Source organism: Zingiber officinale, chromosome 8A (genome assembly GCF_018446385.1).
Source record: "Zingiber officinale cultivar Zhangliang chromosome 8A, Zo_v1.1, whole genome shotgun sequence".
Classification (NCBI taxonomy): Eukaryota; Viridiplantae; Streptophyta; class Magnoliopsida; order Zingiberales; family Zingiberaceae; genus Zingiber; species Zingiber officinale.
In genome coordinates this window covers 117,903,236-117,975,324 of record NC_056000.1, presented here as the reverse complement: position 1 = coordinate 117,975,324, position 72,089 = coordinate 117,903,236, and positions in this window count along the sequence as shown.

Below are 72,089 nucleotides of genomic sequence, written 5' to 3'. Positions count from 1 at the left end.
ACATCGTAAAGCAAGGAGAAGTTGTTGTTGCCAAGATTGCATTAGAAGATAACCTGGCAGATCCTTTCACTAAGACGCTTCCAGTGAGAGCTTTTGATGGGCATGTTGAGGGGATGGGAATCAGATGTATGGCAGCATAGTCTTTTAGTATAAGTGGGAGATTGTTAGGATGTATACTAAAAGCCTGGCTTTTTGTATGAACATTTATTTTGAAATGAGAATCACATTGGTTAAATGTCTGTATTTAGTAAAATACAATTGTCTATTTAATTTATATTGTAGATAACATGGTGTGTGGTGTCACACAAAAGATCATGTTATCAGTTCCTTTTAAAATATAAATAGTGTTAGAGTGTATACTAAAATCCTAGCTTTTATAAACATTTGTTTTGAAATAAAGAATCACATTGGTCAAAATGTCTACTTTTATATGCTAAATGTAGTTGTTCAATTAATTTATATTGTAGATAACATAATGTGTGGTGTCACACACAGAAGATTATGTTATCGGTTCTTTATAAATTATAAACAGTAACTCATGACTAAGATGGAAAGGAACAAACCATTGGAATAGTCGTAGTGTAATTAGGTATTGGTTTATCTTGACTAATAAATTACACTAGTACACTCTAAGTGTATTGAGCAGGACCATTTAAGGTAAGTTCTTTTTATACTGACTTAATAAAAGAACAAGACCTTAGTTATTATGGAAGTGTGTGCTCTTAATCCTAATATAATAACAAGCACATATATTTAGTATTTATTTCTTTAATTTATCAAAGGGTGAGATTTAGCTCGATAAATCAAAAGGTCCGATAAGTTGGGAAATGATATTACTTATAGTGTGTGTTGTTGATTATAGAAGAAAACTATGTCCTAGTAATCTAGGTTGATAATGTCCCCAAGAGGAGCTCATAAGGATTGTCATGTTAAATCCTGCAGGTGGACTTAGTCCGACATGACGATAAGGTTGAGTGGTACTACTCTTGGACTAAGATATTAATTAAAGTGAGTTGTCAGTAACACAATTAATTAGTGGACATTTGACATCTTAAACACAGGGAGACTAACACACTCATAATAAGAAGAAGCCCAAAATGTAATTTGGGATTGGTGCGGTAGTTCAATAATAATTCATTAGTGGTATGAATTATTATTGATGAAATTAAGTTGGGTGTTCGGGGCGAACATGGGAAGCTTAATTTCAATGGGAGACCAAAATCAATTCCTCCTCTCGGTCCCTATCATAGCATCTTATTTATAAAGTATTATACCCACCTTTATACCTATCCTAAGGTGGTCAACCAAGCAAGCTTGGAACCCAAGCTTGGGCCAGCCAAGCAAATAGGATAAGCTAAGTTGTGTGGCCAACCCTTGCTTGAACCCAAGCTTGGTGTGGTCGGCCACATCAAATTAAAAGGATTTTAATTTTTTAAAATTTTTCTTATGTGAATTCCATGGTTTTAAAAGAGAGTTTCAAATTATAAATCTTTCCTTTTATAGTTTCCTACAAAAAGATTAAGAAAAGATTTGATATCTTTCCTTATTTGTATCTTGAAAGGAAGATTTTAATTTTGAGAAAACTTTTCTTTTTTGTAACCATGTTCATGATTTAAAAGAGAGTTTTAAAATTATAAATTCTTCCTTTTATAAGTTTCTACAAAAGATTAAGAAAAGATTTGATATCTTTCCTTATTTGTAGATTGAGAGGAAGATTTTAATTTTAAAAGATAACTTTCCTTTTTGGAAATCATCCACATGTTTTAGTAGAGAGATTTTAATTTATAAAATTCCTTTTATAACCAACCATGAAGGGAAAAATTATTAGAGAAATTTTTATTTTAAAATTTCCGGAAACAAATTAGGAAGTTTTAATTTTGTGTTAAAACTTTCCTTTCTTGGAGCAATGAGGTGGCCGGTCATGATATTTAAGAAAAGGAAATTGGTTTAAATCAATTAAATTTTCCTTTTCATGGAAAAGAAAATAAGGAAGATTTTATTTAATTTTTCCTTATTTGCCAAGACCAAGGATTATAAAAGAGGGGGTAGGGGTGCCTTCATGGATAATAATTCTATTCTATTTTCCTCCCTCTCTTCCTTGGTGGTGGCCGACCCTAGTCCTTGTTCTTCCCCTCTTCTCTTCTTCTTTGGTGGCCGGCAGCATCATCCCTTGGAGCTTTGTGGTGGTTGGATCTTGCTTGGAGGAGAAGGAGAGAAAGGAGGCTTTGTTTTTAGCATCCCTTGGAGCTTGGTGGTGGTGGTGGCCGAAATTCTTCATCTCAAGGAGAGGAGCTTAGCCGAAACTTGCAAGGAGGAAGAAGAAGGGTTTGGGTGGTTCTCATCTCGGTAGATTGTTGCCCACACAATGTCCAAGATAAGAAGAGGAATACGGTAGAAGATCAAGAGGTCATTGCATACAAAGAAAGGTATAACTAGTAATTGTTTTCCGCATCATACTAGTTTTTCTTTGTATGAATTCCAAACACAGGAGACATATAATTCTAGGTTTCGAATTTGTGATTCGAGTTTGTGTTTTTTTTTTTGTTTTTCAAATTTGTGATTCGATTGTTCCTTTTGGCTAAACCTAGAGTTATATAAGGAAATTAAATATTAGATTTCTTTAAAAGGCTTTGTTTAGGCGGTGGTGGATGATCCCATACCGAAGAAGGACTAGTGCCTCGCCATGCAGTCCTGGAAGCCAATTTTAGAAATTAATATTTAATTGAATTTATAGCATAGGTGGATTTGGATCAATAATGTTAAGCATCGTTTGCGATCCAAGTCCAAACTATTAAGAACAGATAAGTAAAATTTGGAATCAATAATGTTAAGTTCCGTTTGCAATTCTGAATTTAATTTCTAAAGAACACAATAGGTTGTTAGGAAAGGTTCAGGACTTGTACAAATTTTTATACAGTGGAACCAGTACGATCTTCCTAGGACCAACCAACAAATAGTAGCTCACAACCAAGATGGATTGGGACAAACCATTAGAATGGTTGTAGTGTAATTTGGTATTAGTTTATCTTGACTGTAAAATTACACTAGTACACTATGTGTGTATTGAGCAAGACCATTTGAGGTTGCTTCTTTTTATACTGACTGCATAAAAGAACATAACCTCTGTTATTATGGATGTGCGTACTCTTAATCCTGATATAATAACAAGCACATGTACTTAGTATTTATTTCTTTAATTTATCAAAGGGTGAGATTTATTTCATTAAATCAATAGGCCCGATAAGTTTGAAAATAATATTATTTATACGGTGTGTTGTTGATTATAAAAGGAAACTGTGTCCTAGTTATCTAGGTTGATGATGTCCCCTTGAGAAGCTCATAAGGATTGTCCAACATGACAATGAAGTTAAGTGGTACTACTCTTGGAGCTAGATATTAATTAAATGAGTTATCAGTGACTCATTTAATTAATGGACATTCGATATCTTAAACACAGGGAGATTAACGCACTCAAGATAAGGAGCTCATAATGTAATATGGGATTGGTGCGGTAGTTCAATAATAACTCTTTAGCGGTATGAGTTATTATTGATGAACTTGAGTTGGGTGTTCGGGGCGAACACAGGAATCTCAAGCTCATCGGGAGGTTAAAACCAATTTTTCCTCTCGGTCCCTATTGTAGCCTCTTATTAAAAGCCTTTTTATCCACCCAAAGCTCAGCTTCTTACCCAAGCTAGGGGCCAACCACATCCTTGCTTGGTGCCCAAGCAAGGGGTCGGCCAAGCCCATCTTGGTGTCCAAGATGTGGTCGGACAAGCCTTGCTTGGTGACCAAGCAAGGGGCCGGCCACTAAAGAAATAAAAGGGAGATTTTAATTTTTGTTAAAATATTTTCTTTTATAACAATCTACAAAGGATTAAAAGAAAGATTTTAATTTTAAAATATTTCCTTTTTTGAAGTCATCCACATGATTTTAAAAGAGTCTTAAATTTTAAAATCTTTACTTTTTTATTGAGAGAGATTTTAATTTTGGTAAACTTTCCTTTTTTATAACCATGATTTAAAAGAGAAGTTTAATTTTAAACTTTCCTTTTGTAGCCATCATAATAGGAAATTTAAAAGAGAGATATTTTAATTGTTATTAAAATTTCCTTTTTTGCCAAGATTGGAATTAAAAGGAAGTTTTAATTATGTTTAAAACTTTCATTTTTAGTATTCACCAAGGATTATAAAAGAGAGGTAGATGGTGTCTTATGGCATAACACAACCTTAAGTTTCCTCTTCTCTTTTCCTTGGTGGTCGGCCCTTTTCTTTTCCCTTCTCCCTTTGTTTTCTTCACTTAAGGCCGGCGGCACATCAAGCTTCATCTTCTTGTGGCCGGTTTGCTTGGAAGGAAAGAAGAAGAGAAGGAAGTTTCCTATTTTGGCATTCTTTGGGTGGCCGAAACTTGTACACAAAGAAGAAGGTTCGGATGGATTTCATCTTGGTAGATCGACACCCACACGACGTCCAAGAGGAGGAGAGGAATACAATAGAAGATCAAGAGGACTTTAAAATACAAAGAAAGGTATAAGTAATTATCTGTTTCCTCTGCATAATTAGTTTGTGTTCTTTGTATGGATCCTGAAATACCAACACAAGAGACTAGCAATTTTTATGTTTTGATTTTGTGCTTCGATTTAATGTTTCCAATCTTGTGCTTCGATTGATGTCTCTTTAGTTAAAACTAGGTTTTACTGTGAGGAGTTTAAATATTCAATTTCTTTGAAAGGCTTTGTCTAGGAAGTGGTGGATGATCCCATAGCCAAGAAGGTCAAGTGCCTTGCCAACAACCTGGAAGTCAATCCTTGAAATAGATATTTAATCAACTTCTGTAATATGGTTTAACTTCTGAAGAACACTTGAGTTGAACTTGGATTAATAATGTTAAGTTTCATTTGCAATCCAAGTTTAACTTCTGAAGATCACATGGGTCGAACTTGGATTAATAATGTTAAGTTTCATTTGCAATCCAAGTTTAACTTATGAAAAGCACATGGGTTGCTAGGAAAAGTTTTTTGCTTGTACAAATTTTTGTACAGGGGAAATAGAACGGAATTTCGAGTAGCATCCAACAATCGTTATGTCATGTGTGTAATGTCATGTAGATAGAATAGTTGCATGTGTAGATGAGACCAAATCTCTTACACAATATTAAAACCTACACCTTCCATTAATATGGTAAGAACTAGAGTTTAAGTTCTTATTTGAGTTGTTGGCCAAAGTCAAGCTCAAACATGAAATTAAATATGTTCAAACCATAGGGATGCAATTTCATGATTAACAGGTCAGTTTTAAACTTGAAGCGTTGATTTGTTGTGTCAGAGCCATGATCAATGTGGATAGAGGTGAAGTTGGATGATATGCATTTGATGTATACTTGTTAATGTGTTAACAATCCGATGTTTATGAGAAAATCAATCAGTTGCTAGCATAATGTGATAGTTGCATATAAGTGATATGCAATCGGTAAACTTGTTACCTACCGCTATAGCGAAGAATGACTTATTGGCCAAAGTCAAGGTTATTCTTATCTGTAGTGGATATCAACCCACTTGGAGAAAACCTACCATCTCCCGAATTCAAAAATAAGGGTATTTGAATTTGATAAATAAGTAGGCTTTTATGTAAATTGTTTACATAAATAATATCATGTCTCTCATATATTCTCATTTTTGTATTTCTAGATTAATCATTTTATTATAACTTCTGTTAATCTGCGTTCGATTTTATACTCGAATAAACTAACTAGGTCGAACTTCTTGGACTGGTTTCAAAATTTGAGAATTGTTCTAAAAGTTGAGAAAATAGCTTATGTCCTTCATCAGCCTCTTCTCACAAGTCTAGATGATGATGTAACTATGGACCAATTGTTGGCCCTTCAAAAATATAAGGATGATTCTGTACTTGCAAGTTTTATCATGCTAGCTTCTATGACTCCTAAACTACAGAAACAATATGAGCATTTGGATGCTTATGATATTGTCTATCATCTTTGTGAGCTATTTGATGAGCAAGCTAGATCCGAAAGGTTCGAGGTCTCTAAGCTTCTCTTTTGCTCAAAGATGCAGGAGGGTTCATCCGCAGTATAATATGTACTAAAGATGAATGGCTACTTAGAGTGTTTAGCATCACTCAGCTTTACAATGGATCATGAGTTAAATATTGACTTAATTCTACATAGTTTACCAAAAAGTCATTCACAATTTGTGATAAACTATTGGATGAACAATTTGGAATTGACCATTCCCGAGATGATTAATATGCTTAAGAATGTAGAGCCTTCTGTTAAAGGTGAACAAAAAACTGTGATGTTAGTAGACTCTTTCAAGAAATGTTCTAATAGGAAACTAAAACATCAGGCTAAAGAAAAGAGCAAAAAGACCAAGATAGTATAACCGACACAAAAGGGTCCATGCCATCATTATGGCAAGATGGGACACTGGCGAAGAAACTGTAAGATATATCTTGAGTATGTGAAGAAGAAGAATAAAGCATCTGATGCTCCATCCTCTTCAGGTATTTTCGTTATTGACTGACATGTTATTTCCTCAGACACTTGGATATTGGATACCGGGTGTGGCTCACATATATGTAATGACATACAGGGGATAAGGAATAGCAAAAGACTCGTTAAGGAAGAAACATGTCTGTGAGTTGGGAATGGAGCAAAGGTTGTTGTAGTCGCCATTGGAACATACTTGTTACAGTTTCCTAGTGACTTATCTTAGAACTAGATAATTGTTATTTTGTTCCCGCATTAATAAAGAACATTATTTCTATTTCTTATTTAAATAAAAATGTTTTTATTTGACTTTTACTAACAATTTTTGTTATATAACATTGAATGATGTTCTTTATGACACTAGAACTTTATACAATGACAGCTATACGTTAGATACATCTAGTGACGTATTCAATATTGATACAAGCAATAAACGTGCCATAAGGCTACCCACAAGCTATAATCAACAGCCCACTCGATTGGAATAAAATGATCACAACCACCCAGTTGTATGATAAATATCCCACACGACTATACTAAAAACACAGTGAAAAACGAACAGGAAACCCATAAACCAAAATGACCCACTGCTAGCCGGCTATGATCTTAAGCAGATATATAGATAAAAGTTTCAGACGGACAAGGACGACTCCAAGTCCCAATTTGGATTTATATTTATATTAAATGGAGGCACAATAAATTGGAAAGGTTCCAAGCAAGAAACGATCTAGACATGTGCTTCGTTGCTATCATATGATCAAGAGATCATGAATAGGAATGAAATACAAATTTAGAGAAATTTTCACCTAAAGGAACCTAGTGAATCCTTTCATAAAACGTCTATCTCAAAATGAGTTTGAGAGTCATGTAGAGACCTACAGTGTTGGACACCATGGCGATTGGCATTAGGTCAAGTGGGAGTATTAGATTTTGAGGGGTGTCCTAAGGTAATCATCTTACGATTTTTACTAAATACAGATTCACTATTTGAGTTCATATTATATGTTTGATTATCTTAAACTCATTTACTGAATATCCAAAATATAATTCATAGCATGAGAGAAATTGTGATTGGATCACAACTAGTGATTATCTCTACATATGCAATTATGAATGTATTGGAATTTTCCTAGTCATTGAATTGATGCATTCGGACATCATCAATTCTGTAAGACTAGCATGAGTTATACTCCTTGGTTCACCAAGCAACTATTTTCTCACTAGCTAGAGATATTGGGAGGTCGATATTGGATCGAGTCACACGTGAGAGGGGGGAGATGAATCATGTGGTTTTGAAAATTCATTCTTTTCAGTTTTGAAGTCAAAGTGCGCGATGGAAAACTAAGTTAGAAAGCGAAGTAGAAAAATGAGCAAAAGAACAAGAACACGAGCGGTTTTACTTGGTTAGGAGCCTTCGATGACTCATATTCGAAGACCCAGGTCCCATGGACCAATCGATGGGTAATCCACTAAAATACCTCTTCCGAAACCGCCAAAAGAGAGGATCAAGTATAAAGAAAGTCAGAGAAGTGTCACACGCTACACTTCCCATTTGCATAAATTAAGTACAATAAAAGAACTTAAGTTACCAAATAATGATTGAAGTCGGTCGGCTTGAGCTCGGTGTTTGGTAGGCTTCTCAATGACGGACGAGTGTAGAAGAGTCGTAGCAGGGCAGCAGTAGGAGACTGGAGCAGTTGGAAAGTCGTTTGGATAAAGCTCGTATCAAATGTATCTCTAAAGCTTGCTCAACCCCTCCTTTTATAGCCCTTTAGAGGGGTCTCTAGAGCTTATCAAATCCCAAAAATTTAGGTCTGATATGGAGAATTTGGCCTTATCCTCTACTGTTTGAATTTGGTTAATCCCAGGTACCTCCATCAAGCTGGTTCAACACACTAATCTTCTGGAGGCCATATCTTTTGACTCCAAGCTCAAAATCAAGCTTTGTCAGTTGCCATGTGTGCAAACTTCAAAGACCTACATTTGTCTCTAAACATAGAGTTAGAATATATGTATGAATAGTGTTAGCTAGAGCCCTAGAGCTAATCATTTGATGATTGTATTTTGGACTTATTGTATCATATTCTATATATATAAATAAAGGAATTTGGTTTTAGTTATTATACTTACTTGTATTGGTGCCAAATAAAATAAGTATAATAACGTCCTTGAGTAGAAAGTTCTTACCTATATCAATCGATTGGTTGAATCGATAGTGAGATGATATAGGGAACACTACTCTTAATCATTCCTAGTCGAGTATTAACATTCAGGGACAATGTTAATGCAATAAGACTAGCATGTAGGTCAACTCGATGACTTGATCTCACAAGTCATGGATATAGAGATATCAAGTTGACACATGGGTATGCATTAGAGAATGTATACTGAATGACCCGCCATGAGAAAGTATCATGGATTGTTATATGAGTGTCATATACTTTCTCATGTGGCTATTAGTATGACTACTAGTCCTTAGACCTGAAGTCACCATGGTTCCCTACATAAGGAGTTATATACTTTGGTTTCGTCAAACGTCACCCGTAACTGGGTGGACTATAAAGGCGATTGCTGGGTATGTAACGAATTATGCAGAGGGATGTGAGTGATGTAGATGGGATCGATCCCTCCTATATGACGGGAGCGACATCGATATTCTTGATAGAGTGAGACCACGAAGTGCATGGCCATGCCCAAATGAGTCAATATAGGATATTGAGCTCATTTGATTGAGTGAGTCTACTTGGAGTTCAAGATTTGGATTGATTAGAGGATGACACGGTCTATGCCTCACATTGATCAATCTAGATGTCTAGGATAGAAGGACACTTGTCATATTTTTTGTGAGGAGTCACAATTAGTAGTCACAAAGGTGATGTTGGATCTCAACATTCTTGTAACATTGGGTAGTAATGATGTGTTGCTAGATACCGCTCATTACTTATGCTCCTAAATGGGTTTAGGGGCATTGCCAACGTTACAAGAACCTATAGGGTCATACACTAAGGACAATTAGATGGATATTAGGTTCATATTGTAACGCCCGAAAATTCTCAAGACTATTGTAGGAATATTCTATGATTTTTCTGGAATTATTATATATTTTTCCGGAATTTTCCGAGTAGCGGAAGTAGCAAAAATTATTAGAAAAGTAAAATGACTTAAGCGGGAATCGAACCCGGGACCTCTCGGGTCCGCTAAACCTTTAGTTAGCCTTAGTAACCGGTGAACCCAGCAGGGTCGTGCTGAAAGGAAAGGGAATCAATTATATTTATAATTGGTTTGGCCGAATTAATTACTTAGTATAAATAGGAAAGTTAAGTTGGGGTTTGGTTTATTTTTAGAACTTGGTTCGGCAACTCCTCTCCAAAACCCTCACGCCGACGCCAACCCTCTTCCCTCTCCTTCTCTCGGCGCCACAACAAGGGAGGAACTAGGGTTCCATCCCTAGGGTCCCAAGGTCACTTTCCGGCGACGATTTCAGCACAAGGACGTTCCCCTCCGCGAGTAGAGCACGTGGACGCGAGCGAATCGTCGAGAAGTGGTCTCCACCGGAATTTCTAGCGATTAGATTTGTAAGAAATCTAGCACACAAGGTAAGAAACCCCTCACCTGCAGTATAAGTAGCTCTCGCGTGTTTTCTTTTATGCACTAGATTAGTTTTATTGAATTTTGTCAGCATATAGTGTGTATTCTAACTCTTCTCACAGATTTAGGGATTAGTGAGCATCTCTAGATGGGCCGAGCACATGTATCCTCTGTAGATAGGGGTTTAGACGCTTCTGGGTGCCTAGAGGTGGTCTCCCTGATCGAGAGGAGAGTTAGAGAGTGCCAAATGCTCGACAAAATGCCTAGCACAACCTTATGATACAGTGGGTATTTAGTTAAATGCCATAGAACATGTTAATTAGCATGATCAGTTTTTATTTCAGCTTTTATGAGACTAGATGTCCAAATGGGTGGGCTCCCACAATCGCCTCTAGGTTCAGACAACCTAGTTCTAGGTTCAGATAACCTAGATTCAGCAAAATAGTATTAGCTATTTCAGTATTTTACTTTTCAGTGGCACTGTACTGGATTAGATATCCATTGGGTTGGGCTCCCATAGTCGTCCCTAGGTTTAGCTAACCTAGTAAACCCTACTAGATTCGGAACTTGCAATCCCGGGTCTAGTTAGGGATGCGCGCACAGCAAGTACAGTTGCCAGGGCCCATCAGCAGCATGTTTAGTATTTTTACTTACTATATGTATATGGTTTTCAACCTTTCACAAATTAGTTCGTGAATTCAGTACAGTCCTAGCAGTAGCTCAGTATTAGCTTAGCTCAGTTTTTAGTATCAGCTTAGTTCTTCATTGATACCATGTGATTGATATCATGTTCAACTTTAGATATGCCATGATTGTATGCTTATATGTCATGCCATGTTTAGTTTATTCAGTATACTTAGCATATCCTTTCAAACAGCATGATTTAAAATCATATTTGCATCGTATGCATGTTTTAGTGAGGTAGATGGTTTCTTACTAAGCTTTTTAGCTTACAGATACTATTTTCCTTATACTGTAGATATAGGTAAAAGGAAAATGGACTAGCAGTGGAGGCTGGAGGTCAATGCAGATCAAGATGTGTGTGGAAGGAACTGGAATAAAGATCCTAGGGATCTAGTTTTATTTTATTATGCATTAGAACGTGTTCAGTATGCATTAGTACTTATAGCAAGCGTTATCTTATGTTTCTGTTAGTTAGCAAGAGAACAGTTTAAAACCTTGTTAGTTTTGGGTTTCCATATGTTTACATGCCATGAATTAGTATTCTATGCCTTAATCATGTTTAGTATGTTAGCCATTACCTAGTAGAATGTTTCTCTTAGCTTTTATAGCGTTGTGTAATGACCTTGGCACGCATCAGTGCTGATATCAGTGATACGATGGTAATCTGATCGGTCGCCAGATCGATCAGATTCTCAATCGTCGGAGACCGATCGTGAATCCATGGATCGATCGGGGATCCTGGATCGATCGGCAGACCGATCAAGTAAGCTCACCGATCCGTCAGCAGACCGATCAGTAAGCCACTGATCGGTCTCATTGACCGATCAGGGACCAGCTGGATCGGTCGGCAGACCGATCCAGCAGCGTACAGGATTGCAGCGTAGTTTATGGATCGGTCGGTTGAACGATCCGGAGTTTCCTACCGTGCCAGTATCAATAGATCGGTCTGTGGATCGATCCGAAGTTTATTATCAGTTGTAAACACCTCCCCTAGCATGTGTACAACTCCTAGGTACACCTAGAATATTAAGATCAAATTTCAAAGATAATAGTTTAGCAAAATTTTAATAAATCCAGATTTTCCGCAATAGTAATTTAGCACAGCATTATGTAACGATCGGCCTCGCAGCCTAGTCAGTAAGAGGTGGGTCGTTACAGAGTGGTATCAGAGCAGTGTTCCATACTTCCTACACACACATCAGCATTGAACCTGCAGCTTCCAAGTAAGAATACCTCTGCTTTAATTATGTTTCTTGCTTTCTTGTTATAGCTCATGTTTATAGATATCTGATGCATGTTAGTATGTTATAGTATATAACATGATAGCAATAGTTATACAATTATAATTGTATTAGTTATGCATGTCCTGTCCTCCATGTCTTTAGAAATGGCACAAGGACACCCAGCTAGATGGGCACCAGCTACTGAGCCCCAGCATGAGGCAGGCAGTGCAGTGCCTCCCCCAGACCTTACAGCGTTAGTGACTCAGTTACAGCAGCAGCTAGCTGAACAGCAACAGGAGATAGCCACCCTCAGGGCTAATCAGCAGAATAGCCCCACAGTCACCCCGGAACCAAATCTGACGACTCCAGTGGTCTTGCAGGTTCCACCAGTCCAGCCTACGGCACCAGTAGCCCCAGCAGCAGTAGAGGCAAATAGAGAAGCCTATTTGATCCAGTGGCAGAGAGTCAAGCCCGAGAACTTCTCAGGCACCAGTGAACCATGGGATGCTCAGGCATGGTTCAAAACACTAGAGAGTACGATGAAGCTTCTGGACTGGCCAGAACATGAGAAGGTGAAGTGCGCCTCCTTCTGTCTGACAGGAGATGCACGTATGTGGTGGGAGAGAATCAGAGCGAAGCGCCCAGTAAATCAGATGACATGGGCAGACTTCGAGAAAGAATTCTTTGAGGAGTTCTTTCACATGCGGGTTACAAACCGCCACTACGACGAGTTCACTGAGTTTCGTCAGGGCAACCTTTCAGTTGAGGAAGCCGTGAAGAAATTCAACAGGTTGGCTCGTCTATGCCCAGAGCTAGTCAGCACAGAGAAGGAACGAATCCGGTTGATGCTCAAGATGCTGAGGCCAGAGATAGCAGTGAACGTGGCTGGTGGCATACATAGGCCACAAACCACAGAGGAGTTAGTGAGCAGTGCCCTGACCACAGAGCATTACCAGAACAGCATAAAGCAGCAGAAGCAAGTCTCCTCAGAGTCCAAAGGCCAAGGAAACCCTCACACTCAAAAACAGCAAGGTCACAGCTCTAACTGGAAAGGGAACTCCAACAGCAAGCGCAAATCAGGGAGTGACCCAAAAGGAGGACCATCTAGCAAGCGACCCAGTTATCCAAAGTGTGCTACTCGTGGGAAATTCCACCCAGGGGTTTGTCGCAAGGGCACACGAGGATGCTTTGAATGTGGACAACAAGGGCACATGGCCAAGCAGTGCCCGAACAAGACCGGTCTTCCTCAGCCATAGCAGATTCAGTATGCAGGCCAGCCAGCTCAGTTATATCAGATGCAGGCCGCTCTAGAAGGTCCACTTATCAGCCAGGGCAGATTAGAAGCCCCTCCAGCTATGGCGAATGCGAGGATCTACTCACTCACCAGAGAGGACGTAACTAATGTCTCGACAGTTGTTACAGGTCAGATTAGTATTTTTCAGCAAATAGCAACTGTCTTATTCGATACGGGGGCAACCCATTCTTATATAGCCAGGGCATTCGCAAACAAGTTAGCAATACCTCTAGAGGTACTCAGTAGTCAGTTTCTGACGACACTACCTTCGGGAGAAATCATGGCATCCACGCACTGGCTCAGAGCAGTGTCGGTCATTATAGCAGACAGAGAGCTCTTTTGTGATCTGATAGTGCTAGAGATGACCGACTATGACGTTATCTTTGGAATGGACTTCCTGATCAGATACGGCGCTTCTATAGAGTGTCGTAAACAGAAAGTCGTATTCCAACCTGAAGCAGAAGCATAGTTCGAGTTCGTCGGAGAACCGAAGAGAAAGGCCAAGAGGTTTCTCTCAGCTATGAAGGCACAGAGATTAATGGATTCAGGGTGTACGAGATTTTTAGCACACGTAGTCAGGATAAGGACCCACAGCTAGCAGAGGTCCGAGTCGTATGTGACTACCCAGTAGTCTTCCCTGGAGAGTTACCAGGACTAGCACCAGACAGGGAGATTGAATTTGAAATAGAGCTCATTCCCGGTACCAACCCTATTTCCAAGGCACCTTACCGCATGGCTCCAGCAGAACTGAAGGAACTTCATGAGCAACTACGGGAGCTGCTTGACAAAGGCTTCATACACCCTAGTCACTCACCATGGGGAGCGCCAGTATTGTTCGTGAAGAAGAAGGACGGGAGCATGCGCCTGTGTATAGATTACAGAGCGTTGAACCAAGTTACCATCAAGAACAGGTATCCTCTTCCCAGAATTGATGACCTGTTCGATCAGCTAAAGGGAGCAGCAGTGTTCTCTAAGATAGACCTCAGATCAGGTTATCATCAGGTGAAAGTTAAAGAAGGGGATATACCCAAGACAGCATTCAGGACTAGATACGAACATTATGAGTTCGTAGTCATGCCCTTTGGCGTGACAAATGCTCCAGCTGCTTTCATGGACCTCATGAATAGGGTATTCAGAGAATACTTAGATAAGTTTGTTATCGTGTTCATCGATAACATTCTTATCTATTCCAGAACTCAGGAAGAACACGCAGAGCACTTGAAAACAGTATTGCAGACCCTTCAGCAGAACCAGTTGTACGCCAAATTCACAAAATATGAATTTTGGTTAGATCAGGTGTCCTTCCTGGGTCACATCATCTCAGAGGATGGTATCATGGTAGACCCCAGTAAGATAGAAGCTGTGAGCAACTGGAAAAGACCCAAGAACGCCAGTGAGATCAGAAGCTTTCTAGGATTAGCAGGCTATTACAGAAAATTCGTAGAGGACTTCTCCAGGATAGCCTCCCCACTGACAGCTCTTACCAGAAAGAACAGAAAATTTCAGTGGACAGAGGACTGTGAGAACAGTTTCAGCGAGCTGAAAAGGAGATTGACCAGTGCACCTATTCTGACTCTACCAGAGAACGCAGATAGCTTTGACATATATAGTGATGCCTCGAAGTTGGGACTAGGAGCAGTGCTGATGCAAGATGGCAAGGTGATCGCCTATGCCTCCAAACAACTCAAGGACTATGAGAAGAATTACCCTACTCATGACCTTGAGCTTGCAGCAGTAGTGTTCGCTCTCAAGATTTGGAGACATTACTTGTATGGAGCTCAGTGCAGAGTGTATACAGATCATCAGAGTCTGAAGTACTTCTTCACTCAGAAGGATCTGAATATGCGACAGCGCAGATGGTTAGAGCTGGTCAAGGACTACGATATAGACATCCTCTACCACCCAGGGAAAGCAAATAGGGTAGCAGATGTACTTAGCAGAAAGTCCAGTGCTACCTTATTATCTCTTACAGCCATGTCACCGCCCCTACAGAAGGAGATCGTAGATTTCGGTCTTGAACTCATCGTTGGACAGCTCTCTACTATGACCTTAGAGTCTACCTTGCTTGGTGATGTTCAGTCAGCTCAGGAGCAAGACCCTGAAATTCAGAAAATCAAGCAAGGGCTAGCAGAATCAGAAAGTAGAGAATTCAGAGTGTCCGATAGCGGGGTGTTGTATTTTGGTGACAGACTCTGTGTTCCAGATCAGGAGGAACTACGGAGACAGATTTTAGATGAGGCACTCAAGACTCCCTATGCGATGCATCCAGGTTCCACCAAAATGTACCAAGACCTGAAGAACCATTTTTGGTGGCCCGGGATGAAGCGAGACATCGCCAGATATGTTAGCATCTGCCTCACCTGTCAGAGGGTCAAGGCAGAACATCAGCGACCAGGAGGAGTTCTGCAGCCTATACAGATTCCAGAATGGAAGTGGGAGGATATCTCTATGGATTTCATAGTGGGACTGCCCAGAACCACGAATGGTTTTGACGCCATCTAGGTAATAGTCGACAGGTTGACTAAATCAGCCCACTTCTTAGCTATCAAGATATCCTACTCCATGGAGAAGCTAGCTCAGTTGTATCTCCAGGAGATCGTTAGACTACATGGAGTCCCACGAACCATCATTTCAGACAGAGACAGCAGATTCACATCACACTTCTGGGAGTGTCAGCATTGGGTACTAAGTTAAAGTTCAAGACAGATTCCATCCTCGGACAAATGGTCGACGAGCGAGTAAATCGGTACTCAAAGATATGCTCCGTGTGCCCTAGACTTCAAGGAAAGTTGGTGCAAATATCCGAGCTTAGCAGAATTTGCATACAACAGCTATCGAGCCACTATCGGCATGGCACCTACGAGGCTCTCTATGGGCGGAGGTGTAGATCTCCAATCTGGTGGTATGAGTGGTGAGCAGAAAGAACTAGAACTTCGGATCTAGTAGTAGATACCACAAGCCTATACAGGTAGATCCACAGGAGGATAGAGACAGAGCCGCCTTGAAAAGCTATGCCGATACACGCGGACCCTTAGAGTTTTCGGGATACAGTGTTCCTCAGAGTAGCTCCCATGAAGGGAGTGATGCGTTTTGGGAAGAAGGGCAAGCTTAGTCCCAGATATGTGGGACCATACCTTATCAGCAGAAGAGTGGGCAAGGTAGCATATGAGCTAGAGCTACCCCAGGAAATGTCAGCTGTCCACAACGTATTTCATGTCTCTATGCTGAAGAAGCATACCCCAGATGCCACCCAGGTGATTGAGCCCCAGTCGGTACAGATCCACGAAGACCTCAGCTATGATAGTCGGCCTATTCAGATAATAGACCGAGCAGTTAAGAAATTACGGAACAAGGAACTACCATTAGTCAAAGTCATTTGGCACAGTCACATAGCAGAAGAGGCAACTTGGGAGACAAAAGCCAGCATGAGACAGAAGTACCCAGAATTATTCTAAGTTCGAGGACGAACTTTTTATAAGGTATGGGGGATTGTAATGCCCGAAAATTCTCAAGACTATTGTAGGAATATTCTATGATTTTTCTGGAATTATTAGATATTTTTCCGGAATTTTCCAAGTAGCGGAAGTAGCAAAAATTATTAGAAAAGTAAAATGGCTTAAGCGGGAATCGAACCCGGGACCTCTCGGGTCCGCTAAACCTTTAGTTAGCTTTAGTAACCGGTGAACCCAGCAGGGCCGTGCTGAAAGGAAAGGGAATCAATTATATTTATAATTGGTTTGGCCGAATTAATTACTTAGTATAAATAGGAAAGTTAAGTTGCGATTTGGTTTATTTTTAGAACTTGGTTCGGTAACTCCTCTCCAAAACCCTCACGCCGACGCCAACCCTCTTCCCTCTCCTTCTCTCGGCGCCACAACAAGGGAAGAACTAGGGTTCCATCCCTAGGGTCCCAAGGTCACTTTCCGGCGACGATTTCAGCACAAGGACGTTCCCCTCCGCGAGTAGAGCACGTGGACGCGAGCGAATCGTCGAGAAGTGGTCTCCACCAGAATTTCTAGCGATTAGATTTGTAAGAAATCTAGCACACAAGGTAAGAAACCCCTCACCTGCAGTATAAGTAGCTCTCGCGTGTTTTCTTTTATGCACTAGATTAGTTTTATTGAATTTTGTCAGCATATAGTGTGTATTTTAACTCTTCTCACAGATTTAGGGATTAGTGAGCATCTCTAGATGGGCCGAGCACGTGTATCCTCTGTAGATAAGGGTTTAGACGCTGCTGGGTGCCTAGAGGTGGTCTCCCTGATCGAGAGGAGAGTTAGAGAGCGCCAAATGCTCGACAAAATGCCTAGCACAGCCTTATGATACAGTGGGCATTTAGTTAAATGCCATAGAACATGTTAATTAGCATGATCAGTTTTTATTTCAGCTTTTATGAGACTAGATGTCCAAATGGGTGGGCTCCCACAGTCGCCACTAGGTTCAGACAACCTAGTTCTAGGTTCAGATAACTTAGATTCAGCAAAATAGTATTAGCTATTTCAGTATTTTACTTTTCAGTGGCACTGTACTGGATTAGATATCCATTGGGTTGGGCTCTCATAGTCGTCCCTAGGTTTAGCTAACCTAGTAAACCCTACTAGATTCGGAACTTGCAATCCCGGGTCTAGTTAGGGATGAGCGCACAGCAAGTACAGTTGCCAGGGCCCATCAGCAGCATGTTTAGTATTTTTACTTACTGTATGTAAATGGTTTTCAACCTTTCACAAATTAGTTCGTGAATTCAGTACAGTCCTAGCAGTAGCTCAGTATTAGCTTAGCTCAGTTTTTAGTATCAGCTTAGTTCTTCATTGATACCATGTGATTGATATCATGTTCAGCTTTAGATATGTCATGATTGTATGCTTATATGTCATGCCATGTTTAGTTTATTCAGTATACTTAGCATATCCTTTCAAACAGCATGATTTAAAATCATATTTGCATCGTATGCATGTTTTAGTGAGGTAGATGGTTTCTTACTAAGCTTTTTAGCTTACAGATACTATTTTCCTTATACTGCAGATACAGGTAAAAGGAAAATGGACTAGCAGTGGAGGTTGGAGGTCAATGCAGATCAAGATGTGTGTGGAAGGAACTGGAATAAAGATCCTAGGGATCTAGTTTTATTTTATTATGCATTAGAACGTGTTCAGTATGCATTAGTACTTATAGCAAGCGTTATCTTATGTTTCTGTTAGTTAGCAAGAGAATAGTTTAAAACCTTGTTAGTTTTGGGTTTCCATATGTTTACATGCCATGAATTAGTATTCTATGCCTTAATCATGTTTAGTATGTTAGCCATTACCTAGCAGAATGTTTCTCTTAGCTTTTATAGCGTTGTGTAATGACCTTGGCACGCATCAGTGCTGATATCAGGGGCTTGATATGAAATCAGAAACCCCTGATCGGTCAGCAAACCAATCAGGGAGTCTCTGATCGGTCGGTAGACCGATCAGGGACCTGGTTTCCGCGAACAGAAGCTTTCTGTTCGTTCCCTGATCGATCTGTGGATCGATCAGGAGCTGGGTCGCGAAAAAAAAAATGGCTCACTGATCGGTCAGTAGACCGATCAGTAAGCCACTGATCGGTCTCATTGACCGATCATGGACCAGCTGGATCGGTCGGCAGACCGATCCAGCGGCGTACAGGATTCAAGCGTAGTTTATGGATCGGTCGGTTGAACGATCCGGAGTTTCCTACCGTGCCAGTATCAGTAGATCGGTCTATGGATCGATCCGAAGTTTATTATCAGTTGTAAACACCTCCCCTAGCATGTGTACAACTCCTAGGTACACCTAGAATATTAAGATCAGATTTCAAAGATAATAGTTTAGCAAAATTTTAATAAATCCATATTTTCCGCAATAGTAATTTAGCACAGCATTATGTAACGATCGGCCTCACAGCCTAGTCAGTAGGAGGCAGGTCGTTACACATATGATGAACCAAGAGGATTAGATTCATTTGATGAATCAAATTGCATTAAGAGTAATCCTAATTGGGCTAATTGAGTTAGACTCAAGTTGATTCATGTGTTTAATGAGTCTAATTTGGATTATGACTCATTAAATCAATTTAATTAAATGAATTAGATTCATTATATTAAATTAGCTTGAATTAAATGGTTGGACTAGATCAACCATGAGAGAGATTAAGTCATGTTTGACTTGACTTGAGAGGAAGATGAAGAGTCAAGTTTGACTTGACTTTATGTCACCTCATTGGTGAGTTGGCATTAAGTGGGCCAATGATGATGCTCCACATCATCATGGTTGCTTAAGTGGGATGCCACCTCATGGGAGTTACCAAGAGTTGTGACTCTTGGCATTCCATGGGAGTTACTCACCCTCTTAATGTGGCCGGCCACATGAATGGGTGATAGGTTTTCATTTTGTGAATTAATCTCATTCATTCATTCATCTTCTTCCTTGCTCCAATTTTGCTCTCCCTCTCCTCTCTTGGCCGAACCATCCAAAGGTGCTAGCACACCTTGTTTTGGTCATCTCCACCTAGTGTGTTCGTGTGGATACGTATAGAGAAATATCTATCCTTGATACTTTCGAGATCCGACGAATATTGGACGAGCGGGATACGATAAAGGGCACGCATTGAAGGTATAGATCTCTTCCATGTAGATCTAGGAGTAGATCTAAGTTTTAGTAAACTCGTACTCGTATTTAAATTATTGAAATCTATCCTTCGCACGAGATCCAGTGGTTTATATATATTTATGAGTTAGATAATGTCTTACCAAGACAGGATCTAGTGAGGGTCTCAATTTAGATTTCCAAAATAGATCTAAATTGGATCGACACCTACTGTCTCTTAGAATAGGGGTGCATCCTCACTTAGTCATTCTCCTTCGAATGGAAATGATGGAATTTGACATTATCTTGGGCATGGACTGGTTTACCATAAACTATGCCACTGTTGACTGCAGAGCAAGAGTGGTCACCTTTCGACCACCGAGACAATCGTCGTGGGTATTCATTGGAACCAGAGAAGAGGGAATTTCCTTTATCTCGGCACTGCAAGCCTAGAAGTTACTGTCTCAAAGCTGTCAAGGGTATCTATTATCAGTGATTAAGGCTAATCAGGATGGTATACCTCAGATCTTGGATGTTCCCGTAGTTCGAGAATTCCCCGATGTATTCCCAGAAGAACTTCTTGGCTTACCTCCAAAAAGGCAAGTCGAGTTTATGATTGAGATGATCCCAGGGATAGCACCAGTATCAAAGACTCCATATCGTATAGCACCAAAGGAATTAGAGGAGCTAAAGGTTCCGTTACAAGAATTGTTGGATAGATGATTCATTCATCCCAATGTTTCTCCATGGGGAGCCCCGGTACTCTTTGTGAAGAAGAAAGATGGATCCCTGAGATTATGCATTGATTATCGGCAACTGAATGCAGTGACGGTTAAGAACAAATACCCACTACCACGTATGGAGGATTTATTCGATCAACTCAAGAATACCTGTGTATACTCTAAAATTGATCTACGCTCAGCCTATCACCAGCTCAGAGTTAGGAACACAGACATTCAGAAGATAGCGTTCCGCACTCGTTATGGATACTATGAGTTCTTAGTAATGTCATTTGGGCTTACCAATGCACCAGTTGTTTTCATGGACCTCATGAATAGAATATTCCTTGAGTACTTGGATCAATTTGTCATTGAAAATATTCTGATATATTCCCGGTCTGAGGAGGAACACAAGCAACATCTTCGCATAGTTCTGGAGATGCTACGGCGAGAACACCTCTATGCGAAGTTCAGTAAATGTGCATTCTGTCTACCGTCTGTGGGATTTCTAGGGCACATTGTTTCTAGCAAAGGTATATCAGTGCACCCACAGAAGATAGAGGTTGTCACCAGTTGGGAGCAACCAAAGTTAGTGCCAAAGGTTCGTAGTTTCTTGGGACTAGCTGGATATTACCGAAGATTTGTTGAGGGTTTCTCAAGCATAGCCATGCCGCTGACTGTTACGCTTCCGCAAGTGCATGGATACGTCGTTAGCAATAAAAGATTATCGATCCCACGAGGACTGGTTATAAGCACTAGCGATTGCTCACATAGAATTAGCTAATCTACCGATGGTTATAGGTGAACTATTTCTTAATAAGAAAAGAACTTGGGAAGTAGATGTGAGAACTAGTGAGAGAGAGAGAGAGAGAGAGTTTTACTTGGTTTGGGAAGAGCTCTAGGAGTTTGGTTTCATTGTGGTGGTAGTTGATGTATCATGTTCTATCCTTTCCTCATTGTTAATCAGCATGTACTCGTTGGAAGTTCAAGTTACTACCCTTAAGCACTAAACAGAGAAGATTCTAGTGAAATCCTGTTACGGTTAACCCCTGTCACTAGGGCACCTCGGTAGATCACATAAATGCAAATCTGATCGGTATCATTAAGGATAGAGATAGGGTCTGGTTTGATTTCCTACTTCCTTGTGAGGAATTGTCTCTCCTTTCAAGGGACTATCCTAGATGTCCGTGAATGGATTACCCTTGTCACTATGGCCCCTCGGGTATACGATCTAAGATCCTATCTTTATGAAATTAGCAATTCCTACATAATCAATTAATACGACATGGTAATCTGAAGCGAGTTTCATGCATATCAAATAGAAACAAGACAAGTGAAATCATTCAATGGGAAAAAGGCATAAACTTGAGTCTTACATCAATACCTATCTACAACTACTCCCTGATCCTAGAACAAAGAATCTACTCCATAGACGCAGGAGAAAAACTCGAAGACATAGTATAATTAGACATATAATTCCCAAACAAGAAGAGAGAGGGAAAAGAGATGCTTATTCAATGTCGTCCAGTGATTTTCGGATCCAATCCATTACTTTTGGAGTTGATGCGGTGATGGAGGTGATCTCGAATCATCGAACGGAGGTCCGGGATGGCGTGGAACGGCACCAAGGTATATCTCTCTCTGACGGCTTGCCTCCTCCTGGGAGAAGGGTTAAAGGCCCTTTTTATAGGCTAGGGCACGGGTGCCACACGGCCCATGCCACGGTCGTGCGAGATCTGCACGGCCAGCTCCTCCCCCTCTTCGGGTAAAGTGGCACGGTCGTGTGAGATTCGCACGTCCAACTTCCTCTTCCCTTCAAGTTGAGTGGCACGGCCGTGCGAGATCCGCACATCCATGTCTTCCTTCAGCTCGGGTCTGCACTGTACGGTCGTGTGAGGTTCACACGGCCGTGTGCTTCTTGGCTACTGGTTGTGAGGCACGATCGTGCGAGGTTACATGGTCGTGTGTTGCTCTCTCTTGGGAATGCCCACACGGCTGTGCAGGGTTGTACGGCCAGTGTCAAGTGGCTCCCTGCTTTGCTCCGATGCGTCGACAATCGCTGTTTTCGCTCCAAAAGTTATCTCTGTCAACACAAAACCAAACAAAGAGCAGATCTCCGACAAAAGAGTAATTAATGTAGAATAAACAATAGGAGAGATGATCGTGTATGAATATATGCAAATTAAGCAAGTGGATGTGCATTAAAACATGCATAAACGATCATAATATCTACGCACATCACACCCCCAGACTTGAACCTTTGCTTGTCCTCAAGCAAAAACACCGCAATCTATGTCCATGAGTTCCTATAGTGTATCATAATCTCTAGTGCATTCGTCTAACTCTATCAACTAGTTTCATTGATAAGCATGATTGTGGAGTAACCTAAGTATGGCCTAAGCATAAGTTCTTTGTGCTCGGTGCAATAAGTGACTCAAACTCTTCAAGTTTCAATTTTCTGTCCTAGTCAAGTCATCATACAATTGAGTTTCTAATATTCCCGGTGATAGGCACTTACCTGCCACACACTTGGTTCGTTTTCCTTAAATTACACAAGGTCTCAAAGGATACTACTCGGAATCAAAAGAAACATAACATTTATTTCCCCAGTAACCTAACTCGGTCTCAAAGGGGTAAATTGTTAGTTTCCACTCACGACAACTATTTTTTTATCCCTTATTCAACCCCTTTTTTTCTTTTTTTTTTAAGAGCCATAGAAGTGTAGCACTAATCACAAATGCACGATGCAAACGTTGGGATTTAGATTTTTTTCGAATGAGCTTCCATGATCCAAGGTCATCCAGTAACCAAAATGTAACTAAGGAATCCCCATGGGAACACGAGTACTAAACAAATTGGATGAATCATAACTATTTCAAAATATTTCCACTATTCAAGCTTAAATGAAGTGAAAGTAAGATTCTTAAGGTTAGGCCAAGACTTATACTAAACTCCATACAATACTTAGCTTATTTCATGCTACTAAAGATAGAGAAAGGAGATACACCAAACATACTAACACTATCTCTACAACACATGAACTAAGAAAATACACGTGCTAGTAATTTTGCTATCGAACAAGTCAGCAGAAGAAGTAGAAGGTTTGATGCTCTCAAATATGCCTCAAAACTATTTTTTCATTTTTTTTTTCAAAATAAACATGATAAAAAACTATAAGTAGGAAAAGAAAATGCAATATGAGACTGAAAGATAAAATAAAATGCAAGTAGATAAAGCAAACTAGATAAATATGCAGAAAGAAAAAGAAAAGGACTCAACTCAACTCAGTTTGTGCAAACACAATACCCCCCCCCCCTAGACTTAGACTTTTCATCGTCCCGATGAAAATCAAAATGATGGCGGGGGAGGGGAATAAGGGGGTCCCCGTCGTGTGTCGGAGGGAAATCTAGGCATACTAGGGAGGTGGCCAATGTGCTGATGATATTGGTAAAGAGCGTCTACTTGTTGTCTAGTAATATCCATATCATCCATGAAATTCCTCATTCTTTCCTAGTCAACCTCATAATCCTGAACAAATCCTGTCACCTGGCTATGAAAGTCCCTAGTAAACTGAAAATGATCCTGTACCTCTCTAAACTGGTCGTCAAACAACTTGAAGCGACCCTCCAACAATTGTTGTTGGGTAGTGTGCTTCTCATGAAGTGAGTCTAAGGAGGCACAAAAATCAGAAAAATCAAATCTGAAAGGTCTCGTACCGTAGGCAAAAGAGTGCCTAGTGGGTTCCAGATATCCGGAGGGTTGCGGGAGTCCTGATGATGAGGGCTCTTGGTAGTGCTCAGTATTTCCTACAAGGGAGGGAACAAACTCGGGTTCTGAATCAACGATCACCCAGTTCGCGGGGTTGCGAACTGAAGTGCGCTCAGGACAAGGAAGGGGTAATGGGAAACCATCGTTCCTAGGAAAAGCAAACTCATTCTCATCCCAACAGATCATCTTCATTGCAAGGCAAGAATCAATGTCGATCTTATCATTACCATGAATGACCTCCAGCCTATCAAGCTCACAACCCAGATTTATTGTTATTTGGGTGATTAAACCGCCAAACACTATCATCCCCGAAGATGCTTTACCTGCTCTTAACAAATTTTGTAAGAAATGAAACCCAAAATCAAAGTCGACTTTATTTAGCATCGCCCAAAGAGAATAAATCTCCACTTTCCTAACAACCCCATCACTCTCACCTCGACCAAAGATTGTTTTGCTCATCACACGGTGAAGGTATCTGATATGGGTTAGGTTTCATGGGTCCCCGATAAGGAAGGCAAAGGAGATAACCAAACGGAGAAGATAAGTCAATATCGGCCGGGATATGCCTCCAAGGAGGCAGGCCCATATCGATCAGCATATACCTCAAAGGAGGTACGCTAATATCGGCCGGGATATACCTCTAAGGAGGTAGGTCAATATCGTCCGGGATATACTTCCAAGTAAGTAGGCCAATACCGGTCGGAATATACTTCCAAGTGATTAGGCCAATACCGGTCGGGATATACTTCCAAGTGATTAAATCATTGTCGACCGAAATATACCTCTAAGGAGGTAGGCCAATACCGGTCGGGATATACTTCCAAGTGATTAAATCATTGTCGACCGAAATATACCTCTAAGGAGGTAGGCCAATATCGGCCGGGATATATTTCCAAGTGATTAGGCCAATACCGGTCGGGATATACTTCCAAGTGATTAGATCATTGTCGACCGAGATATACCTCTAAGGAGGTAGGCCAATATAGGCCGGGATATACTTCCAAGTGATTAGGCCAATACCGGTCAGGATATACTTCCAAGTGATTAAATCATTGTCGACCGAAATATACCTCTAAGGAGGTAGGGCAATACCGGTCGGGATATACTTCCAAGTGATTAAATCATTGTCGACCGAAATATACCTCTAAGGAGATAGGCCAATATCAGCCGGGATATACTTCCAAGTGATTAGGCCAATACCGGTCGGGATATACTTCCAAGTGATTAAATCATTGTCGACCGAAATATACCTCTAAGGAGTTAGGCCAATATCGGTCGGGATATACTTCCAAGTAATTAAATCATTGTCGACCGAAATATACCTCTAAGGAGGTAGGCATCGGTCGGGAAACACTTCCAAGTGATTAGGCCAATACCGATCGGGATATACTTCCAAGTGATTAGATCATTGTCGACCGAGATATACCTCTAAGGAGGTAGGCCAATATAGGCCAGGATATACTTCCAAGTAAGTAGGCCAATACCGGTCGGGATATACTTCCAAGTGATTAAATCATTGTCGACCGAGATATACCTCTAAGGAGGTAGGTCAATATTGGTCGGGATATACCTCCAAGTAAGTAGGCCAATACCGGTCGGGATATACTTCCAAGTGATTAAATCATTGTCGACCGAAATATACCTCTAAGGATGTAGGCTAATATCGGCCGGGATACACTTCAAAGTAACTAGGCCAATACCGGTCGGGATATACTTCCAAGTGATTAAATCATTATCGACCGAAATATACCTCTAAGCAGGTAGGCCAATATCGGCCGGGATATACTTCCAAGTAAGTAGGTCAATATCGGTCGAGACATACCTATAAAAAGGAGAGCCAAACATCGGTCAGGATGAATAATACCTTGACAAGATACTTGATAAAAATTACATACTTGATAAGATATAATCTGGTGCCAGTTAGGATAATAAACATAGAGTAGCACGAACGAGCACTAAGCCTCATGAGAAGTAATAATAATTGATAAAACTTAATTAACCTCAGCCCTGATCAATACAAGGAACAAAGTTATATATAATATAGTAAAACAGGAGGCACAAGTAGGGAAGATAGAAATACCTTAAGAGAACTTGTGATACAAAAGAGAAGTGGTATTTTCGATAAAATGATTAATTGCAGTATATGATTGTATAACAGGTGTTATATATATTTTTGCGGGAAATGTGTTTTCAGACTGTTTTACAGGTACTAGACGACAAAGAAGGTACATCTGGGGTACAAAGAAGATTCCTTAAAAGTCATTTACCACAAGTACACAGCTTATGTCATGTCATAACAAACACTAACAAATCGGGGTCCACTTCATGACTACGGAGGTTATATGAAGTGGTATAAAAAGGGGAATACTCTCCGTTGGCGGGGTAAGTTCACATCACTATGTACATTCATAACCCTAATTTTTCAACCATTGTTCATCTTCTTCCTCCTTCTTCCACACCAAGACAGATTACTGACTTGAGCGTCGGAGGGTCTAGCCAGGGATTCCCACCCCGGTCTTAGGTCACTGACGATAGTGTCGATTGGTTTCTTGTGCGCAGGAAGTCTTGGGAGTTTTGAAGCCGGTGTTCTTCGATTGGATCTCCTCATCGCCATTAGTATCTTGCCTCGAGAGGACATTCTGGGGCTTCATCTTCTTGGATCCACTTTGGGTTTCTCGGATCGGCGTTCTCTAAGCATTACTCTCCATCAGCGGTGGGTTTTTTCTTTCTCCCGGATCTCCATCTTGTCTAGCTTCTCAGACAGGATCAAATTTGGCGTCGTCTGTGGGAACTTCACCTGAATCTGAGACTACAAGATGGAAGAGGCCGGAAAATCAAACCTACTCACTATTAGTCGTGAGGATCTGGATTTGCTCATCAATTCTCATGTACAGAAAGCCTTACAACAACTTCAGGCTCACACTGGGGCTACTCTACCAATGTCGCATAATCCAGCGATTTCAACTACTGAGCATCGGAAAGGAAAAGAGCCGGAAGAGGAGGAACATGCGTATTTTCCCCCAGTTGTCGTTTCTCCGACAAGACGTCCACGAGCCTTTCTTCGCACTCCCATGGAGCAGGGGGGTCGAAGGCCCGTGTTTCAGGAATCCTCTGGCGAAGCACCTAATAGAGAAAAGCATAAGATCAAAATGATAACTAGTGATAGCTCGCCAGAAAAAGTCATCTCTCCATTCTCTCAGAGTGTATTGGATGACCCGCTTCCTAAGCGATATCAAAATTTCAAATTGGCGAGTACACTAGAACAACATATCCAGAAGATCATCTATTAAAATTTGAGAATGTAGCATTATTACAACAATTTTCTGATGGGGTGAAATGTCGGATGTTTCTTACTACCCTCGGAGGAGCCGCACAACGCTGGTTTAAAATACTGCAGAGAAGTCTATTCAAAAATTCAAAGACTTCAAGAAAGTTTTTCTACACCATTTTTCCAACAACAAGAGGTATCATAAGACTCCTTGGAGTCTATTTTCAATTAAGCAAGCATTCAAAGAGTCCATCCGAGCTTACATCAAAAGGTTCAATCAGGTAGCTATTGATGTACCTAATGCTACCACTGAAATATTAGTAAGCGCTTTCTCTCAGGGTTTAAATGTTAATGATTTCTTTAAAGATTTAGTGAGAAATCCTCCTGTTAATTTTGATTCCTTGATTGAGCGTGCTACCGAATTCATTAATGTGGAAGAAACTCAAGCCGCCCGTAGGAAGGAGAATGTTACCTCTTCTCCTATCCAGGTTAAGGAGAAAGCTCCAGCCCCTGTTCCTCCACCAAGAGGGCCTAGAGCAACTCATCCACCTCACCGTCAACCAGAATATCGTCCACAGGCTGTACAACATGTGGAGATACAGCCAGAGGCACCAAGGAGATGGTGTACTTATCATAAAACTAGCAGTCATCATACTGAAGATTGTTTTGTTTTAAGAAATAAATGAGCTAATAGGGAGCGTTATCAGAGGCAAAATTATTATCGGCAGCAGTACCCTAGACAGCAAAGTCCGCTCAAGTTGGAATATCGCCCGGTCGAGTCTCGGCAGGATGCATTGCCCACCCCGGCCGGTACAAGTCAAGTATCAGAAAAAGCTCCTTCTGAAGCCATGACAACTCGACAAGAAGAAAACAGGAGTAATGCAGTTCGGGGCAATATTAATATGATTGCAGGCGGGCCCACTGATGGGGATTCTAATAGGGCTAGGAAAGCACATGCCCGAAGACTAGAAATTCATGTTGTAGGGTGTAGCATGGAGTGAGCAGCCGGTCCCGAAATAAGTTTTGGACCTAGAGATCTCGAGGGGGTAGAAATACCCCATGATGATGCCCTAATCATTAAAGTAGTGATAGCCAACTACGCTATTTCTCGTACCTTCATAGACACGGGCAGTTCTGTCAATATTATATTCAAGAAGGCTTTTGATCAACTACAGATTGACCCGAGTGAACTTCAACAGATGGTCACTCCCCTATATGGATTCACGGGCAATGAAGTGCAACCGCTGGGACAAATAAAGTTGGCCATATCTCTAGGAGAGGAGCCTTTGATGAGAATAAGGAGATCTTATTTCATGGTGGTAGACGCTCCATCCTCTTATAATGTGATATTGGGTCAACCTGCCTTGAACGAGTTTAGGGCGGTCGTTTCTACTTTTTGTCAGAAAATTAAATTTCCCGTTGATGACCAAATTGGGGAGGTGCGAGGTGATCAGAAGACAGCCCGAAAATGTTATGTAGAAATAGTTCGGGCCGAAGCTAACACTGCCCGAAAGATTCAAAGAATGGAAGTTAATGCCATTCAGGAGAAGCAGCATGTTCTGGTTTATGAAGAAAAGGAAGAAGTTCAGATCCAGACCGGTCGGCCTAAAGCTACTACGTATATTGCGGCTGACCTTGATCCCACTCTGAAAGCCGAATTGATACAATGCCTAAAGAAGAAGAATGACGTATTTGCCTAGACGCCTAAAGAAGTCTCGGGCGTTTCTCCTACAGTCATGGAGCATTCCTTACATGTCTTCTCAGATGCCTGCCCGGTCATGCAAAGAAAGAGGAATTTTAGTGCGGAACAGAACCAAATCATCAAAGAAGAGATAACTAAACTTATGGAGGCTGATTACATCAGGGAAGTACAATTTCCTAGCTGGTTAGCTAATGTGGTGTTAGTCTCTAAGCCAGGAAACAAATGACGAGTATGCATTAATTTCTGAGATCTCAACAAGGATTGCCCAAAAGATTATTATCCATTACCCAGGATCAATCAACTGGTAGACTTCACTGCTGGATGTGAGTACATTTTTATGCTAGACGCTTATCAAGGCTATCATCAGGTTTGTTGGAGTGTATACTAAAAGCCTAGCTTTTGTATAAGCATTTATAAGAATCACATTGGTCAAGTGTCTACATTTATATATACCAAATGTAGATGTTCAATTAAGTTATATTGTAGATAACATAGTGTGTGGTGTCACACACAGAAGATCGTGTTATCGGTTCTTTATAAATTAAAAATAGTAGCTCACGACCAAGATGGAAAGGAACAAACCATTGGAAGGTCATAGTGTAATTAGGTATTAGTTTATCTTAATTATATAATTACACTAGTACACTTAGAGTGTATTAAGTAGGACCATTTAGAGGTCGTTTCTTTTATACTAACTTTATAAAGGAACAAAGACCTCAGTTATTATGGAAGTGTGTGCTCTTAATTCTAATATAATAACAAGCACATATATTTGATATTTATTTCTTTAATTTATCAATGGGTGATATTTAGTTCGATAAATCAATAAGCCCGATAAGTTGGGAAATGATATCACTTATAGTGTGTGTTATTGATTATAGAAGGAAACTATGTCCTAGTGATCTAGGTTGATAATGTCCCTAAGAGGAGCTCATAAGGATTGTCATGTTAAACCTTGCAGGTGGACTTAGTCCGACATGACGATAAGGTTGAGTGGTACTACTCTTGGACTAAGATATTAATTAAATGAGTTGTCAGTAACTCACTTAATTAGTGGGCATTCGACATCTTAAACACAGGGAGACTAACACACTCATAATAAGAAGGAGCCCAAAATGTAATTTGGGATTGGTGCGGTAGTTCAATAATAGTTCTTTAGTGGAATGAATTATTATTGATGAAATTAAGTTATGTGTTCGGAGCGAACACGGGATGCTTAATTTCATCGGGAGACCAAAATCAATTCCTCCTCTAGGTCCCTATCGTAGCCTCTTGTATATAGAGATTTATACCCACCACATACCCACCTTCTTACCCAACCAATAGGGGCCGGCCAAGCCAAGCTTGAAGCTCAAGCTTAGGGCCGGCCAAGCCTAAAGGTTGAGCCTTAAGGTGGTCGGCCAATAGCTTGGAGCCCAAGCTTAGGTGGCCGGCCACATCATATTAAAAAGGTTTTTTTTTATTAAAATTATTTCTTATGTGGATATCATGGTTTTAAAAGAGAGTTTAAAATTTAAATATTTCCTTTTATAAGTTTCTACAAAAGATTAAGAAAAGATTTGAAATCTTTCTTTATTTGTAGATTGAAAGGTATATTTTAATTTTGAGAAAACTTTCCTTTTTAACCATGTTCAAAAGAGAGTTTAAAAATTAAATATTCTCTTTTATAAGTTTCTACAAAAGATTAAGAAAAGATTTGATATCTTTCCTTATTTGTAGATTAAAAGAGATTTTAATTTTTAGAGATAACTTTCTTTTTATCCACATGTTTAAAAGAAAGATTTTAATTTATAAAATTTCCTTTTTATAATCCACCATGAAGGGAAAAATTATTGGAGAAATTTTTATAAATTTTCGGAGATAAATTAGGAAGTTTTAATTCTTGTGTTAATTAAAACTTTCCTTGTTTTGGAGATTAGTGGCCGGCCATTATTTTAATGAGAAGAAAATTGTTTTTTAATTAAAATAAATTTTCCTTTTCATGGAAAAAGAATTAAGGAAGTTTTTATTAAAATTTCCTTAGTTGCCAAGACCAAGGATTATAAAAGAGGGGATAGAGATGCCTTCATGGGTGAACGACTCTATTATTCTTCTCCTCTCTTTTTTCTTCCTTGGTGTGGCCGACCCCTCCTCTTTTCTCTCCTCTCCTTATTGTGGCCGAATCTTCCTTATTGGTGGAGTTGCTTTGGTGGCCGGATCAAGCAAGGAGAAGAAGGAGAGAAAGGAAGCCTAGTCTCTAGCATCCCTTGGAGCTTGGTGGTGGCCGAACCTCTTCATCCTTGGAGGAGTTATTGGTGGCCGAAACCTAGAAGGAAGAAGAAGGTGCTTGGTGGTTCTCATCTCGGAACATCGTTGCCTACACAACGTCCGAGGTTAGAAGAGGAATACGGTAGAAGATCAAGAGGTTATTTTTGCTTACAAAGAAAGGTATAACTAGTAATTGTTTTCCGCATCATACTAGTTTTTCTTTGTATAAGTTATTTATGGAAATACCAAACACAAGAGGCATATGATTCTAGAGTTTTCGAAATAGTTTTTTTTTTAGTTTGTGTTTTCTTCTTTTTCGAATTTGTGATTCGATTGTTCTTTTTGGTTAACCTAGAGTTATTTAAAGAAATAAATATTAACTTTCCTTAAAAGGCTTTGCCTAGGCGGTGGTGGTTGCTCTCATATCCAAGAAAGTCATGTGCCTCGCCATGCAGTCCTGGAAGTCAATTTTAGAAATTAGTATTTATGGAATTAATAACTTAGGTAGATTTGAATCAATAGTGTTAAGTTCCGCTTGCGATTCAAATCTAAACTATTAAGAACAGATAAGTTAAATTTGGAATCAAGGATGTTAAGTTCCATTTGTGATTCCTAATTTAACTTCTAAAGAACACAATAGGTTATTTAAGGAAAGGTTTGACACTTGTACAAAAATTTTTGTACAGTGAAACTGGTACGTTTTCCCTGGACTAACCAACAAGGTTCCCTTAGTTAAAGAAGATCAAGAAAAGGTCAGTTTCATAACATCTGAAGATACTTATTGTTATAATGTTATGCCCTTCGAATTAAAAAATGCAGGAGCGACTTATCAAAGGCTTATGAATAAGGTTTTCCAGAAGTAGATAGGGAGAAATATGGAAGTATATGTTGATGATATCTTAATTAAATCTCTTCAAGCTGTTGATCTGTGCAGGGATGTAGAGGAGACCTGCAAGACATTAAGACAATATGGGCTCAAATTAAATCCGAGCAAATGTTTATTCGGAGCGAAAGGGGAAAAATTCCTGGGGTATATGGTGTCCGAACGGGGAATAGAAGCCAACTCGAGCAAAGTCAAGGCACTTCAAAACATGGAGCCGCCGCGTAACATGAGAGAAGCTCAAAGACTGACCGGCCGGATTACAGCCTTGTTTAGGTTCATTTCTAGGTCGACCGATCGTAGCTTCCATTTCTTTAAAATACTCAGAAAGGCCAATAAATTTCAGTGGAATAAGGAATGTGATAAGGCTTTCCAAGAGTTAAAAGATTATTTGTCTACTCTCCCTGTATTAGCTAAGCATATAGTAGGAGAGACTCTTTGGGTCTATCTGTCGGCTAATGAAAATGTCGTGGGCTCTGTATTAGTCAGACAAGAAGGAAAAGAACAACAACCTGTATATTTTTCTAGCTATTTATTAAAAGGAGCTGAGTATAGATATACTACACTAGAGAAATTGGCTTATGCACTAGTATTGACCGCTCGGAGGTTGCACCCATATCTCTTAGCACATGAAATTATTGTATTAACCAACAGTACTCTCGGACGGGTGTTACTCAACCCAGAGGCATCAGGTCGGCTGATCAAATGGACCACTGAACTTGGTGAATATGACATACAATATCAACCCCGCTCAGCCATCAAGGCACAAGCTCTAGCAGATTTCATTATAGAAGTTCAAGGCCCTGAGGAAGAAAACATCTGGAAAGTTTATGTAGATGGCACCTCAACTAGACAGGGCAGCGGAATTGGTATTCTTCTTATATCTCCAAGAGAAGACAGACTTCAACTCTCTATCAGATTGAATTACAGAGCTACTAACAATGAAGCAGAATATGAAGCTTTGATAGCTGGATTGCAAGCCGCTCGGCATATAGGGGCAGCTCGAGTACTCATTTATTCTGATTCTCAATTAGCAGCCCAACAACTATCAGGTAATTTTTGAAATTAATAATGACAGGCTCAAGCTATATGTTGAGACATTCGATAAGTTGAAGTCCCAGTTTCAAGAAGTAAATATACAAAAAGTTCCTCGAGCTGAGAATCATGTAGCAAATGAATTGGCCAAGCTGGCCTCTGCTATAGTGCCATGGAGTCTAGATCGGCCAGTAGAACAAACTCTGATAATATCTTGTATCAAAAGACAAGCTGACGCAGAAATTCAAGGTGATTGGAGAGCTCAAATCATATTGTATCTACAGCAAGGTACTCTTCCGAGTAATACAGAACAAGCAAGGGTATTTAAGAAGAGAGTTGCTCAGTACACTATGGTAGGAGAACAATTATATAAAAGAGCTTTTTCTAGACCTTTGCTCAAGTGTATCAGCACGGAAGATATACGATGCACGGAAGATATACAATTTATTCTACAGGAAGTGCATCAAGGTTCATGTGGTAGTCATATAGGAGGGAGATCCTTGGCCCGTAAAATCTTATTAGCAGGGTATTTCTGGCCTACTTTACACGAAGATGCCAACAAGTTGGTAAGAACTTGTATGTCTTGCCAAAAACATCAAAATATTTCGCATCATCCCACACAGTTGTTGAAAACCTCTATAGTCTCATGTCCCTTCGATCAATGGGGCATGGACATAGTAGGCCCATTTCCTATGGTGGCTGCACAAAGAAGGTTTTTATTGGTAGCAGTGGATTATTTTTCCAAATGGGTAGAAGCAGAACCACTTGCCCGGATTACTGAAGATGCAGTTATTAAATTTCTGTGGAAAAATATCATATGCAGATTTGGCATTCCTCATAAATTAGTCTCTGATAATGGAAGGTAATTTCAAGGAGATAGAATTTTAGCTTGGTGCAAAAGTTATGGTATTACTCAAGCCTTTACCTCTTTGGCTTATCCGCAAAGTAATGGTCAAGCGGAAGTAACCAATAGAGAAATTATAATGGATTTAAAAACCAAACTGGATCATGTCGGAGGTAGCTGGGTAGATGAATTACCCAGCGTTCTTTGGGCATATCGTACTACACCTCGAGAAGCTACAGGAATCACGCCCTTTCAATTAGTCTATGGGGGAGAAGCAATAATTCCCATTAAGGTGGGAATAGAATCTGATAGAAGACAATTATATGATGCAGACAATGAGGGTTGACGACTCATGGAGCTGGATTTGATAGAGGAAATTAGAGATAAAGCTGCTGCTCGTCTCGTATCATACCGACAACGAATGAGACAAAATTACAACAAAAGGGTCATCCCCAGATTTTTCCAAGTAGGAGATTTAGTATGGAAGCGTATCAAACCTGTCGAGCATGTCAGTAAGTTGCCACCACAATGGGGAGGACCCTACAAAGTGGTGGAAAAGCTCGTATTAGGCTCATATTATCTCCAAGATACTGAAGGAAGAATTCTGGAACGTCCCTGGAGTGCCAATCATTTACAACCTTATCGGACTTAACAAGACCATGCAACTTAAGAATATGTCAGAAGGAACAAATCATAATTATCTGAAGTAAGTTCCCGATGAAAAGAAGACAAGTATTCTTACAGTTCATGTACTACATTTCTTTCAATAAATGCAATGCAAGGCAAATATCGCCACAAAAATAAATGTGGTGCATATAGATTGATAAGTATTGGCAGAACTTTTATAATCTCTTTTCGAGCAATCAACAGTGGGAAATCTTAAAGACCTATTCAGCTCCCTTAATAAAAATCCAGAAAAAGGTCAGTACAAACATCATAAATTGGTATAATAATATAGTCGATCGGGAAATCTCATGAAGTAACTCGGACGGGTATTCATGGGAGGAACCGGAGACTTTAAACCATCACAGAACATAGTCGATCGGGAAACTCATGAAGTAACTCGGGCGGGTCTTCATGGGAGGAACTGGAGACTTTAAACCATCACAGAACATAGTCGATCGGGAAATATCATGAAGTAACTCAGACGGGTCTTCATGGGAAGAACCGGAGACTTTAAATCATCACAGAAAGTAGTCGATCGGGAAATTTCATGAAGTAACTCGGACGGGTCTTCATGGGAGGAACCGGAGACTTTAAACCATCACAGAACGTAGTCGATCAGGAAATCTCATGAAGTAACTCGGACGGGTCTTCATGGGAGGAACCGGAGACTTTAAACCATCACAGAACATAGTCGATCAAGAAATCTCATGAAGTAACTCGGACGGGTCTTCATGGGAGGAACCGGAGACTTTAAACCATCACAGAACATAGTCGATCGGGAAATATCATGAAGTAACTCGGGCGGGTCTTCATGGGAGGAACTGGAGACTTTAAACCACCACAGAACATAGTCGATCGGGAAATCTCATGAAGTAACTTGGACGGGTCTTCATGGGAAGAACCGGAGACTTTAAACCATCACAGAACGTAGTCGATCGGGAAATCTCATGAAGTAACTCGGACGGGTCTTCATGGGAGGAACCGAAGACTTTAAACCATCACAGAACGTAGTCGATCAGGAAATCTCATGAAGTATCTCGGACGGGTCTTCATGGGAGGAACCGGAGACTTTAAACCATCACAGAACATAGTCGATCGGGAAATCTCATGAAGTAACTCGGACGGGTCTTCATGGGAGGAACCGGAGACTTTAAACCATCACAGAACATAGTCGATCAAGAAATCTCATGAAGTAACTCGGACGGGTCTTCATGGGAGGAACCGGAGACTTTAAACCATCACAGAACATAGTAGATCGGGAAATCTCATGAAGTAACTCGGATGGGTCTTCATGGGAGGAACTGGAGACTTCAAAGCCTAATCAACCGGGATTATATTGGCATGGTAAATACAAAGTTATATGGATTTATTCACAAAATCGGTTGACATTTTACACTGGATTAGAAGCCAGGGTTCAAGAGGAATTCTATGCATATGGAACATTTTCTATCTGGAGGCTCATTCATATGGAAATCTTTATTTAAAAATCGCCCAGAGTATCAAACTCAGCTCGGAACTCAGGTGTTTCACACAGTTCCTTATTTAAAATCACTCGGGATTATTCATTCTTTTGAAATATGGAGCACACTAGATATTATCTGCAGAAGGATTCATCAAGACAAGGTTTAACTTCAAGAGATGGACAAGGAATTCTCGAATAAAACTTATACTTGTTGGTGCGGGAAGCATCCGACGATCGAACCTTAGTTTTGATAATGGCAAAGGATTCAAAGTTAAGTTAGTGTGTGATCTAACATGTTTGAATAAGTGTTTCAGGAAAGTCCTAGCTGCGGTTAGGCAGGTGAAAAACCCTAAGGGGTGGTAACCTTAGGTCCTAGGGGGCGGTAACCCTAGGTGGAGGAAAATCCTAAGGGGTGGTAACCTTAGGTCCTAGGGGGCGGTAACCCTAGGTGAGGGAAAACCCTAAGGGGCGGCAACCTTAGGTCCTAGGGGGCGGTAACCCTAGGTGGAGGAAAACCCTAAGGGGCGGCAACCTTAGGTCCTACGGGGTGGTAACCCTAGGTGGAGAAAAATCCTAGGGGGCGGTAACCCTAGGTCTTAGGGGGTGGTAACCCTAGGCGAAAAGTCCAGTCGGTCTGGAGGACCGGACTGGCATCAGGTAATCTCTCCTGAAGGGAGTAGGTGAGGACGCGTTCCCCGTAGAGGGAACAGTAGGCGTCAGGTCGACCTAGGGTTTCCGGTTGGGAATCCGAAGTCAGACTCGGACATTCCGTAGGCTGTCAGTTATTCCTTACTGTGTTTTATCAGATTCTAACACTGTCTTGCAGGGGATTTTTCTCGGACTAACCTGCTGGAAAAAGGTGGTCCGGGCGCCCGGAACAGGTCCGGGCGCCCGGGACCAAATGTTATCCCTGCCGCGACTTCGCCACGTGGAGCATCCTGGTTGGTTGGCCACGTCACACTCTAGGCGCCCGGAAGGGGTCCAGGCGCCCAGAAGGTCATATAAAAAGAGGGTCAAGGGTGCAGCCAAAGATCATCAATTGCTAAGCTATCTTCTGTGAAGTGCTGCCAATGATACGATCTTGACGTGCTACTACTCGACGTCGACAACCCAAAGCTCAGACTCTTCAATCTTGTGTTGTCGGTATTAGTTCTTTTATTACACTGATTGTAATTCAAATTGTAATCTTTTCGATATATAGTTGTTTCCCACCGAAAGCGGTCAAGGACCGTGGGCCTTCGAGTAGGAGTCGCCATAGGCTCCGAACGAAGTAAAACGCCTGCGTCTCTGTGTGTTTTATTTTACTTTCCGCTGTGTTTCTATTCTGTGTTTTAAATCGTTAAAAAATAGCCACGAGCGCTATTCCCCCCCCCCCCCCCCCCTCTAGCACTTTCGATCCATCAATTGGTATCAGAGCGGGGTCATTTTGAATCGGTGCAACCACCATTCAAAATATCTTTTCGTGGTATTTTTTCGGAGTCGATTAGAATTTAGCCTCATAGCTATATTCTAATTCTCTTTTCCCTCGAATCGGTTTTTCTCGGAATTGGTGCAACACCACCCGAGTTCGTGATTCATTTTTTTCTTCCGCACTACTAAGCCAGGACCAAGTCCTGGGACATTTTTTTGTGGTTGTTTTTTCGCTTTAGGTAAAACTGAAATGGCCCTTCAAGAAGGCTATAGTACTGCCCGCCCTCTGCTATTCACCGGAGACGACTTCGGGTACTGGAAAAGTCGGATGGAGGCATATCTCCAGACTCACTTTGAAGTCTGGATGATTGTCAAAACCGGATTCGAGCGACCATCTGACAGCGCCGGCAAACCACTACCGTACGAGGACTGGTATGCATCTTCGATCAAGAAAGTGGAAGCTAATGCCAAGGCAACCTGCACCCTCCAGTGTGGCCTATCAAAAGAAGAACTCAACCGCGTCGGCCCCTTCAACAGCGCCAAATAATTATGGGAGAAGCTAATTGAACTTCACGAAGGGACATCCGACACCAAAGTAAGTAAAAGAGACTTAATTTTTAATAAATTATTTAACATCAAATTGCAGGAAGGTGAAACAGCCGCCCAACTCCATGCCCGGATTCAAGATCTGCTCAATGGTCTTCATGCGATTGGACAAAAGGTAGACAACTGGGACATCATAAGGTATTCTCTAAATGCCTTTCCAAGGAACACCTTGTGGGCATCCATGGTAGATGCCTACAAGGTCTCCAAGGACTTGTCTACCATTAAATTAGATGAACTATTTGCAGAATTCGAACTTCACGAACAGACTAATGCACGTCCGACCGAGAAAGGGTTGGCTTTGGTTGCAGGAACATGTTGGTTGCTACTCGGAAAACCTAGAGGTTCCACTGTACAAAAATTTTATACAAAGATCTGAACCTTTTCCTAGATACCATGTGTTCTTTTAAATTAAATTTTGGATCGCCTGCGGAACTTAACACGTTTGATCCAAAACTTAATCTATTTGTTCTTTTAGGTTTTGACTTGGATCTCCTGCGGAACTTTACACGTTTGATCCAAATCACCTAAGTTATTAATTCCATTAAATATTAATTTCCATAATTGGTTCCCAGTACTGACGTGGCGAGGCACATGGCCTTCTTGGATATGGGAGCAACCACCACCGACTAGACAAAACCTTTTATAGAAAGCTAATATTTAATTTCCTAAAATAACTTTAGGTTAACCGAAAGGAACAATCAAATCACAAGGAAAAGAAAAACAAAAGAACACTATATCGAAAACAAATTCGAAACACTAAAATCGTATGCCTCTTGTATTTGGTATTATTTCCAAAAATAACTAGTATGATGCGGAAAGGAAAAATACTAATTATACCTTTTAGAAAGACCTCTTGATCTTCTACCGTATTCCTCTTCTAACCTCGGACGTTGTGTGGGCAACGATCTTTCGAGATGAGAACCACCAACAACCTTCTTCTTCCTTACAAGTTTCGGCCATCAAAACTTCTCTTAGGATGAAGAGGTTCGACCACCACCACCATGCTCCAAGGGATGCTAGAAACAAAACTTTCTTTCTCTCCTTCTTCTCTAGACTTGATCCGGCCACCATATAAATCTCCACAAGAGGATGAGGTTCGGCCATCAAAGAGAAGAGAGGAGGAGAGGATGGCCGGCCATACCAAGGAAGAAAAAGAGAGAGGAAAAATAATAGAATTCTTGTCATGAAGGCACCTCTACCCCCTCTTTTATAATCCTTGGTCTTGGCAAATAAGGAAATTTTAATAAAAACTTCCTTAATTCCTTTGCCATGAAAAATAAATTTAATTGATATAAAATCAATTTCTCTTTTATTAATCAACATGGCCGGCCACAATAATCTAAGCAAAGGAAATTTAATTCAATCAAGAATTAAAACCTTCCTAATTTGTTTCCGGAAATTTTAAAAATAAAATTTCTCTAACAATTTATCCCTTCATGGTGATTTGTAAAAAAAGAAACTTATAAATTAAAATCACTCTTTAAACATATGGATATTTATAAACAAGGAAAACTTAAAATCTTTCCTTTAAAAATAAATCTCCATGACAAGAAAGATTTTAATTAAAACTTATTCTCCTCTTAATTCCATGTTGACACATCATCAAACTTCTCATGTTGATTTAAATTTGCAAGCAAAACCAAACGTGAACAGAACTTATCACGTTTGACTTAATTGCCAAGCAAAATCGTGAACAAAGCTTTCTCACGTTTTAAGTAATTCATGTTGACTTAATTGCCAAGCATAAAATCGTGAATTGCTTCTCATGTTGATAAGCAACACCAACATAAGTTGATGTTTTGTTCACGTTGATTTCAACAATGTGAAGCTTACTTAGATAGCAACATCAACTACATGAATTAGAAGATGGGCTTAGATGGATATAAGATTTTATATAGAGGCTACGATAGGGATCGAGAGGAGGAATTGGTTTTGGTCTCCCGATAAAATTAAGCATCCCGTGTTCGCCCCGAACACACAACTTAATTTTATCAATGATAATTCATTCCACTAGAGAACTATCATTGAACTACCGCACCAATCCCAAATTACATTTTTGGGCTCCTTCTTATCATGAGTGTGTTAGTCTCCCTGTGTTTAAGATAACAAATGTCCACTAATTAAGTAAGTTACTGACAACTTGCTTAATTAATATCTAGCTCCAAGAGTAGTACCACTCAACTTCATCATCATGTCGGACTAAGTCCACCTGCAGGGTTTAACATGACAATCCTTATGAGCTCCTCTTGGGGACATTCTCAACCTAGATTACTAGGACACAGTTTCCTTCTATAATCAACAACACACACTATAAGTGATATCATTTCCCAACTTATCGGGCTTATTGATTCATCGAACTAAATCTCACCCATTGATAAATTAAAGAAATAAATATCAAATATATGTGCTTGTTATTATATTAGGATTAAGAGCATACACTTGCATAATAACTGAGGTCTTTGTTCCTTCATAAAGTCAGTATAAAAGGAACGACCTCAAATGGTCCTACTCAATACACTCTAAGTGTACTAGTGTAATTATATAGTTAAGATAAACTAATACCTAATTACACTACGACCTTCCAATGGTTTGTTCTTTTCCATTTTGGTCGTGAGCTACTGTTTATAATTTATAAGGTACTGATAACATGATCTTCTGTGTGTGACACCACACACCATGTTATCTACAATATAAATTAATTGAACAACTACATTTATCATAAATGTAGTCATTTGACCAATGTGATTCTTATTTCTAGATAAATGTTTATACCAAAAGCTAGGCTTTTAGTATACACTCTAACAATCTCCCACTTATACTAAAAGACTAAGCTGCCATATCTGCTGCCATACATCTGATTCCCATCCCTTCAACATGCCCATCAAAAGCTATTGCCTTAAGGACCTTAGTGAAAGGATCTATAGGTCATCACCTGATGCAATCTAGGCGGCAACAACTTCTCCTCGTTTATACGATTCCTCGTATTGGGTGGTACTTGCGCTCTATTGTGTTTACTTGCCTTATAGACTTATGGTTTCTTCGAGTTTGCTACTGCACCAACATTATTACAATAAATTGTAATAATTTTGGAAAAACCAGAAATCATATCTAAGTCTATCTTGAGGTTATTGAGTCATTCAGCTTTTATGGCTACCTCAGAGGCTTGCCATATACTAAGCTTCTATGGTGGAGTCCAGAAAAACACCTATGCTTATCACTCTTCCATAGTTATGACTTTACCTCTCTAAAGTAAACACAAAACCCCGAGGTTGACTTATTATTGTCCCTATCTGATTGGAAGTCAAAATTCATGCAACCCACAAGGACTAAATTAACTGCCTTGTAAGCTAGCATATAATCTCTAGTGCCTCTAAGGTACTACAATATATGCTTTACTGCAGTCCTTAGGGTTACTTGATATCTGCTAACTATGCCCTTGGCAATCTGATTTCGATCTCGTGCATACATTAGCGACAGCCGTAGTATAAAGAACCGCCTTTATTTCCTTTATCTCCTTTGATGTCTCGAGACATATCTTTAGATAAAGTTACTCCATCAAAAGGTAAGAAACCTTTCTTGAGTTTTGTATGCTTAAACGAGCAAGGATTTTCCGATATATGAAGCTTGGGATAAGTAAAATATTCTTTTCTTGCGATCCCTTATTATTTTGATCTCAAGAATATATACATTCTCCCAAGTCCTTTATATCGAATTGTTTGGACAACCATACCCTTACTTCTGACAACATTTTGATATTGTTTCCAACTACCAAAATGTTATCTAAGTATAGTACAAGAAATACCATCACGTTTCCATCACATCTTTTGTATACACAAGACTTATCCGGTTACTAAATCCATAGATCCGGATTACTTTGATAAACCGGATGTTCCAAGACCTTGAAGCTTTGCCTCAGTCCATAGACCGATTGAGCTTACACAAGATGCTCTTAGCCCTTTGCAATGAACCCTTCGGTTGCTTTATATGGATGTTTTCTTCAAGACTTCCATTAAGGAATCTTGTCTTGACATCCACTTGCCAAATAGATAAAAGAATCGGGATAAACTTAAGCATGGCTACCAGTGAAAAAGTTTCCTTTTCATCTAGCCTTCTTTGAAAGTTTCTACCTTCCGGTCTCCTCTTTTTCTAATATAGACCTTTTTACACCCAAAGGCTTTTATACCATTTGGTGGTTCTATAAGCTTCCAGATTTTATTAGAATACATATATTCTAATTCTGTTATTCATTACTCTTTGCCAAGATATTGCATCTTTATCTTGGAGTGTTTCGTCATATGTCCGGAGATCAGGTTCATGTCCTCCAGGGATCGAGTCCAAAAACTCTCCCAAAACATGAATCTTTTTAGGTTGCCTAACAACCCTCCCACTACGATGAGGCACTTTCTGCAATTGTGTATCATTTGTGATACGTGTTGCAGTTTCCTTGTGGTATCTCATCTTGTACAGTTGGTACTAGATTAGACATGTCTTTTATTATTTCCGTAAGAACAAATTTACTTATGGGCACTTGGTTTATTACATAGTCCTTTTCTAAAAATCAGTCATTGATACTATCAATGACCTTCTGATTTTTAAGACTATAAACCTACTTTCATTTCTCTAGGATAACTCACAAACAATTGAATTCCTGTCCAACTTATTATTGTCTCTCTTCAGCATATGTGCTGGACTACCCGAGCCCGAATATGCTTCAAAATAGGCTTACGGCTATTCAACAATTCTATATGAGTAGAGAGTTCTGACTTTAGAAGGTACTATGTTCACTTCCGTTTCCAGAGTATATCCTTAAAATGAATTTGGTAATTTTCTAAATAACTCATCATTAATCTACTTATTTCCATAAGAGCCTTATACCTTCCTTTTTCTACACCATTCTGTTGGGGTATACCAAGTGTTGTTAGTTGGGATTGAATCCCTACTTCCGATAAGTGACTCCTAAATTCTCCCAAAAAAGGTACTTGCCACTACGATCTCACCGTAGTGTCTTGATACGTTTACTTTGACGTTTCTCTACATCAGCCTCGTACTTCTTTGAACTAATCAAAGCACTTAGACTTGCGCCACATCAAGTAAATATATCCGTATCTCAAATAGTTGTCTATAAAATAGACGAGATATTTGAAAATACCTTTTGTCTGGATAGTCATAGGATCACACAAATCAGAATGAACCAATTCCTATATATCTTTGGCTCCATACCCCTTAGACTTAAAAGCTCCTTGGTTATTTTCCTTCCAAGTAAGACTCGCAGGTTGGAAAGATTTCCACTACTAATGAACCCAAAAGTGTAACGACCACCCTTCTTACTACTACTCTCTAAGGGCGACCATTACCTAACTCCTACTCTACTTACTAGTGTCACTTATGCTATTATTAGCGACACTTAGATTTATCACGGTTCAGAGAAATTCCTACCGAAAAATTTCGGCAGAGCCTCCCCTGTACCGGTGACCAAATCTATAATACACAAGATATATACACAGCCACATGCGGCTGGATCACAATTTATTCACAACCACGCAGTAATAAATCATATCATAATCAAAAACTAATCTAGCAACATGAACTAAACTCAAGCTCCCAGAATGAAACATAATAAGCTACAATGCACATCAAACTCAATCATAAACTCATAATTTCATAACAGAAATAAGGAAAATGAACTAGACATAAACTCTAAATAAATAAGTCTTGCTAGTCCCCTCTGGACCTCTCCATAGTTCAGTCACCACACACATCCATCATCACCACCACCCTGTCGCCTCCCTTCATATCTTAGCTTTTCCTTTATCTGCAGTAGGAGGAAAGAAAACAAGATCTATAAGCGCTTAGTAAGTACTAATCTATCTCACAAAACTCGAAATGCATAAATGAAATGCATAAGTGCTGAAACTGAAATAATAAAGCTATCTGCATGTGCTCATGGTATACAGAAAATGAACGGAATACAAATCATACTCAGTATCAAGCAGGATAACAAGAAACTAACAATGTAAACTTAGAATCAAAGAAACTAACCATTCTTATTTATTCTAAGCTTGGAACTTATTTCATTTCTTGTATCCTTGTGTTAGAAATTAATCTTTTAATTTCTATCTTTTACTTTCTTCTTCTTTCTTTCTTCCTTCTTACTTAACTTTTCTTTTCTTTGGGTTTTCTTTTCTTTCTTCCTTCTTACTTAACTTTTCTTTTTTTTTTTTGGGCCCAGGCCTAGTACCAACTCATGCGCGTTCCCTAATAGATTGGGGTTGCGAGCCACCAATCCTAAAAGAGCAGACCTCGGTCTACCAGGGCCAAGACCTCGGAAATGGTCACCTGGATTTGTTTAACGACAAGCTCTTGGATGTCGGGTACTAGCCTCTTGCTTTACTTACTTGTTATCTCTTTTTAACTAGACTTTAGTCTTTTTCTTGACTCATACTTCTCATACTCTTTTATTAGAGTTTATTAGAGTCCTGTAAATGTATTTAACAGGTATAAGATTACAATTAACTAAGCATGCTATATACAAATACACTAGGGAAATCAGTTTGAACCCTCTAGCATGTTATAAAACCAAATCAAGGAGAGTGACTTTGAACTTACTAATCATGCCATATAATAGAGCAAAGGAAGGTGATTTTAGGCTTTCTAAACATGCTGTAAAAATAGATTTAACTACTAGGCACGCAATGGAATCAAGTTAAGCATACTGTGAAGATCAAGCTGTGAAAGTTAAACACATTCAACTACTGCTCATGCTTAAATCTATAGCAAAGAAATAGTACATGAAGTCCGATCATGCATGTTCAATAGCAAAGGGAAAACTAAACAATACTACTCAAGTTTCACTAATAGAAAAATTAGCAATCTGCTCATTGGAATAAAACTCTACTGCTGTGAAAAGAAGTTTTCATGCCCGGTTGCTGGAAATAAACAAGTTTAGGGCTGCATATCAAAAGAATACCACTCCTACTTAGTAACCCAGCAAGAAGAAGAGTCTAAAGCTGATCTAAAATCTAGGGGCTGTTCTTGTTTGGATCTTAGCAAGAAATCTGCAGCTGAAATGCTAAACTAACCACGAAAGTATCTAACTAATTCATGCTCATTGCTTGGCAACAAAACTAAATCCCAAGAATACATATACATAATCCGGAAATGGCATCTCCACAAAGCATGGAAGAATTGAAGAATTCAACCTACCTAGCACTACACGGCACATAACATCTTATGTTCATTGTGACAGCAAGGAGAGAAAATTGAGCAACGACACTAACCATGGCAATTCCACACAACCAGGAACAAAACTTAAGAAATCTCCTCCTTCTATTTCCCCAACCCTTCTCTTACGGCAGTATCATCGAACAAAAACCCCAATCCTTTCTCAAAGAGCTCACGGCAGAAATCAAAAGACTTCAAAATCCATACAACTTCAATTCCGAAAGCCAAGACATCAAAGCAATACTCGGAACTACTCCTACTACAGGTGAGTAGTACTTACCACGGTTTGCTTGCACTTACAACCGAAGGAGAGGAAGAGGCTTCTAGGGTTTTCGGCAGTGACTCCAAACTCGAGATTTGAACCCTTCCTTGTGTCCACGAGCTCTCTTCGACAAGGAGACTTCGAATCAGTGAAGAACCCACGGTGAGAAGTGCTCGCCGGCCGCCGAAGATGAAGCCTTAGCTTCGTTTTCGCCCGAGAGGGATCGCCGTCGCGAGAGGAAGAGAGGAAAGTTAGGTTTTGGGAAAAGGTTTCGGGTTATGGTAAAACACTTAAGCTTTCCTTTAAATCTAGGGTTTCCATTATAACTATACTTTATATCCAATTCTCTCCATATTAGGTTGACAAAGTCCGTGTAGCTCAGCTGGTTTGGGCCGGTTTTGCTTAAAGCCCAGCTCATGGGTTCGAATCCCAGCCGCGCACTTTTATTCCCCTTTTATTCAAAACGCTCTAACTATAGCTTAAATATATTCCACCTCCTATATAATTAACAAAGCTTTTGTAGACCGGTTGGTTTGCTGCGCTTTGGCTAAGTCAAGGCTCGCGGATTCGAGTCTCGGCTGCCACTATTTTCCTTCTTATTTATTCTTATTCCTAACTACTACTTATATACATATTGCTCCATATACAACTAACAAAAACTCGCTAGCTTAGTTGGTCAGGCCGGTTTTGGCTTGGGTCAGTCTGACCCGAGGTCCCGGGTTCAAACCTCACTTCCAACGCTTTTTGCCTAAACTTCTTTGGTTTTGTAAAAATGCTAAACGACCTCCAAAAATTACGCAAAAATACTCTAAAAATTTATAAAAATCTCTAGAATATTTTAAAAGCATTTTCAAATATCTTTATGGACATTTGAAACTCAGAATAGGGAAAATTGGGTCGTTACAATCCCCCATACCTTATAAAAAGTTCGTCCTCGAACTTAGAATAGCTCTGGATACTTCTGTCTCATACTGTCCTCCCGCTCCCAAGTGATTTCCTCGTGCTTCTGGTTCTGCCAGACGACCTTCACTAGTGGTACTTCTTTGTTTCTCAATCTCTTGACTGCTCTGTCCACTATCTGTGTAGGTCTACTCTCATAACTAAGATCCTCTTGGATCTGCACTAACTGAGGCTGAATCACTTGGGTCGGGTCGTGGAGACACTTCTTTAGCATGGAGACATGAAATACATTGTGTATTGCTGACATGTCTGGTGGCAAGTCCAACTTGTAAGCTACTTTCCCAATCATCTCTATGATCGGGTAAGGTCCTACATAGCGAGGACTTAATTTGCCCTTCTTGCCAAATCTCATCACTCCCTTCATAGGAGCGACCTTGAGGAAAACTGAATCTCCTACTTGGAATTCCAATGGCCTACGGCGTGTGTCAGCATAACTCTTCTGTCTGCTCTGGGCAGTCTCAATTCTCTGTCTGATTTTCTGGATCACTTGAGTGGTCTCATCTATCAGCTCTGTCTGAATTCCCAGCTCCACTTCCATCTCTTTTCTCTCTCCTGCTTCTTGCCAGCATATGGGTGATCTGCATTTCCTGCCATATAGTGCCTCATAAGGTGCCATCTTGATGGTGGCCTGATAACTATTGTTGTAAGCGAATTCAGCTAAGCACAAATACTTGCACCAACTTCCTTTGAAATCTAGCGCACAAGCTCTGAGCATGTCCTCTAAAATCTGATTCACTCGCTCTGTCTGTCCATCAGTCTGCGGATGGAAAGCTGTGCTGAACTTGAGTTTGGTGCCTAGTGCATTCTGAACGCACTCCCAAAAGTGTGAGGTGAAGCGCCCATCTCTATCAGAAACGATAGATTTAGGAACTCCATGAAGTCTGATTACCTCTTTAACATATAGCTAGGCCAACTGCTCTATGGAGTGGTACACCTTGATGGCTAGGAAATGAGCAGACTTGGTCAATCGGTCTACTATTACCCATATCGCATCATATCCATTGGTGGTTCTTGGAAGACCTGTTATGAAGTCCATGGAAATGTCTTCTCATTTCCATTCTGGTATTGGAAGAGGCTGAAGAACTCCTCCTGGTCTCTGGTGTTCTGCTTTGACTCTCTGGCATGTCAAGCAGGTACTAACGTACTTAGCTACATCTCTTTTGAGTCCTGACCACCAAAACCTCTGTTTCACATCTTGGTACATCTTGGAAGAACCAGGATGCATGGAATATGGTGTACTGTGATCTTCCTCTAAGATCTTCTTTCTCAGTTCTTCATCATTGGGCACGCAAATGCGACTCCCCTAATAAAGAATTCCGCTATCTGTCACTCTAAACTCTGAGTTGTCTTCTTTCTGTATCCCTTGCTTGATCTTCTGGATGTCCGGATCTTCACTTTGCTTTCTCTGTATCTCCACAAGCAGTGTAGACTCTAAGGTCAATGTAGAGAGCTGTCCTTCGATAATTTCAAGCCCAAAATCTGACAACTCCTTCTGCAGTGGCAGGGCTAGTGATGACAAAGACATCAGTGATGCACTAGATTTTCTGCTGAGTGCATCTGCCACTTTGTTAGCTTTGCCTGGGTGGTAGAGAATTTCACGTCGTAATCTTTGACCAACTCCAGCCACCTGTGCTGTGTTTAAGTCCTTCGGTGAAGAAGTACTTAAGACTACGATGATCTGTGAAAATTCTACATGGACTCCATACAAATAATGTCGCCGAGTTTAAGTGCAAAAACTACATTTGCCATCTCGATCATGAGTAGGGTAGTTCTTCTCATAGTCTTTGAGTTGTCCGAAGCATAAGCTATGACCTTTCCTTCTTGCATGAGTACTGACTCCTAAACCCATCTTGGAAGCATCATCGTAGATGTCGAAACTCTTGTCGCTCTGTGGAGCAGTCGAATGGGAGCACCGATCAATCTCTTCTTTAGCTCTTGGAAGCTCTGCTCACATTTATCGACCATTCGAATCTCTTGTTCTTTCCGTGAAGGCCGTTAGCGGAGAAGCTATCTGGAAAAATCCTCCACGAACTTCTGTAGTACCGCTAGACCAAGGAAGCTTGATCTCTCTAGCGTTCTTGGGTCTACTCCAGTTGTTGACCGCTTCCACTTTGGCTGGATCCACTTGAATACCTTCTTTAGAGATAATGTGACCTAAAAACGCCACCTGATTTAACCAGAACTCGCACTTTGAGAATTTAGCATAAAGCTGCTTCTGCTGAAGAGTCTGCAGTACTATCCTCAAGTGTGTGTCATGCTCCTCTGGGGTCCTTGAATAGACCAGAATGTCATCGATGAATACAATGACAAATTTGTCAAGATATTCTCTGAACACTCTGTTCATTAGGTCCATGAAGGTTGCAGGTGCATTAGTCACACCAAAAGGCATGACTACGAACTCGTAGTGTCCGTATCTGGTCCTGAAAGCTGTTCTGGGTATATCACATTCCTTCATTTTCAACTGATGGTACTCAGAGCACAGGTCTATTTTAGAGAACACTATTGCCCTTTTTAGCTGATCATATAGATCATCTATTTTGGAATGAGAGTACATGTCCCTAACTGCTACTTTGCTCAGCGCTCTAAAATCTATGCACATTAGCATGGATCCGTCTTTCTTCTTAACGAACAACTCTGGAGTTTCCCGGGATGAATGACTAGGGCGGATAAAACCCTTGTCAAGTAACTCCTGAAATTGTTCTTGTAGTTCTTTCAGCTCTGCTGGAGACATTCGGTACGGAGCTTTTGAAATTGGACTGGTACTAGTAACCATTCAATCTCAAACTCCACTTCTCTATTGAGAGGTAGTCCAGGTAGCCTTTCTGAAAATACCTTTGGATACTCACAGACCACCTGAATATCTTCCTGCTTGGGTCTTTCTTGTTCTTCTGTACTCCAGTTCTGATTACTTGACTGGGGTCTCTGTTTCCCCACTGTCTTGTCTTCTATCTTGACTGACTTGTGTTACGTTTGTTGTGCCTTATTGCTGTTCAGATAGTGCTCACTAATGCCCTGCTGACCATCTTTTCACCAATCTATGGTCAGTGAGTTTCACTACTCACATTAGGTGTTATTTCTGGTCTCAGCATTAAGAGCATCAGTCTGACTCGCTCTTTCACTGTACTTACCAACTCTAGGCAAAGGTGAGCTAGCTTGTTAAATCTTTTAACCGCTTCTTCTACTGGTAGGTCACCTGGTCTAAATTCTATAAACTGCTCATAATGTTTATTGGTGATCCGTTGGCGGAAGAACTCTTAGTACAACTCTATTTCAAAGTCAACCCAGCTCATCTAGTTGACTGCTCTCTTACTCTTAACTCGCTCCCACTACATACAAGCATCTCCAGATAGGCAGAAAGAGGCACATTTAATGGTATCAACCTTCTCGACTTCTGGTCAGTCAAGAAACTCCATTGTGCTCTCAAGTGTCTTGAACCAAGCCTGGGCATCCCAAGGCTCAGTCGTGCCTGAGAATCTTTCTGGTTTCAGCTTCAGCCACTGGATAAGGTATGCTTCTTGTCTTCTAGGTGTTGTGGCGACTGCCAGGGCAACCGATAAGACTTCAGTCACCACTGGGTTTCCACATTAATGGTTGGGGGAGTGGGAGTAGCTGGCTTCTGATTGGTCATTAGATTGGCAATCACTTGCTGTTGTTCTGCTACTTGTCTCTGGAGTTAGGCAATAACTTCAGAGAGATTGGGCTCAGTTGATCTAAGCTCTTCGTTCTCCTGATCTTGGTTCTCAGTACCAGCGGTACGAGGACGTCCTCTTCTTGACATCAAGTCAGGCAGAGGAAAAGAAAACTTACAATTATCACTATACTTTCTAGATATATCTTACTTATACATGATTCTTGACTTTCAACACCTATGAGTAGGTACTTCTAAACATTTCTCTATCCTTTCTAAACATACATAAATATGAATAAAAAAAAGGGAAACTAAATCTTCTATCTTACTTTAGTACTCAAAAAAATAAGTACTCTATACTGCAGTTAATAATAAGGAAAGCAGAATAAAGAAAGGATTTAAATACTTTCTTACTTGGAGACGGCGAGGATGATGCTGATGTGTGTGTGATGCTGGAGAATGAAACACTGCTCTGATACCAACTGTAACGACCACCCTTCTTACTACTACTCTCTAAGGGCGACCATTACCTAACTCCTACTCTACTTACTAGTGTCACTTATGCTATTATTAGCGACACTTAGATTTATCACGGTTCAGAGAAATTCCTACCGAAAAATTTCGGCAGAGCCTCCCCTGTACCGGTGACCAAATCTATAATACACAAGATATATACACAGCCACATGCGGCTGGATCACAATTTATTCACAACCACGCAGTAATAAATCATATCATAATCAAAAACTAATCTAGCAACATGAACTAAACTCAAGCTCCCAGAATGAAACATAATAAGCTACAATGCACATCAAACTCAATCATAAACTCATAATTTCATAACAGAAATAAGGAAAATGAACTAGACATAAACTCTAAATAAATAAGTCTTGCTAGTCCCCTCTGGACCTCTCCATAGTTCAGTCACCACACACATCCATCATCACCACCACCCTGTCGCCTCCCTTCATATCTTAGCTTTTCCTTTATCTGCAGTAGGAGGAAAGAAAACAAGATCTATAAGCGAAAACGCTTAGTAAGTACTAATCTATCTCACAAAACTCGAAATGCATAAATGAAATGCATAAGTGCTGAAACTGAAATAATAAAGCTATCTGCATGTGCTCATGGTATACAGAAAATGAACGGAATACAAATCATACTCAGTATCAAGCAGGATAACAAGAAACTAACAATGTAAACTTAGAATCAAAGAAACTAACCATTCTTATTTATTCTAAGCTTGGAACTTATTTCATTTCTTGTATCCTTGTGTTAGAAATTAATCTTTTAATTTCTATCTTTTACTTTCTTCTTCTTTCTTTCTTCCTTCTTACTTAACTTTTCTTTTCTTTGGGTTTTCTTTTCTTTCTTCCTTCTTACTTAACTTTTCTTTTTTTTTTTTGGGCCCAGGCCTAGTACCAACTCATGCGCGTTCCCTAATAGATTGGGGTTGCGAGCCACCAATCCTAAAAGAGCAGACCTCGGTCTACCAGGGCCAAGACCTCGGAAATGGTCACCTGGATTTGTTTAACGACAAGCTCTTGGATGTCGGGTACTAGCCTCTTGCTTTACTTACTTGTTATCTCTTTTTAACTAGACTTTAGTCTTTTTCTTGACTCATACTTCTCATACTCTTTTATTAGAGTTTATTAGAGTCCTGTAAATGTATTTAACAGGTATAAGATTACAATTAACTAAGCATGCTATATACAAATACACTAGGGAAATCAGTTTGAACCCTCTAGCATGTTATAAAACCAAATCAAGGAGAGTGACTTTGAACTTACTAATCATGCCATATAATAGAGCAAAGGAAGGTGATTTTAGGCTTTCTAAACATGCTGTAAAAATAGATTTAACTACTAGGCACGCAATGGAATCAAGTTAAGCATACTGTGAAGATCAAGCTGTGAAAGTTAAACACATTCAACTACTGCTCATGCTTAAATCTATAGCAAAGAAATAGTACATGAAGTCCGATCATGCATGTTCAATAGCAAAGGGAAAACTAAACAATACTACTCAAGTTTCACTAATAGAAAAATTAGCAATCTGCTCATTGGAATAAAACTCTACTGCTGTGAAAAGAAGTTTTCATGCCCGGTTGCTGGAAATAAACAAGTTTAGGGCTGCATATCAAAAGAATACCACTCCTACTTAGTAACCCAGCAAGAAGAAGAGTCTAAAGCTGATCTAAAATCTAGGGGCTGTTCTTGTTTGGATCTTAGCAAGAAATCTGCAGCTGAAATGCTAAACTAACCACGAAAGTATCTAACTAATTCATGCTCATTGCTTGGCAACAAAACTAAATCCCAAGAATACATATACATAATCCGGAAATGGCATCTCCACAAAGCATGGAAGAATTGAAGAATTCAACCTACCTAGCACTACACGGCACATAACATCTTATGTTCATTGTGACAGCAAGGAGAGAAAATTGAGCAACGACACTAACCATGGCAATTCCACACAACCAGGAACAAAACTTAAGAAATCTCCTCCTTCTATTTCCCCAACCCTTCTCTTACGGCAGTATCATCGAACAAAAACCCCAATCCTTTCTCAAAGAGCTCACGGCAGAAATCAAAAGACTTCAAAATCCATACAACTTCAATTCCGAAAGCCAAGACATCAAAGCAATACTCGGAACTACTCCTACTACAGGTGAGTAGTACTTACCACGGTTTGCTTGCACTTACAACCGAAGGAGAGGAAGAGGCTTCTAGGGTTTTCGGCAGTGACTCCAAACTCGAGATTTGAACCCTTCCTTGTGTCCACGAGCTCTCTTCGACAAGGAGACTTCGAATCAGTGAAGAACCCACGGTGAGAAGTGCTCGCCGGCCGCCGAAGATGAAGCCTTAGCTTCGTTTTCGCCCGAGAGGGATCGCCGTCGCGAGAGGAAGAGAGGAAAGTTAGGTTTTGGGAAAAGGTTTCGGGTTATGGTAAAACACTTAAGCTTTCCTTTAAATCTAGGGTTTCCATTATAACTATACTTTATATCCAATTCTCTCCATATTAGGTTGACAAAGTCCGTGTAGCTCAGCTGGTTTGGGCCGGTTTTGCTTAAAGCCCAGCTCATGGGTTCGAATCCCAGCCGCGCACTTTTATTCCCCTTTTATTCAAAACGCTCTAACTATAGCTTAAATATATCCCACCTCCTATATAATTAACAAAGCTTTTGTAGACCGGTTGGTTTGCTGCGCTTTGGCTAAGTCAAGGCTCGCGGATTCGAGTCTCGGCTGCCACTATTTTCCTTCTTATTTATTCTTATTCCTAACTACTACTTATATACATATTGCTCCATATACAACTAACAAAAACTCGCTAGCTTAGTTGGTCAGGCCGGTTTTGGCTTGGGTCAGTCTGACCCGAGGTCCCGGGTTCAAACCTCACTTCCAACGCTTTTTGCCTAAACTTCTTTGGTTTTGTAAAAATGCTAAACGACCTCCAAAAATTACGCAAAAATACTCTAAAAATTTATAAAAATCTCTAGAATATTTTAAAAGCATTTTCAAATATCTTTATGGACATTTGAAACTCAGAATAGGGAAAATTGGGTCGTTACAAAAAGATCATCAGCTACCAATGAATCCTACTTAAGTTAATATAACCTAGCCTTAGATGTCAAAGATATAATTGGTTCATTTTCGAAGGTTGCTTTCTCTTAAGTTAGAAGATGTGTTATTAATTTCCATTTGTTGCATCGTGGGAGTTATTGGATTATAAATTATCAACCAACATACCAGAATAGATAACTTGCCTATTTTTCTTGATAACAACTTTGTTATCAAAATAGACACAATATCTATTCTATAATAGTTTAGAAACTGAAATCAGGTTCTTTCTAAACTTAGTATGTAAAGACAATTTCTAATAATCCAAATTTTATTTCTATTAGAGAATAAACCTCTCCCACTGCAACAGCTGCTACTTTTGCAGTAGTGCCCATGTGGATGGTGTTTTTTTATTTTCATTTAGTTGTCGGGTTTCCTGGAACCCTGCAATGAATTGCAGACATGATCAGTGGCTCCCATATCTACACACCAGGTACCGGTAGATAACTCCACTAAACATGTATCAACTAATGAATAAAATACACCTATATTGTTCTTAGTTCTAAGAGAACAGTCTACCTTAATGTCCAAATTCTATTTCCAATCAATTATAATTGAGACCACTAAGTCTATCCTAAAGTATATCAGCTAGGGATTGACCATCATCCTAAGAATCACAAAAATATTTGGTTAAGACCAACTCCTTAAAAATTCCTATGAATTTTGTATGCCACGTTAGTGTGAACGTATACAAATTCAAAGAGGAAATTTTATCATTTAATTTTATTATCTCGTCAACCTTATTTTATGATGAATAAAATTAATAGTTGGTCTATCTTTAATCAAATATTTGGTCAAGACTCTAAATTTAAAATAATATTGATTCCTCTAACAATACTATTTAAATTTACCAACACCACAAAACATCGTGAATTTTGCATGCCACGTTAGTGTGGACGTATACAAAATCAACATTTGTAAGAGGAGGGTTTTACCCATTAACTATCTTGTCAACGTAACTTTATGACAAATAAAATTATCTCAAACACCGTTAATTTTGTATGCCACGTTAGTGTGGACGTATACAAAATCAATCATTTGTAAGAGGGGTTTTAACCCTTTAATTTTATTATCTTGTCAACCTAGTTTTATGACAAATTAATAGTTGGTTTCATTTGGCCACACAAATAATAGCAGTGACTCCGATGGAGAGGATACTATTAGATGTATCTAAGTGTATACCATTACTTGACACTAAGTCCATTAATAAGATTATGCCCCTTCCGTTGGGGAAGATCACACGCTCTTAATTAACTTCCTATAGTCATCCAAAAATGGAAGTCTGTTCTAGTGATCTGCAAACAAGCTCATCCGTTATGGCCCAATGAGGATGGAACATGGGAGTGTGTGTCTAGATATGAAGGTGATTTACTGGCAAAATCTTACCTCTCCAAACTTAGATTTATATGGGAAGTTCTTAAAGCTAGCTTCAAAAGCAAGATTGAATTTTACTGCACCGACAATATAAAAGCAATAAATAGAAAATCTAATTTTCAACTATTATGGCTTTTATCTCTAGTTGTCCTCCGTGTGTTGTCATCCCAAGCTGCTGCCATATTTGGCCACCGCCACCGGGTCTAGCTGTCGCCTCCATCTTACTCCTAGTTCCGCTGCACCTCTGGTTCTTAGAAAGTTCCACGCTTTGCAAGATTCGATCCGCGACATAAATAGAATTTTACATTTTGATCCTATATTCCATAAAAGGAATGCACATATATCTAGATCAAAAATAAAATCCTAATAAAACTAAATACAGCTCCTGCTGTATTTTAATACAATCATGCACACACATATAAATGCCCTTGACATGTCCAAGGGTCCAATCACACACATAATAATTAAAAGCCATAATAGTTGGATCCTGCATCCACAAAGTTAGCACATCCTACTATTAACCTGCCTAAATTATGTATGTGCATGCATAATTCTGTTATAACTACACCCTAGCAATCATATACAATTGTTGGTTGCTACTCGGAAAACCTAGAGTTCCACTGTATAAAAATTTTATACAAAGATCTGAACCTTTTCCTAGCTACCATGTGTTCTTTTAAATTAAATTTTGGATCGCCTGCGGAACTTAACACGTTTGATCCAAAACTTAATCTATTTGTTCTTTTAGGTTTTGACTTGGATCTCCTGCGGAACTTTACACGTTTGATCCAAATCACCTAAGTTATTAATTCCATTAAATATTAATTTCCATAATTGGTTCCCAGTACTGACGTGGCGAGGCACATGGCCTTCTTGGATATGGGAGCAACCACCACCGACTAGACAAAACCTTTTATAGAAAGCTAATATTTAATTTCCTAAAATAACTTTAGGTTAACCGAAAGGAACAATCAAATCACAAGGAAAGAAAAACAAAAGAACACTATATCGAAAACAAATTCGAAACACTAAAATCGTATGCCTCTTGTATTTGGTATTATTTCCAAAAATAACTAGTATGATGCGGAAAGGAAAAATACTAATTATACCTTTTAGAAAGACCTCTTGATCTTCTACCGTATTCCTCTTCTAACCTCGGACGTTGTGTGGGCAACGATCTTTCGAGATGAGAACCACCAACAACCTTCTTCTTCCTTACAAGTTTCGGCCATCAAAACTTCTCTTAGGATGAAGAGGTTCGACCACCACCACCATGCTCCAAGGGATGCTAGAAACAAAACTTTCTTTCTCTCCTTCTTCTTCTTCTTCTCTAGACTTGATCCGGCCACCATATAAATCTCCACAAGAGGATGAGGTTCGGCCATCAAAGAGAAGAGAGGAGGAGAGGATGGCCGGCCATACCAAGGAAGAAAAAGAGAGAGGAAAAATAATAGAGTTCTTGTCATGAAGGCACCTCTACCCCCTCTTTTATAATCCTTGGTCTTGGCAAATAAGGAAATTTTAATAAAAACTTCCTTAATTCCTTTGCCATGAAAAATAAATTTAATTGATATAAAATTAATTTCTCTTTTATTAATCAACATGGCCGGCCACAATAATCTAAGCAAAGGAAATTTAATTCAATCAAGAATTAAAACCTTCCTAATTTGTTTCCGGAAATTTTAAAAATAAAATTTCTCTAACAATTTATCCCTTCATGGTGATTTGTAAAAAAAGAAACTTATAAATTAAAATCACTCTTTAAACATATGGATATTTATAAACAAGGAAAACTTAAAATCTTTCCTTTAAAAATAAATCTCCATGACAAGAAAGATTTTAATTAAAACTTATTCTCCTCTTAATTCCATGTTGACACATCATCAAACTTCTCATGTTGATGTAAATTTGCAAGCAAAACCAAACGTGAACAGAACTTATCACGTTTGACTTAATTGCCAAGCAAAACCGTGAACAAAGCTTTCTCACGTTTTAAGTAATTCATGTTGACTTAATTGCCAAGCATAAAAACGTGAATTGCTTCTCATGTTGATAAGCAACACCAACATAAGTTGATGTTTTGTTCACGTTGATTTCAACAATGTGAAGCTTACTTAGATAGCAACATCAACTACATGAATTAGAAGATGGGCTTAGATGGATATAAGATTTTATATAGAGGCTACGATAGGGATCGAGAGGAGGAATTGGTTTTGGTCTCCCGATAAAATTAAGCATTCCGTGTTCGCCCCGAACACACAACTTAATTTTATCAATGATAATTCATTCCACTAGAGAACTATCATTGAACTACCGCACCAATCCCAAATTACATTTTTGGGCTCCTTCTTATCATGAGTGTGTTAGTCTCCCTGTGTTTAAGATAACAAATGTCCACTAATTAAGTAAGTTACTGACAACTTGCTTAATTAATATCTAGCTCCAAGAGTAGTACCACTCAACTTCATCATCATGTCGGACTAAGTCCACCTGCAGGGTTTAACATGACAATCCTTATGAGCTCCTCTTGGGGACATTCTCAACCTAGATTACTAGGACACAGTTTCCTTCTATAATCAACAACACACACTATAAGTGATATCATTTCCCAACTTATCGGGCTTATTGATTCATCGAACTAAATCTCACCCATTGATAAATTAAAGAAATAAATATCAAATATATGTGCTTGTTATTATATTAGGATTAAGAGCACACACTTCAATAATAACTGAGGTCTTTGTTCCTTCATAAAGTCAGTATAAAAGGAACGACCTCAAATGGTCCTACTCAATACACTCTAAGTGTACTAGTGTAATTATATAGTTAAGATAAACTAATACCTAATTACACTACGACCTTCCAATGGTTTGTTCTTTTCCATTTTGGTCGTGAGCTACTGTTTATAATTTATAAGGTACTGATAACATGATCTTCTGTGTGTGACACCACACACCATGTTATCTACAATATAAATTAATTGAACAACTACATTTATCATAAATGTAGTCATTTGACCAATGTGATTCTTATTTCTAGATAAATGTTTATACCAAAAGCTAGGCTTTTAGTATACACTCTAACAGAACAGGGAGATCGCGTGAGTCAAAGGTCAAGCGAAGAACCGAACCTGAGTCAGAAGAAGAACCAGACTCAGAAGACGACGATGAACTCACAATCGAAATAGTCAGCTTAGTAAAGAAGCTCTGCAAAAAGAAGGGCTTCAACAAAAAGGATCTCAGAAAGGTCATTCAGTCTAAAGAAGCCCAACCAAGCTCGAAGGTCAAATTCGAAGTGACATGCTACGGGTGCAATCAAAAGGGTCACATCAAGGCGAATTGCCTGAACCAGAAGGATCCAAAGAAACCCAAAAGAAAGACGGCATTGAAGGCAACATGGGACGAGTCTTCTTCCGAGGAATCCGACGACGAAGAACAAGAACAGATGAACTTTCTTGCCCTGACAGCCCGGGACTTCACCAACGGATCCGGAAGTGAGGACGAATCGGAAGCCGAGTCCGAGAGAAGCCACGGATCCGCATCCGTTTCCGAAGGGCCGAACCCCTCTGTAAGTAAAAGTCGGTTATATAGTTTAATTAATTATTTAATGCATAAAGTAGCTAAGTCTAAGATTCGAATTAAAGCGCTTCTAAAGGAGGTAACACTCCTTAAAGAAACGCCTAACAACGAATCCTTGACTGATCAAGTTCAGACTGGAACCTCAACTCAAGTTCAAAAACTTGAGGAAGAGAATTCCAATCTGAAAAGTCAAGTCAAGGATTTGAAAACAACTCTAGAGCGATTTTCCTTGGGATCCAAGAATCTTGACTTAATTCTTGGAACTCAAAGGGCAATCTACAATCGAACTGGACTAGGATATAAAAAGAAGTATAAATCTTACCTATCCTTAATAAAACCAAATAGAAAAATGGTCCAAGCATGGGTTGCCAAGTCCAACCTGATCAATCAAGTTGGACTTGGATATTATTGGACTCCTAAGGATCAAATACATTACCTCAATAAACCTTATCGAGGCTATAATCCAGGGGGAGCTAAAACAATAAAAATTCGAAATTAAAACTCAAAATTCAAAATCCAAAATTAATTCAAAAACTCAAAATTAAAAAATTCGAAATTAAAACTTAAAATTTAAATTCAAAAATTCGAAAACTCAAAAACTCAAAATTCGAAATTAATCTAAAAACTCAAAATTTAAAAATTCGAAATTAATTATTGAAATTCAAAATTCAAATTCGAAATTAATTATTCATTCAAATTCGAAATTAAAACTCAAAATTAAAAAATTTGAAATTAAAACTTAAAATTCAAATTCAAAAATTTGAAAAATCAAAATTTAAAATTTTGAAATTAATTATTGAAATTCAAAATTCAAATTCGAAATTAATTATTGAAATTCAAAATTCAAATTCGAAATTAATTCGAAATTAATCTAAAAATTAAAGAATCGAAATTAATCTAAAAACTCAAAAATTTGAAATTAATTATTGAAATTCAAAATTCAAATTCGAAATTAATTATTCATTCAAATTCGAAATTAATCTAAAAATTAAAGATTCGAAATTAATCTAAAAACTCAAAATTCGAAGTTAATTATTAAAATTCGAAATTAATTATTAAAATTCAAAATTCATATTCGAAATTAATTATTAAAATTCAAAATTCAAAATTCAAAATTCGAAATTAATAACTCAAAAAACTCAAAATTCGAAATTCCAATAGAAGGAGGGTCCAGAATAGCTGGCAACTCCGAAATCTATTTACCCGACTGGGTAACCGAACTTAATCTACCCGAAATGGGTAAACAAGAGTAGATTACCCGACAGGGTAAATAAGGATAGATTAAAAGGGTAACACAGTACTGGTGAAGTTTTTGGATGATAGTACGTTGGGGAAACTTGGGCATCGCATGTCTAGGAAGATATGGCTTCGACCTGGTGCATTTGGCCAAGTGGAACTAACCGAAGCTACCCTTAAATGGATCCTAACTAGTTAGACCAAGGTTTAGTATTAAGCTCAATGGGTAGGACTATTTGGGAAACCTCGAATGCATGGTTACTTTAATGAGCTCCTCGTGACTCACCATAGCCCAGAAGTTTATCCAAAGAACGCCTACTTGTTGAACCCAAAGCTAAACCCGAATCTAACATAAAGTTAAACAAAACCCTATAAATTGAACTAATTCATCTCATAAATTATAGGATTCCCTGATTGAAAATTTAGATGGGTGAGATGACTAAGGAATTTTAAAAATTCAAACTGATAGCTATTCAAATTCTTTTAAAAATAATTTGAAAAATCTTATCAAAATCATTTCAAAATCTTTTAAACTCAATTTCAAAATTATTTCAAAAATCTTTTAAACTCAATTTCAAAATTATTTCAAAAATCTTTTAAACTCATTTTCAAATTCACTTCAAAAAATTTTTAAACTTAACTTCAAAATTATTTGAAAAATCTTTTAAACTCAATCTCAAAATTATTTCAAAATCATTTGAAATATTCTCTAAAAAATTAATTTCAAAACCCTTTTTAGAAGTTATTAAATTCTTTGAAATTCTAAACTCAATTAATTTTTAAATCTTCAAAATAATGGTCACCTATTTGGAATTCTAACTGATATTTTCAATGTTGTAAATTAAAGTAAACTCCATCTCACACTCACTCATATGCTAAACATGCTTGTTAATCTAGAATGAGTGAGATGGAAAATTAGGAAAATAATTTTTTAACCTCTCATGCTTGAACTCCTGAACTCAAAAATTTATTAAGGCATTAATTAAGGGGGAGTGATTTTGAGTCGGTTTTAAAATTAGTTTTTCTTTAAAAATTTTGACTTGACCTCAAAATTAAAAACTATTTTTGGCATATCTTCGAAAATTCAAGCTATTTTTTAGCTTTAAAATTAAAATTATTTATGACCTGACCTTCAAATTATAACTCCTCTATAAGCTAAATGTTTTCAAAGCTAAGTACTTAATTAAGTTTTCTCTAACTAAACTTAGTTAAATTATTTTCTAAACTTAGCTAATTGGCAAGATGTTCTCTAGAGGCAATATTAAAGTTTAAGCATGTCTGTACTTATGGGATCTGATACCTGATCAAAACAAATCTTGACTCATGCTTGGACTTTAGGGCTCTGATACCTTACTAAAACAAATGGCAAGCTATTAAAAAATAAGGTTATCGCTTCTCCTTTGCCTTAAGTATTCTTGAAATTCATTTCAAAAACATGCCTTAAGCAGCTTTCTCAAAAACTTTCTCCAAATTTAAAACTTTCAAGTGTCCTCTACTTTGAAATTCTTTTTATCTTGTTAGAAAGTTATTTAAGCTAAAACTTTTTTCGAAAATGCGTTAAGTTAAAAAAGTTTTTTAGAAAATTATTTAAAACTTTGGAATTTTTTTTTAAGTTAAAAATTTTTTCCTTATTTTGAGGAGCATTCAAAATTTGCACAGAAAAGTTTTTAAACAAAAAATTTTAAAGTTTTTTAACTTTGGAAATTTTCTTTAAAAACCTGAATTTTTTTTCAAAAAATTTATGAAGTTGAAAATTTTGTTAGAAAATTTCTGAAGTTGAAAATTGTGTTTTTTTTTTCTTGTGAAAATTTTGGAAACTCCTCAAAATACACTAAGTTAAAAAGAGCTCCTTTTTGCTATATCTCTTCAAGCAAAATCAATTCTAAGGTGTTGCCTTTCACTTGCTCCTTGCCTAAGTTAAAATGTTTTCTGCTAAATTCTAGAAAAGTTAAGTTTTTTCAAAACTAGGTCATTTTTGATATATGGCAAAGGGGGAGAGTAGAGAAATTCAAAGAAATATTTTAAAGGGAGCTTGTATTAAGGGGGAGCTATGGTTATTAGTAAAAAATTCAAAGAGAATTACTTATATTAAGGGGAAGCTATGTTTATCTTGCTATCACGCTTATCTTGGTTCTTGTGCTTATACATAACTGCATATTTTATACTTAACATTGAATTTCGGTTGCCATTATCAAAAAGGGGGAGATTGTTGGTGCGGGAAGCATCCGACGATCGAACCTTAGTTTTGATAATGGCAAAGGATTCAAAGTGAAGTTAGTGTGTGATCTAACATGTTTGAATAAGTGTTTCAGGAAAGTCCTAGCTGCGGTTAGGCAGGTGAAATACCCTAAGGGGTGGTAACCTTAGGTCCTAGGGGGCGGTAACCCTAGGTGGAGGAAAATCCTAAGGGGTGGTAACCTTAGGTCCTAGGGGGCCGTAACCCTAGGTGAGGGAAAATCCTAAGGGGCGGCAACCTTAGGTCCTAGGGGGCGGTAACCCTAGGTGGAGGAAAACCCTAAGGGGCGGCAACCTTAGGTCCTAGGGGGTGGTAACCCTAGGTGGAGAAAAACCCTAGGGGGCGGTAACCCTAGGTCCTAGGGGGTGGTAACCCTAGGCGGAAAGTCCAGTCGGTCTGGAGACCGGCATCGTGTAATCTCTCCGAGGGGAGTAGGTGAGGACGCGTTCCCGTAGAGGGAGTAGGCGTCAGGTCGACCTAGGGTTTCCGGTTGGGAATCAGTCAGACTCGGACAGTCCGAAGACTGTCAGTTATTCGTTACTATGTTTTATCAGAATCTAACACTATCTTGCAGGGTATTATTGCTCGAACTAACCTTGTTTTGCAGGTGAAGAACCTGCTGGAAAAAGGGGTCCGGGCGCCCAGGATGGATCTGGGCGCCCGGGACCAAATGTTATCCCTGCCGCGACTTCGCCACGTGGAGCATCCTGGTTGGTTTGCCACGTCACACTCCAGGCGCGCGGAAGGGGTCCAGGCGCCCGGAAGGTCATATAAAAAGAGGGTCGAGGGTGCAGCCAAAGATCATCAATTGCTAAGCTGTCTTCTGTGAAGTGCTGCCAACAAGACGATCTTGAAGTGCTACTACTCGACATCGACAACCCAAAGCTCAGACTCTTCAATCTTGTGTTGTCGATATTAGTTCTTTTATTACACTGATTGTAATTCAAATTGTAATCTTTCCGATATATAGTTGTTGCCCATCGAAAGTGGTCAAGGACCGTCGGCCTTCGAGTAGGAGTCGTCATAGGCTCCGAACGAAGTAAAACACCTGCGTCTCTGTGTTTTATTTTACTTTCCGCTGCGTTTCTATTCTGTGTTTTAAATCGTTAAAAAATAGCCACGAGCGCTATTCACCCCCCCCCCCCCCCTAGCGCTTTCGATCCATCAATACTTACTACTCGAAAGCATTTCAAAAGGGGCATTCTCAAACCAGCACAATAAAGAAACAGGTAAGTATAAAAAATTTTCCTATACGTCGCAATCACTTAATTACCAAGTTTTGATTACACTTCTTTTCATTATCAGTTTTTCCATTACAAGTCTTTTATGGACAATCTTTTTAGATACATAGACATGATTAATTAAAAGGACCTTTTAAATCTGCGGGTAGTTCTTCGCTAAGCCTGTGACGACTTATGAAAGAAGGGGGAGGTTCCTTGGGTAGATAACCACCCTCTCTTAACTGTCGAAGAACTCCCGATACAGAATGATTTAAAACACCCACTATCCTATGGACAAATTCTTGGGCAAACGCCGAAGACCTTAAATAAGCCAGACGCCACTCTTCCCATCGACTCTTCTCTTGCTCCTTATAGCTTTGAAAATCAGCTTGCAGTTTTGTATTTTGATCTTTTAAAGCATCCTTTTCTGATTTAAGCTGTTCCAATTCCTTCTGGAGCAGTGACAACTCAACATCTTGAGCTTTCCTTTGTTCTTGTTCCTGTAGGATAGTGAAATCATGAGAGGCTAGGTCTTAAGCTTGGTCAGAAAGACAGGCATTATGAAGCTTCTCTACTTTCTCTAAAATAAGACTTTTATGAGAAGCATCTAAGAGAGCTTTCTCCTTTAAAGCAATCTCCAATCGGAGACTAGAGTGTAGTCGATCCACCTGTAATTCCAGAGTTCTCCTTGCAAGCTCTTTGTCTTTCAGTAATTGTTGTGACTCCTCTAACTCCTGTCTCAATCCCCCTAATTGTTGATCTTGCAAAATCACTTTCTCTTGCAACTGAGCCAGGTCGTTATTAGGAGAAGGTAAGGTAGCCTTCAATGTCTCTAGTTGAGCTTTTAACTTATTGTTCTCCTGGTCCTTAGCCATAAGTAGTTGGTCGATATGCAGACTTGAGGCAAGGAACTAAACAAAAAATGATGATATAGTTAAAGATAAGGATACGAAGTTGACAACATATAACCAGAAATACTTACAGCTACTGCCTGACGACTATGGCGGTCGGCTCGATGTAGAAGACTAAGGCCTCTTAGTTGTTCTTGGCCTTGTAGCCAAGATTCGGCCAATAGGCCTTGTAGTTGTAAAAAACCATAGCTAGGTGGATCAGAGGATTGTCCCAATCGAGAGGGCAGACCCATAGCCTGTTTAAATAAAGGTCGGGGAATGGAGGAAGAAGGAGGTAGAGAAGAAGAAGAGGCAATGGAAGGAAAAGAAATAGTAGAAACAAAAGAAGCAGAAGAAGAACTAGATGGAATAGAAGGTGGCAATGCAGGAGAGGCTGATTCAGTTATGGAAACACGAGTAGCGGAGGGACTGGCACTTGGAGAAGATCTCCGGCAAGGTGTCCATTTTGCCCGGGGCCCAGAAGCCAAAGGAGGCAAGGCCAATGCAAGAGGTGCAGAAGACACAGAAGGGATAATGGTCATCTCAGAAGCAGAAGGAGCTGAAATAATAGCACAAGAAGAGGGGATGAGTAGACCAGGTCTCATCATCCTAAGAGACGGATTAGAGATAATGTGGGTAGGAGTTATTGGTGTCTTACCTCTCTCAAGAGAAATGGGTGCCGGGACAAGAGGAGCTTGCACAAAAGTACCAAAGATCGCTAAAGGGGGCATCCTCAATAAGCTTTGGCTTTTTGACTAAGGCAATGAAAGGCTCTTCTTCTTCCTCTTCCATGGCCGCGACAGCCTCTTCTCGTTGTTCTTCTTCAGATAGCAAACCCAGGGTGGAGGAATTAGGATTAGCCCTGCGAGCTCGCAACCATTCTTCTCCAAGATTATTGACAAAGGACTTAATCATAGCAAGATTCTTGTACATAAAAGCTAGAAGAAGAGCATCAGCTGAAAAACAGGAATTAAACACCATTATAAAAGAGATATACTAGTCAGTAAATGTGGAGTGAAATGTTTATACATACCAAAAGAGTCATCCAAGGGAGTATCAATATTGCCTATCCCAAAAGGAAACATCAAACCCTCCACAATTAGATGCGGCAAGCTGAATTTTGCTCCTCTCAGTTTAGGTAAGGCAAAAGTAAAAGAGGGATCGTTAAGAAGATTATGGGTGCTAGGAAGTAGAGGTAGGTCATATATGTTGGAACCCCAAGGTTGGTTTTGGTGTGATCAACAAGTTAAGTTAGGTTCTGTTGTTTTCTAACCTTGTGTCTAAGTGTGCAGGAGCTTAGGAGCACAGGTACTCGAGCGGAAGACGCAGCTAGCGAGAAGGACGGCACGCGGTGCGTCCGAGGGACGAGGCGCTGCGGAAGAGTACACCGGCGGACGAGAAGGAAGTGCGCGCGATGGTTCCGAGGTACGAAAGGAAGATAACTCTCGAGAAGTCTCAAGAGCAGGCTGCCAAGAGAGGCTCAGGGAAAGAATGAGAAGGTTGCAATATACCACCAGCCTCCCCCTCTGATCACATTTATGACCTGAATAGGTTTATTTTGAATAGATTCAAATGAACCGCTCTCTTACCCCAAAGATCCCAGTTAAAGCCCACTTGTCTCAAACTAATCCAATAATTGAATAAAGAAAGATTAACCCAAGTTGAACCTGATTTGACCCCAAATATTACTGATACAAGTCCTAATTTAATCCTAAGCTCCAACTGAATCGATTTAGGTCAAGTTGATCTCCTCTGAATTTAACTAAAAATCCTATTTGACACAATGAATGATCAAATCAGTTTAACTGTTTAGATTAGCTTCTGTCTTTCTGTGCTTACACAGCTGTAAACGAGGCTTCTCCGCCTGAAGGAGCTCTTAGTGCGATCTTCATCCTTGGATTAACAACCTCCCCGGTTGTAACCAAGTCAAATTCGGTGCCTCGTTTTTATGCTTTATTTTCTGTTTAATCTATTTTTTATGTGTTAGCTTAATCGTACGAGAAAGGGTTGTGTTTGATTTTTCAGGGCTATTCAACCCCCCCTTCTACCCGGCCGCATCGGTCCTACAAGTGGTATCAGAGCCGAGGCACTTCAGGAGGACTAACCGTCGAACGAAGCAACAAGATGGCCGGATCCAACATCCACGCACCAAAATTCGAAGGGGACTTCACTAGCTGGAAAAATCGAATGGAGGTATTTCTTGAAACAGATTATGATTTATTATTAACAATGGAATTTGGCTATGAAGCACCAGAGGGCAAAGCAAGAAATCAATGGTCAAAGGAGCAGGATGACCACGTGGCAAACAAGAAAGCAGAATTCCATCTGCTAAGTGTACTTCCAACACAAGAAGTCAATCGAGTCGGTACCTACAACTCGGCAAAGGAGCTTTGGGAGAAATTCCTGGAGTTACACGAAGGAACATCCGAAGCCAAACTTGCAAGACGGGATTTACTTCGTAACCAGCTTACAAACCTCCGATTTGAAGAAGGTGAAACAATTGCACATCTACACTCGAGGATTCAGGAACTCATCACTAGACTTACGAATCTCGGAGAAGAGGTAAGTAACCGAGATTCGCTAAGGTATGCCCTAAATTCCTTTCCTAGAAACTCAAAATGGGCATCACTAGTAGATGCCTTTTACATTTCAAAGATCTAGAAAAATTTCATTAGATGAATTCTTTTCAACTTTTGAAGTGCATGAGTCAAGATGTACGGTCGAAGGAGCCCAAGAATAATGTTGCTCTTAAAGCTTCGAGAGACGAACCTGAGTCAGAATCTTCTCTCGACGACGAGGAAATGGTGATGATGGTAAGACGATTTTAAAATATTTGTAAATCTAGGAAATCTAACCATCCGCAGGGAAGAAAGAAAAGAACCATCCGCTGCTACCATTGCGATGAAGAAGGGCACGTCAAGGACAATTGCCCTAAACTGAAGAACAAAGGGAAGGACAAGGGTAAGAAGCCTATCCAAAAGCGCAAGGCCCTAAAAGCGACGTGGGACGATACGTCGTCGGAATCGGAAGTCGAGGAGTTCTCCGGGCTCGCGTTAATGGCGAGTCATCAAGACGACGACTGCGAGTCAAGCTCTTCCGAAATGAGCATCGAAAGCATCGATGAAGGGGGAGCCACGTCCGAAGAGAGCAGCAGTTCAGGGGGAGAAACCGACAACGAGATCGACAAGGTAAGTGAGGTACGATCTCTTCCTCCTGATAAAATGTTTAAATTCATTAAAATTTTAACAAAAGATTGCTGCAAATTAGAAAATGAAAATAAAGATTTAAAAGCAATATTAGCTACATCTTGTCCGTTAGAAATGCTAGATAAATCAAATTTAGAAAATGAAAAATTAAAATTAGAAATTCAAAATTTAAAAATTCAAGTAGAAAACTTGAAAAACTCTGCTTGCTCATCTAAAACCAATTTTAGAAGGTTCAATAATTTGAATTGGTATTATAGATATCACCAGGGACAAATTAAAAATATCTCTAGAAAATATGTCCCTAAGAAATTTTTAGTTAATCCAGTAGGTTGGAACCTTTATTGGGTTCCTAAATCTTGCTTAGTGTAAATTTTAAAATCAAAGTTAGCGCTTTAAGTGAGAAAATTAAACAAAAATTTCTTTATGGGCTTTGACTAGAAAGTGGTTGTTGCTCCAATAACCAAGAAGGCCTAGTGCCTCGCCACTGCCTGGAAGCCAAATATTGAAATAAATGTTTAATTAATAAAGCATTAATACTAGAATTATTTAATGCTTTAAAAGTTATTCAAACATGTTTCAAAATTTTGACATAAATTTTTTTTAAATTTCTATTTTCAAAAATAATTTTTTTGAAAAATTTTCAAAAATTATTTTTTCCTAAGTTAAAATTACTTAGAGTTTTTTTTCTGCTTTTATTGATTCAAAAATATTTTCAAAATATTTAATTAAGTTTTATTGATTGCAAAATTCTTTTTCTAACTTAGAATCTTTTGACTTAGAAATTTTTTTAAGGTAGCTTTTCAAAATTTTCTAAGTCTTTAACCCTTAGATTCTTTTTGGAACCCCATTTTTTTGTGATCAAAGGGGGAGAAGGATAAGTATAAGTCTAGGGGGAGGTAGCCTAAAACTATTTTTTTCTATCTTTGTGCACTAAATTGTAAATTTAGTTAGTTTATTTTTTGTCTAGTTAACCCTAGCTTAACTTGTTGATCACACCAAAAAGGGGAGATTGTTGGAACCCCAAGGTTGGTTTGGTGTGATCAACAAGTTAAGTTAGGTTCTATTGTTTTCTAACCTTGTGTCTAAGTGTGCGGGAGCTTAGGAGCACTCGGCGGAAGGCTAGCGAGAAGGACGGCCTGTGCGTCCAGGGACGAGCTGCGGAAGAAATGCCGTGGACGAGAAGGAAGTGCGCGATGGTTCCGAGGAAAGCCGGGGCGGAAGATTGCTCGGGGAGCGAGAGGCTAGAGCGAAGGTCGGCACGGGGTGCGATCGAGGGGCGAAGTCTGCGGATGAGTACGCTGGTGGGCGAGAAGGGACAGCGATTCGAGGGACGAGAAGTTGGAGGGAAGCACGCTCGAGAAGGCCGGAAGATGGGTTCGGGTGAGCCCTATTAGGATTCGAGATCACCAATCAAGCGGATCAGGAGCAGAGGACCCGGACCGAGACGACTTGAGCAGAAGTCCTGACAAAAGTCAACCTGCAGTTGACTTTCTTGAACCCGATTTTGACCAAGATCGCGATTTACGTGATCTGAACGTTGGGGGATAAAACTTTATCCCCCCCAGGGCGCCCGGAACCCTTCCAGGCGCCCCGACCAAGGCTATAAATATAGCCTTGGTCCAGAAGCTCTTCATCAGTTCAGAAATTGTAAACAACACTTGTGTGCTTCCACTGTTTAGATTAGCTTCTGTCTTTCTGTGCTTACACTGCTGTAAACGAGGCATCTCCGCCTGAAGGAGCTCTTAGTGCGATCTTCATCCTTGGATTAACAACCTCCCCGGTTGTAACCAAGTCAAATTCGGTGCCTCGTTTTTATGCTTTATTTTCTGTTTAATCTATTTTTTATGTGTTAGCTTAATCGTACGAGAAAGGGTTGTGTTTGATTTTTCAGGGCTATTCAACCCCCCCTTCTACCCGGCCGCATCGGTCCTACAATATATCCATTGAATGGGAAACGGAGGAGGAAAAGGGAGACGCATATAGAAAAATTTGTGATACCATTCCCCCTGAGGAGGAATTCAGTTGAACAAAATGGCCTTGGGACGAGATTGGAATTTGAAAACACCAACATCTACTCGACAAGGAACAAAGAAGTGATGAAAAAGACGAGGAGACAAGGGAAAATCTAACAGTTTAGATACCCCGACAAAACCCATAAGGATAGAAAAGGATTGAGGGACAAACTGATTGAATGGAATATTAAAATAGAGACTAACATCAGAGAAAAAAGGGTGGAGAGGAAATCAAAAACCTTGTAGGACTTGGTTTCGAAAGATAGATATACACCCTAAATGAGGAAGATGTGGACTATCCTGAGGAGCGGGACGAGTTATATAAAAAGGAAAACCATAGGTCGCCTTTAAATCCGCTTCTTCTGTATCGATAAGGTTGGAAGCACATGAGAGAAACCACGCAGGAGGGGAAGTTGTCATAGTGAGACAGTAGAAGGAAGAGGAATCAAGGAAGATGAAGAGAGATGTGGGAAAGCGGAAGAAAACTTCTTAAAACCCTTGTTTTTCTTTCGGCCCTGTGCTAAAACCCCCAAACAGAGATAACAGAAGAAAACAAGAAAAGAAAAAGTACTCGGAATTCCAATCGCCATAAATGGGTGATAATATTAAAGGATAAAATCAAGAAAGAGAGGTAAAGTTAAGTAATCTTCCTCGAAAAATGCATAAAGTTTCCCTAGATACGATTCTTAAGAAAGTTTGACGGATATAAAGAAAAATTAGTCAAGTGATTCTAAGTTCATGTTATTGGTGTAATAAAATAAGACAAAAGTTGGGTGCAAGGTATTAGTTAACAGACATGACTTGGTTAAAGGCTACCGGACGAGGTCCATAGATATGAATCGGGCGGTTCTAATAGATCGGCTGAGATAAAGACCACCCAAATATGTAGACCAAAAGCTTATCACGATAGGTTAAGTAACATACACTATGATAAAATCATATAAGACTTGATTAATATATAAGATGACATACGAAGATATGAGCGTAAATCAATCAAGTAAAACAAATCGACCGATATTGGGAATATCACAATAAAACTGTGCTAGATCGGACGAAACATAATTGATCTATAAAGTATTGGACGGTATTTGTCAGCATTGATATATACCGTCCGGTCATGATGAAATAGTCTAAACATAATAATCTGTTGAGTGAGGTTTTAGGATGACCAACCAAGCAACATTTAATATATTTAAACGAAAAAGATGACTGTCATAAGGAAGAGTAAAATTAACAATGAAAAAGGGATAATCAACTTCACATGAGTTTGTTAGATTGTCATCACAAAGTTTTGGTCCCCCTTTACAAGGATTTGAATTTAAGTCATACTAAGGTCAGTTGAGGGTATAGATCAGGAGGTTTGTCCTCAATGAGTTTGCGACGATTTAGGAAATTAGGAGGAGGATCGCGAGATAAGTAGCTTTCCTTTCGCAATTGTTGAATCGCCCCTTTACCTCCCGCAGTAAAAGCTGATAAGATGGACTTCACAATCGGCCTATTGAATTCAGGAGATTCAATCATAGCGGTGGCCCGTTCCTTGTAACGAGTATCTTCGTTCGCCTTGTAAACCACCAGAGCCATTTGGGAAGTCTTCAGTTCATTCTCTTTGACAGAAACCTTGGTTTTAACTGAATTAAGGGAGGTGTTCAAGGAAGTTATTTCATCTTCCTTCAGCTACAGGACTTTGAGTTTTTCAGCCAACTCTACTTCATAATCAGCCTTTAGTTCGCCAATTTTGGAAGATAATTCTTGGTTAAGATCTGTAGATGATTTGAATTGTGCTTGAAGACTTTCAATCTGAGCTTCAAGTTGTTTCTTGGTAGCAGCGAAAAACGAGGCAGAAGATAACTCGATAACCTGTTGTCTCAGCTTATCATTCTCGGATCTTAGTTTCTTGTTCTCGTTGTATAAATTGTGCATCAGTCGAGATAAGCTCATGTTTTCTATCCATCGCTAGAAATATAATAAAAGGTCAGGAGATAACCGCTAAGAAATAGAGAGTAGACGTTAGTAAACATACCTGATTCTCCTTATGGGAGAAACGATCAATTGCTTCAGGAGTATTGAGTTCTTCAAAAAGGGGATGAACTTCATCCCAATTGCCGGCGAAGGAACCTCCTAACAATATAGGGAGGACAGGAATAATAGAAGAACCAGCAG